The sequence below is a fragment of the Balaenoptera acutorostrata genome, chromosome 1 (assembly GCF_949987535.1).
Source record: "Balaenoptera acutorostrata chromosome 1, mBalAcu1.1, whole genome shotgun sequence".
NCBI lineage: Eukaryota > Metazoa > Chordata > Mammalia > Artiodactyla > Balaenopteridae > Balaenoptera > Balaenoptera acutorostrata.
Genome location: NC_080064.1, coordinates 20,927,420 through 20,998,726, shown reverse-complemented (window position 1 = coordinate 20,998,726; position 71,307 = coordinate 20,927,420). Strand labels below are relative to the sequence as shown.

General features: G+C 44.8%; 2 protein-coding genes across 9 annotated transcripts in view; both read right to left on the bottom strand.

The window, feature by feature from the left end:
• Positions 1-25,183: 25,183 nt before the first annotated feature.
• DHDDS (dehydrodolichyl diphosphate synthase subunit) lies at positions 25,184-58,417 on the bottom strand. 8 transcript variants are annotated; one of them, XM_057547463.1, is made up of 14 exons: positions 58,315-58,417; positions 57,473-57,588; positions 55,293-55,409; positions 52,767-52,909; positions 49,677-49,793; positions 48,351-48,452; positions 42,751-42,865; positions 39,862-39,969; positions 28,763-32,424; positions 27,711-27,755; positions 27,218-27,507; positions 27,061-27,111; positions 26,533-26,628; positions 25,184-26,038 (listed from the first exon to the last, which is right to left on the bottom strand). In XM_057547463.1, exons 2-9 carry the CDS (start codon positions 57,533-57,535, stop codon positions 32,185-32,187), a joined length of 1,005 nt encoding a protein of 334 aa, XP_057403446.1. In that variant the 5' UTR covers positions 57,536-57,588; positions 58,315-58,417; the 3' UTR covers positions 25,184-26,038; positions 26,533-26,628; positions 27,061-27,111; positions 27,218-27,507; positions 27,711-27,755; positions 28,763-32,184. The 8 variants fall into 8 exon arrangements, with proteins under 8 accessions (XP_057403446.1, XP_057403439.1, XP_057403434.1 ...); XM_057547456.1 differs by having other exon boundaries at positions 27,061-27,345; positions 27,478-27,507; XM_057547451.1 differs by having other exon boundaries at positions 27,478-27,507.
• Positions 58,418-62,868: 4,451 nt separating this feature from the next.
• The window catches only part of LIN28A (lin-28 homolog A), a 12,515-nt gene continuing 4,076 nt past the window's right edge, over positions 62,869-71,307 (bottom strand). Inside the window, exons 3-4 of the mRNA XM_007178660.2 lie at positions 63,823-64,007; positions 62,869-63,085 (exon numbers count right to left, since the gene is read on the bottom strand). Coding sequence (XP_007178722.2) covers positions 62,869-63,085; positions 63,823-64,007 — 402 coding nt within the window. The remainder of the gene's footprint in view (positions 63,086-63,822; positions 64,008-71,307) is intronic.

Sequence of the window (71,307 nt, the reverse complement as noted above, 5' to 3'; positions counted from 1 at the left end):
ATATATGCATTAATATACGATATTTGTTTTTCTCTTTCTGACTTACTTCACTCTGTATGACAGTCTCTAGATCCATCCACGTCTCTACAAATGACCTAATTTCGTTCCTTTTTATGGCTGAGTTAATATTCCATTGTATATATGTACCACATCTTCTTTATCCATTCGTCTGTCGATGGGCATTTAGGTTGCTTCCATGACCTGGCTATTGTAAATAGTGCTGCAGTGAACATTGGGGTGTATGTGTCTTTTTGAATTATGGTTTTCTCTGGGTGTATGCCCAGTAGTGAGATTGCTGGGTCATATGGTAATTCTATTTTTAGTTTTTTAAGGAACCTCCATACTGTTCTCCATAGTGGCTGTATCAATTTACATTCCCACCAACAGTGCAAGAGGGTTCCCTTTTCTCCACACCCTCTCCAGCATTTGTTGTTCGTAGATTTTCTGATGATGCCCATTCTAACTGGTGTGAGGTGATACTCATTGTAGTTTTGATTTGCATTTCGCTAATAATTAGTGATGTTGAGCAGCTTTTCATGTGCTTCTTGGCCATCTGTATGTCTTCTTTGGAGAAATGTCTGTTTAGGTCTTCTGCCTATTTTTTGATTGGGTTTTTTTTTTTTTTAATATTGAGCTGCATGAGCTGCTTATATATTTTGGAGATCAATCCTTTGTCCATTGATTAGTTTGCAAATATTTTCTCCCATTCTGAGGGTTGTCTTTTCGTCTTGTTTGTAGTTTCCTTTGCTTTGCAAAAGCTTTTAAGTTTCATTAGGTCCCATTTGTTTATTTTTGTTTTTATTTCCATTACTCTAGGAGGTGGATCAAAAAAGATCTTGCTGTGATTTATGTCAAAGAGTGTTCTTCCTGTTTTCCTCTAAGAGTTTTCTAGTATCCAGTCTTACATTTAGGTCTCTAATCCATTTTGAGTTTATTTTTGTGTATGGTGTTAGGGAGTATTCTAATTTCATTCTTTTACATGTAGCTGTCCAGTTTTCCCAGCACCACTTATTGAAGAGACTGTCTTTTCTCCATTGTATATCCTTGCCTCCTTTGTCATAGATTAGTTGACCATAGGTGCGTGGGTTTATCTCTGGGCTTTCTATCCTGTTCCATTGATCTATGTTTCTGTTTTTGTGCCAGTACCATATTGTCTTGATTACTGTAGCTTTGTAGTATAGTCTGGAGTCAGGGAGTCTGATTCCTCCAGCTCCTTTTTTTCCCCTCAAGACTACTTTGGCTATTCGGGGTCTTTTGTGTGTCCATACAAATTTTAACATTTTTTGTTCTAGTTCTGTAAAAATTGCCACTGGTAATTTGACAGGGATTGCATTGAATCTGTAGATTGCTTTGGGTAGTGTGCTCATTTTCACAATATTGATTCTTCCAATCCAAGAACATGGTATATCTCTCCATCTGTTTGTGTCATCTTTAATTTCTTTCATCAGTGTCTTATAGTTTTCTGAGTACAGGTGTTTTACCTCCTTAGGTAGGTTTATTCCTAGGTATTTTATTCTTTTTGTTGCAGTGGTGAATGGGATTGTTTCCTTAATTTCTCTTTCTGATCTTTCGTTGTTAGTATATAGGAATGCAAGAGATTTCTGTGCATTAATTTTGTATCCTGCAACTTTACCAAATTCATTGATGAGCTCTAGTAGTTTTCTGGTGGCATCTTTAGGATTCTCTATGTATAGTATCATGTCATCTGCAAACAGTGACAGTTTTACTTCTTCTTTTCCAATTTGTATTCCTTTCATTTTTTTTTCTTCTCTGATCGCCGTGGTTAGGACTTCCAAAACTATGTTGAATAATAGTGGTGAGAGTGGGCAACCTTGTCTTGTTCCTGATCTTAGAGGAAATGCTTTCAGTTTTTCACCATTGAGAATGATGTTTGCTGTGGGTTTGTCGTATATGGCCTTTATTATGTTGAGGTAGGTTCCCTCTATGCCCACTTTCTGGAGAGTTTTTATCATAAATAGGTGTTGAATTTTGTCAAAAGCTCTTTCTACATCTATTGAGATGATCATATGGTTTTTATTCTTCAGTGTGTTAATATGGTATATCATATTGATTGATTTGTGTATATTGAAGAATCCTTGCACCCCTGGGATAAATCCCACTTGATCGTGGTGTATGATCCTTTTAATGTGTTGTTGGATTCTGTTTGCTAGTATTTTGTTGAGGATTTTTGCATCTATATTCATCAGTGATATTGGTCTGTAATTTTCTTTTTTTGTAGTATCTTTGTCTGGTTTTGGTATCAGGGTGATGGTGGCCTCATAGAATGAGTTTGGGAGTGTTCATTCCTCTGCAGTTTTTTGGAAGAGTTTGAGAAGGATGGGTGTTAGTTCTTCTCTAAATGTTTGATAGAATTCACCTGTGAAGCTATCTGGTCCTGGACTTTTGTTTGTTGGAAGATTTTTAATCACAGTTTCAATTTCATTACTTGTGATTGGTCTGTTCATATTTTCTATTTCTTCCTGGTTCGGTCTTGGAAGGTTATACCTTTCTAAGAATTTGTCCATTTCTTCCAGGTTGTCCATTTTATTGGTATAGAGTTGCTTGTAGTAGTCTTTTTTTTTTTTTAATTTATTATTTATTTTTGGTTGCATTGGGTCAGTTGCTGTGCATGGGCTTTCTCCAGCTGCGGTGAACAGGGGCTACTCTTCTTTGCAGTGTGTGGGCATCTCATTGTGGTGGCCTCTCCCGTTGCGGAGCACGGGCTCCAGGCATACGGGCTTCAGTAGTTGTGGCTCGCGGGCTCTAGAGCGCAGGCTCAGTAATTGTGGCTCATGGGCTTAGTTGCTCCATGGCATGTGGGATCCTCCTGGACCAGGGCTCAAACCCGTGTCCCCTGCATTGGCAGGCAGGTTCCTAACCACTGCACCACCAGGGAAGCCCATATAGTAGTCTCTTATGCTGCTTTGTATTTCTGCAGTGTCTGTGGTAACTTCTTTTTCATTTCTAATTTTATTGATTTGAGTCCTCTCCCTCTTTTTCTTGATGAGTCTGGCTAAAGGCTTATCAATTTTGTTTACCTTCTCAAAGAACTAGCTTTTAGTTTTATTGATCTTTGCTATTGTTTTCTTTGTTTCTATTTCATTTATTTCTCCTCTGATCTTTATGATATCTTCCTTCTACTAACTTTGGGTTTTGTTTGTTCTTCTTTCTCTAGTTCCTTTAGATGTAAGGTTAAATTGTTTATTTGAGATTTTTCTTGTTTCTTTCTTTTTTTAAAAAATAAATTTATTTATTTATTTTTGGCTGTGTTGGGTCTTCATTGCTGTGTGCGGGCTTTCTCTAGTTGCAGTGAGCGGGGGCTACTCTTCGTTGCGGCGCGTGGGCTTCTCATTGTCGTGGCTTCTCTTGTTGCAGAGCACAGGATCTAGGCGTGCAGGCTTCAGTAGTTGTGGCACATGGGCTCAGCAGTTGTGGCTCGCGGGCTCCAGAGCTCAGGCTCAGTAGTTGTGGCGCTCGGGCTTAGTTGCTCCGCGGCATGTGGGATCTTCCCAGGTCAGGGCTTGAACCCCTGCCCCTGCATTGGCAGGTGGATTCTTAACCACTGTGCTACCAGGGAAGCCCAAGATTTTTCTTGTTTCTTGAGGCAGGCTTGTATTGCTATAAACTTCCCTCTTAGAACTGCTTTTGCTGCATCCCATAGGTTTTGGATCGTCGTGTTTTCATTGTAATTTGTCTCTAGGTATTTTTTGATTTCCTCTTTGATTTCTTCAGTGATCTCTTGGTTATTTAGTAATGTATTGTTTAGTCTCCATGTGTTTGTGTTTTTTACGTTTTTTTCTCTGTAATTGATTTCTAATCTCATAGTGTTGTGGTTGGAAAAGATGCTTGATATGATTTCAGTTTTCTTAAATTTACTGAGGCTTGATTTGTGACCCAAGATGTGATCTCTCCTGGAGAATGTTCCGTGCGCACTTGAGAAGAAAGTGTAATCTGCTGTTTTTGGATGGAATGTCCTATAAATATCAATTAAATCTATCTGGTCTATTGTATCCTTTAAAGCTTGTATTTCCTTATTACTTTTCTGTTTGGATGATCTGTCCATTGGTGTAAGTGAGGTGTCAAAGTCCCCCACTATTATTGTGTTACTGTAGATTTCCTCTTTTGTAGCTGTTAGCAGTTGCCTTATGTATTGAGGTGCTCCTATGTTGGGTGCATATATATTTATAATTGTTATATCTTCTTCTTGGATTGATCCCTTGATCATTATGTAGTGTCCTTCCTTGTCTCTTGTAACATTCTTTAAAGTCTATTTTATCGGATATGAGTATTGCTACTCCAGCTTTCTTTTGATTTCCATTTGCATGGAATATCTTTTTCCATGCCCTCACTTTCAGTCTGTATCTGTCCCTAGGTCTGAAATGGGTCTCTTGTAGACAGCATATATATGGGTCTTGTTTTTGTATCCATTCAGTGAGCCTGTGTCTTTTGGTTGGAGCATTTAATCCATTCACGTTTAAGGTAATTATCGATATGTATGTACCTATTACCATTTTCTTAATTGTTATGGGTTTATTTTGTAGGTCCTTTTCTTCTCTTGTGTTTCCCACTTAGAGAAGTTCCTTTAGCATTTGTTGTAGAGCTGGTTTGGTGGTGCTGAATTCTCTTAGCTTTTGCTTGTCTGTAAAGCTTTTGATTTCTCCATCGAATCTGAATGAGATCCTTGCTGGGTAGAGTAATCTTGGTTGTAGGTTCTTCCCTTTCATCACTTTAAGTATATCATGCCACTCCCTTCTGGTTGTAGAGTTTCTGCTGAGGAATCAGCTGTTATTTGTCAAATATAATCAAATGTTATTTGTCATTTTTCCCTTGTTGCTTTCAATAATTTTTCTTTGTCTTTAATTTTTGTCAGTTTGATTACTATGTGTCTCAGAGTGTTTCTCCTTGGGTTTATCCTGTGTGGGACTGTTTGTGCTTTCTGGACTTGGGTGACTATTTCCTTTCCCCTGTTAGGGAAGTTTTCGACTATAATCTCTTCAAATATTTTCTCGGGTCCTTTCTCTCTCTCTTCTCCTTCTGGGACCCCTATAATGCAAATGTTGCTGAGTTTAATGTTGTCCCAGAGGTCTCTTAGGCTGTCTTCATTTCTTTTCATTCTTTTTTCTTTTTTCTGTTCCATGGCAGTGAATTCCACCATTCTGTCTTCCAGGTCACTTATCCGTTCTTCTGCCTCAGTTATTCTGCTATTGATTCCTTCAAGTGTATTTTTCATTTCAGTTATTGTATTGTTCATCTCTGTTTGTTTGTTCTTTAATTCTTCTAGGTGTTCTTTTTTTTAATTTATTTTATTTATTTATTTTTGGCTGCATTGGGTCTTCGTTCTGTGCATGGGCTTTCTCTAGTTGTGGCAAGTGGGCACTACTCTTCGTTGTGGCACGCGGGCTTCAGTAGTTGTAGCACGTGGGCTCAGTAGTTGTGGCTTGCGTGCTCTAGAGCGCAGGCTGAGTAGTTGTGGCGCACGGGCTTAGTTGCTCCGCAGCATGTGGGATCTTCCTGGACCAGGGCTTGAACCTGTGTCCCCTGCACTGGCAGGCGGATTCTTAACCACTGCGCCACCAGGGAAGCCCCTAGGTGTTTGTTCTTTAATTCTTCTAGGTCTTTGTTAAACATTTCTTGCATCTTCTCAGATCTTTGCCTCCATTCTTTTTCCGAGGTCCTGGATCATCTTCACTATCATTATTCTGAATTCTTTTTCTGGAAGGTTGCCTATCTCCACTTCATTTAGTTGTTTTCCTGAGGTTTCATCTTGTTCCTTCATCTGGTACAAAGTCCTCTGCCTTTTCATTTTGTCTATCTTTCTGTGAATGTGGTTTTCCTTCCACAGACTGCAGGATCGTAGTTCTTCTTGCTTCTGTTGTCTGCCCTCTGGTGGATGAGGCTATCTAAGAGGCTTGTGGAGGCTTCCTGATGGGAGGGACTGGTGGTGGATAGAGCTGGGTGTTGCTCGGTTGTCAGAGCTCAGTGAAACTTTAATCCGCATGTCTGCTGATGGGTGGGCCTGGGTTACCTCCCTGTTAGTTGTTTGGCCTGAGGCAACCCAGCACTGGAGCCTACCCGGCTCTTTGGTGGGGCTAATGGCCGACTCTGGGAGGGCTCACACCAAGGAGTACTTCCCAGAACTTCTGCTGCCAGTGTCCTTGTCCCCATGGTGAGCCACAGCCACCCCCCACCTCTGCAGGAGACCCTCCAACACTAGCAGGTAGGTCTGTTTCAGTCTCCTATGGGGTCACTGCTCCTTCCCCTGGGTCCCGATGTGCACACTACTTTTTGTGTGCCCTCCAAGAGTGGAGTCTCTGTTTCCCCCAGTCCTGTCGAATTCCTGCAATCAAATCCCACTAGCCTTCAAAGTCTGATTCTCTAGGAATTCCTCCTCCCGTTGCCAGACCCCCAGGTTGGGAAGCCTGACGTGGGGCTCAGAACCTTCACTCCAGTGGGTGGACTTCTGTGGTATAATTGTTATCCAGTTTGTGAGTCACCCACCCAGCAGTTATGGGATTTGATTTTATTGTGATTGTGCCCCTCCTACCGTCTCATTGCGGCTTCTCCTTTGTCTTTGGATGTGGAGTATCTTTTTTGGTGAGATCCAGTGTCTTCCTGTCGATGATTATTCAGCAGTTAGTTGTGATTCCGGTGCTGTCGCAAGAGGGAGTGAGCACACATCCTTCTACTCCGCCATCTTGAACCAATCTCCTAATAATCTTGTTTTGCCACTTCTAGACATTTCAGTTTTAAACACTATCTCTTGACTTTCTACTATGGAAGATAAAGTTTTAATTGTCTTTCCCCATCACCTGCCCCACCATACACATAATCCCCACATCCTCAAATTGCCAACATAATTTTGGTTCGTTCAGTAGTCTTTGTTTACATTATTATATGTAAGCTATGATTACTTTTCCTTTCCTGTGCAACTTTTTGTTTTCCCCAGAGTCAACAATTGTCGTGTTGTGTCACTTGCTTAGTTTCTATGTATTCCACCCTCCACCAGTTATCTAAATCTCTTCTCAAGAGGTTCCTACATATCAGGTGTCTCAGATTGGTGTCTCTGGAAGCAGAGGTGGAGATAGAGATGTTTACTAGGGATCAACACCTATGAAAGGAAGTGGGCGGAAGCAGGATTGGACAGAGGCAGAGGAACTGCACTGAGACCTGGAAAACCTCCGCCCACCTGGCAGGGAGCCCCGGAGCAAGTATGGCCCATCATGAGTGCCCTGAGCCCTGCTGAAATGGCCAGGCCTTTATACCCTGCCTGGTTCAGTCCTGCCTATGGGCTACCCCAGGAAGGATCTGATCTTTGGCGAGGTAGGTCTCTGCATCAGAGACTGAACCTGAAGGAGCTGACAGCTGGAGGTGGTCTGCTGCCCAAACTCCCCACAGCTGGGCCACAAGCCCTTCCTTGAAGGGGACTCTGGGAGGCAAACTCCATGACTACCACATCATGTGTTCTGTCAATTCCATCTTTTTTTTTTTTTTTAGTGTGGATCATTTTAAAAGTTTTTATTGAATTTACAGTATTGCTTCTGTTTTATGTTTTGGTTTTTTGGCCGCGCGGCATGTGGGATCTTAGCTCCCTCTGCACTGGAAGGTGAAGTCCCAACCACTGGACCACCAGGGAAGTCCCTGTCAATTCCATCTTCTCTAGGAAACTTTTCTTCGGCTCCAGTGTGGAGCATTTGCCCTTTATATCTGGTGAACAGCTATTATTCTGGGCAGGGAAAGATCCAGACTTTGTAGGGTTTAAAGTTTATACAATCTGGGGGCCCTTTAAAAAAAGGAATACAAAGTTAGCTGTAACTTATTTGGATTGATAAATCAATAAATTCCTGGAGCTTGAGATCCCTTAGAGACTCAGCACCTTTTCTTCTGAGCTCTCATTGAGCAATCTAGCAACAGTGCTCTCTGATTGGTTTCTCCCACCTGCTTAGAGAACCCTCTACAACTCCCAGCACTCCCAGCAGCCCCCGGAATGTGCAGGAAGCAGAAGCTAAGGCTTCTAGGTGAGCCCGCCTCTGATCCTGGGGTCTTCATGAGCATCTGTCACCTCGCTCCTGTGTTGGATTTCCCTGGGACTGCTGCTTTCTTTACTCTCTCCTTTTGGTGGAGCACCTACTCCAACATTTTCTTGGGAAAGAGGGTGTGTGAGGTGACATTTTTGAGACCTTGCAAGTCTGCAAATACCTTCTTTCTACCTTCCCCTTAATAATGTGGTTCGGTACAGGATATATGAAAACTCTTAGAACGGTGCCTGGCACGTAAGAAGTTCTATAGGTGTTTTGCCATCATTATTATTAAAAACTCTCATTGGAGGGACTTCCCTGGTGGTCCAGTGGGTAAGACTCCATGCTCCCAATGCAGGTGGCCTGGGTTTGATCCCTGGTCAGGGAACTAGATCCTGCACGCATGTCACAATGAAGGATCCCACGTGCTGCAATGAAGAGCCAGCACAGCCTAAATTAAAAAAAGACAAAATAAACAACTCTCTTTGGAGATTATTTTCTTTTAGTGTTACTATTGAGAAGTCCAAAGCATCCTGATTCCTGGTGCTTTGTGTATAGTCCCTTTTCTACTTTGGAAGCTACAGGGTCTTCTCTTTGTGTCCCCCTCCACACCTCCCTGACCACCATGGTTCTGACATCTCACGTTGGTACCTCTGGGACAGGTCTATTGCTACCCATGGCACTGAGCACTTGGAGATGCCTTTCAACATGGAACCGTATGTCCTTCAGTTCCATTTTTAATTGATGACTCCTCTCTGTTCTGCTTTCTCTTTCTGTAATATCCATTATTCAGATGTTGAGTGTCCCAGACCAGTACTCTAGTTTTCTTTTCTTTTCTTTTCTTTTCATTTTTTCTTTCTGCTTTTCTATCTCTTTTTCTCTTTGTTTTACTTTCTGGAAGATTTCCTCAAATTTATCTTCCAGCCCTTCCATTGAATTTTTAATTGCAAGGGCTTTTTGTTGTTGATGTTTGTTTCTTTTTTTTTTTCTTTCTTTTTTAATTTTTTTAGCTGTGCTGGGTCTTAGTTGCGGCACGCGGGATCTTCCTTGTGGCGTGTGGGATTTTTAGCTGTGGCATGCAGGCTCTTAGTTGTGGCATGCGGGATCCAGTTCCCTGACCAGGGATTGAACCCGGGCCCCCTGCATTTGGAGCTCGGAGTCTTAACCTCTGGACCACCAGGGAAGTCCCTTGTTAGTTTCTTTTTAAAATAACATCCTGGGGCTTCCCTGATGGTGCAGTGGTTAAGAATCCGCCTGCCAATGCAGGGGACACGGGTTCGATCCCTGGTCCGGGAAGATCCCACATGCCACGGAGCAACTAAGCCCGTGTGCCACAACTAGTGAAGCCAGTGAGCCACAACTACTGAAGCCAGCGAGCCACAACTACTGAAGCCAGTGAGCCACAACTACTGAAGCCCGCGCCTAGAGCCCGTGCTCTGCAACAAGAGAAGCCACCACAATGAGAAGCCCGCGCGCAGCAACAAAGACCCAATGCAGCCAAAAATAAATCAATAAATAAATTTATTTTTAAAAGAATAAAATAACATCCTGTTCTTGCATCCTGGATGCACTATGTTTTCTTATCTCTCTGAAGATGTGACCATATGTCCTTCCTCTCAGCCTGGTCAGATTAGCTTTGAGAGAAATTTTTCTGATCCTCTTGCCCAGAGAGCAAAGCCATGGGTGCCAGCTTTCTGGGAGGAAACAGGTTGGGGGGTGTCTCAGCCATCACAGTGTATATGGTCACTTCATCGCCTGATTTGGGAAAGATACCTCCGACCTCCACTGTGCCTGCAGTTTCCCATCCCAGTGATTGTTTAATTCTCTTTAGAGATTAAACCTCCAGTGTCCTGCCAGGACTGGGGAAGGGACGTAGGGACCTAACAATTCCGATCCTGGAACATCTTCCAACCTCTTCTCCTTATTTAATACTCCCACCCCCGTTTAAACAGGTACCTGAGCCTTTTGGGGGAGTTTGTGATCTAAATTGGGTTGGCTCTCCTTTCCCACGTCCAGGTTAGGCAGTAGTTTCCTTGGGTTTGCTGTGTAGTTACCACCCAACCATCTGTTTTCCAGCTTCCCTCATTCTCCTCGTTTCAGTGGGTTTGTGCTTTTTTTAAAATTTTTTATTTATTTTTATTTATTTACTTTTGGCTGTGTTGAGTCTTCGTTGCTGCCCGCAGGCTTTCTCTAATTGCGGCGAGCGGGGGCTACTCTTCGTTGTGGTGCACAGGCTTCTCATTGTGGTGGCTTCTCTTGTTGCGGAGCACAAGCTCTAGGTGCGTGGGCTTCAGTAGTTGTGGCACATGGGCTCAGTAGTTGTGGCGCACGGGCTTAGTTGCTCTGCAGCATGTGGGATCTTCCCGGACCAGGGCTCGAACCCGTGTCCCCTGCATTGGGAGGCGGATTCTTAACCACTGTGCCACCAGGGAAGTCCTCTTTCTGTAGTTTTAGTGGAGTTTGGGGAGGGACTGAAATTAGATGCATATGTTCAATTTGCCATAATTTTCAGAGCTTCAATTTTTACCTAAACCAGTAAACAGATTAATAATTACAGACTGTGAGAGCTACAGAGGAAACAAACATGAGGCCAGGACAAGAACAATGGCAAGACGACTCAGACTTAAGAAATGCAGAGCTGTATCTTTAAAATATGCACCTTGCCTCAGTGTAGAGGGACTTCCCTGGCATTTCAGTGGGTAAGACTCCGTGCTCCCACTGCAGGGGGCCCAGGTTCAAACACTGGTCAGGGAACTAGATCCCGCATCCATGCCGCAACTAAGACCCATCGCAGCCAAAATAAATAATAAAATAAATAAATAAATATTAAAAAGAAAATTAAGACATATCTTGCGTCTACTTTAAAAAAATAATAAAATATGCACCTTGCTTCAGTGTAGAGAAGACACGTGAGGAACATTCATGGAGTCGGAGACAGTGAGGAAGCTACTGGAGATCAAGGTGAATGCTGGCTGGATTGGAAAGGTGATGGCTGTAGAGCTGGCAGGAACCATGTAGAACGTAGACAGACTGTAACCTGCAAAGGGCAGGCACCATGTCCATTTTGTTGCCTGCTGTATATAAACCCAGATATGCGTATTGTGTATATATGCCCAGCTGTCTGGTTACCAGAGACATTTGATAAATGTTTGTGTGTGGACATGGGTGGGTGAAGAGGGGAGAGGAGATGAGAATGACCTTTCTCCCTCTAGTGTAGACCTCAGAGGCCAACTAAGGGCCGTGGAATGTGCGGCCAAAGGGAGCCACAGAAGGTCTGGGAGTAAGGGAATGACCAGCAGGTGAGAGCAGGTCTTCACCTACACACAGGACCTGTATCACATGACCCCTCACCCTCCAGCCTGTCTTCCATCCATCACACTCCACTCTGGCCCCTCCAGCAGTTTCCTCTGCCTGACGTGTCTTCTCCCCAGCCTCAGCCCCTCACCTGGCCCCTCCACACTCCCATACTGGCCTCAGGAGGCCACAGTCTGATTCTTTTTTTTTTGTATTAATCATGCTTTTCTATTCTATTTTTAAAATAATTTTTATTGGAGTATAGTTAATTTACAATGTTGTGTTAGTTTCAGGTGTACAGCAAAGTGAGTCAGTTAAACATATACATATCTCCACTCTTTCTTAGATTCTTTTCCCATATAGGTCATTACAGAGTACTGAGTAGAGTTCCCTGTGCCGTACAGTAGGTCCTTATTAGTTATCTATTTTATATATAGTAGTGTGTATATGTCCATCCCAATCTTTCAGTTTATCCCTCCCCCACCCACAGTCTGAGTCTTAAACCATATTCTTTTTCTGCAGGCCTCTTACATCAGTTTGCAGTTGTATGGCCATTGAGGGGCTTCTGGATTTAACGTCAGACTCCCCCATAGAATATGAGCTCTGTGAGGGATGGAACCTGGCTGTTTTATTTGCTATTGTATCCCTAGCACCTGGGACCAAGCCTAGCCTGCAGAAGGGGGCTTGATAAATTTTTTTAAATGATTTATTTTTATTGAGATATAATCAACATATAACCTTGTATTAGTTTTATTTGATTCAATATTTGTATATATTGGCAAATCATTACCACAATAAGTTTTGTTAACATCCATCAGCACACAGTTACAACGATTTTTTTCCCTGCGATGAGGACTTTTACCATCTACCCTCTTGGCAACTTTCAAATATATAATACAGTATTGTTACCTATAGTCATTTACTGTACCAATAATTGTTGAAGGAACCAAATGAAAGTAGGTGTCATCTCGCCGAGATGGTGGGATGGAGAAGAGTTTGAAGGAGAGACCACGGAGGAGGTATGGCAGTGACTTGGGAGGGAGAGGGTACAGCTGGAGCACAGGCAAGGGGCAGAAGTCCTGAGAGAGGAAGTGACAGGTCTCAGTGCCTGCTGGGCTCTAGTTGAGTGAAATGAGCCCTGAGCCTTTGTTTGGTGCTGGGCCTGGGCCTGCCCCTGGGCTCTGCAGACTCAGGTGAATGTGAATGCCTGTAACTCCAGGCTTGGTGAGATAAGCTATGAACTATGCTGGTGAGGGCATCAGGGAAGGCTTCCTGGAGAAGGATGCCCTGGAGATGGACTTTGAAAGCTGAGGGAGACATGGCCAGGAGGAGGGGAGTGATTCAAAGATCTCTAAGGTTCTGAGCCTGGCTGAATGGCTGAAGAGTGGGGCCACAGCCAGAGGCAGGGGACTTGGGCTTTAGATACACTGATCAGTGACCAGGATCTTGGAGGATGGCTAGGGACCTGTGAGGGGGCCCAGGGTGAGGGACGGAGTATGGCATGCATCTCAGGCTCACTCCTGCCACTGCAGAGCCCTCAGCCAGCCCTGCCATCCCACCACTGCACACCCTAGCCTGGGTTCCAGGCCCCTGAGACCAGGCTGTCCTGGCTCCACGCCTCACCTCGCTCCCTGCCTTCATGCAGCCTCCCCCCAGCCGAGCCTGCCCTCCTTTTCCACTCAGGAACCTCTTTTCCTCCCTTCAGCTCCCCCAGGAAGTCGTCTAGGATTTTTTGTGCTGGGTACTTTTACAGACCTCTCCTTTACCACCTTGTGTTTGGTCGTGTACCCCATATTTTAAAGACGGGAAACTGAGGCTCACAGAGGCAAAGTGCCCATAGTCATGATCAGGGAATTAAATCTGGGTCTGCCGACTCAAGCCCACTCTCCTCACTGCACCCCAAAGGCTGAGCAGGCAGACAGAGAGTCTGGGCGATCAAGGCTGCTTCTCTTAGCCAAAGCTCTCTTCTGGGTGCCCTGGGGTTGGTCATATTGTACTAACAGGAGAGATGCAATAGAGCACAATGGTTAGAAGCATAGATCTAAGAGTGCTTGGGTTCAAGTCAGCTCTGCTGCCTCCTCCTATACCTCAATTTTCACTTCCGCAAAATGGGATGATAATAGTACTTACCTTATAGGGTTACTGTGGGATTAAATGAGGCACATAGAAAACACTGTTACTGTTATTATATATATATCTCACATCTTTATCCATTCATCTGTCGATGGACATTTAGGTTGTTTCCATGGTTGAAACCAGCCATGGTTTCTTGGCTATTGTGAATAGTGCTGCTATGAACATAGGGGTGCATGTATCTCTTTGAATTATAGTTTTGTCTGGATATATGTCCAAGAGTGGGATTGCTGGATCAATCCAGCAACTCTGGCAACTCTATTTTCATTATTTTGAGGAACCTCCATACTGTTTTCCAAAGTGGCAGCACCAACTTACATTCCCACCAACAGTGTACGAGGGTTCCCTTTTCTTCGCACCCTCTCCAGGATTTGTTATTTGTAGATTTTTAATGATGTCCATTCTGACCAGTGGGAGGTGATACCTCATTGTAGTTTTGATTTGCATTTCTCTGATAATGAGTGATATTGAGCATTTTTCTGAACATGTCCCTCATTGTCTCATCTCTGGCCTTGCTTATGATCTCAGACCTGAAGCTTGTCTCTTTTCAACATCTTATATTTGCCCTCACCCACAGTTTACTTGTTCTCATAACATTTATTGTTTCGGTCCTGTATACAGGACAGTAGAGGCCTGGTTGGATAAATTATAATACATTAATACTGTATAATACCGGATATCCATGGTTGCACAGCAGTTTCAAAATTAACCTCAATGGACTCAGAATGCTTGAATTCAAATCCCAGCTCAACCATTCATTAGCTTTGTGACTTTGGGGAAATTATTTAACTTTTCTGTGCCTCAGTTTCCTCATCTATAAAATGGGCTAACAATAGTATCTACCTGGTATAGTTATTGTAAATAATTTGCAATCTAGAATGGAAGCCCTGTAAGGGCAGGATTTTGGTCTGTTTTATTCATTGCTATATCCTCAGTGCCTAGCCTAGTGCTGGCACAAAGAAGCTATTCAATAAATATTTGTTGAACAAATCTGTGGAATAATGAGGTAATGTATATAAAGCAGCACTGTCCAACTGAAATATAATACAACCCACATATATAATTTTAAGATTTCTAGTAGCCATGTTAAAAAAGTAAAAAGAAACAGGTAGAATTAATTTTAATAATATATATTTGAACATAATACTGTATATCGAAAATATCATTGTAACATGAAATCAATATAAAAATTATTGAGATATTTTCCATTCTTTTTCTCCTACTAAGTCTTCGAAATCTGGTATTTTACACCTATAGCACATTTTAGCTATACAACAATATCTTAAGCAATGTAATAAAGTAAAACATAGTCCTACCAAAAAATAAAGTTGTATTTAGCAGACAAATATTTTTAAATTTAATTAAAATTAAATAAAAATTTAAACTTAGTTCCTCAGTAGCACCAGCCACAGTTCAAGAGCTGAGTAGCCACATGTGGCTAGTGGCTATCAGGTTGGGACAGCAAAGATCTAAAGTGCCCAGCACAAGCTAAGTTCTTAAGAAGTGCAGCCATTATTACTGGTGATCTGGAAGATGTCTGTGCTTTAGGTTGAGTGAAACCAGCCAGTCGCTGACCACTGGATACAACATGATTTCACTTGTGCAAACAAAACAAAACCCCACCTCCAAACTATTGATATATGTTAAATATGTAACCCAGATGTAAGCAGAAGCCTCCTAATGAGAGCTCCAATCCCAATCCATGAGAGCAGCAGGAAAAAATGAAACGTACAACCACAGATGCCTGCTGAGGAGGGTGGGCCCAGGACAATGGAAGGCCTTTGTGTTGGCTCCACGAGGAGCTGGGGAGCTGAACTGCTTGGGTAAGGGAAGGAGGAGAATTTGAATTTCCCGAGTCAGGGAAGGACGGGCGAGGGGCAAGATGGTGGGATGTATGGGGCAAAGGACCAGGCAGGGGGTATTTCTTATCGGCAGGGGTGGCTGAAAGGACTTTGAACCCATCACAGAGATGATGCTTAAAATTGGTTGCCGCATGGGGTACAATGTGAACCCTTCAAGGAACCCCCGAACCCTTTGTGAAGTCTACTTGGCTGACCGACCAACGTTCTGGGTGCATGAGTTTCAGGGTAGAATCCAGAAAGGGGTTGAGCTTCTCACCTGGGTCAGAGAAAAGAGACGGCAAGGGTAGAACCAAGGGCTGGAGAAGGAGGAGACTGGAGACTGGACACATTCGGGCCCACCTCTTTCCCCCCGTGCCTTTCTTGGGGCTCAAGGGCTCCACACCAACATGGTGGTGGCTGCCTCTGGGAGGACAGTGGGTTTGGGGAGGTGACGGGGATTTTCACGGTTCCTCTATGTTTCTAATACTTGAATTGTTTCAAAGAATATTTCTATAGTGAGCAGGCAATACATTTATGTTTAGAAGGCAAAGAAAACACTCCCCTCACACCTCCCTCCCAGCCCATTCAAGGAATACACGGGCTGTGTGGAAAATTTAGAACATACGGGCAGGCAGGTAAGAATAAGAAACAAAAGTCATTGCTGACTCCACTGCCCAGCAGTGACCACGGTGTCCTCAACTGCTAAAACTCTCTGGGGAAGCATCCAGCCTCTGGCTGGTCCCCTGCCACGCAGGCTCTTTCGGGGCCCCACCATTTCCCCCAGCTCCAGAGCAGCCAAAGGTCAGAGTAGCCAAAAAGGTTCCTTTTGGGCCCAGGGACTGAGAGGGATCTGGCTGGGCCCCTGTGCTGGGAGTGGAAATGGGGCCCTTGCTTTGGCATGGTGCCTGCTGGGCTCAACTGGGGCTATGCCAGGAGCATGGGAGCAGTGCCCACCTGTGGCACCGCGGACACTGCCTTCTCCCAGCACAGAGGTCAGGAGTTTGGACAACTTACTAACTGCTCTGGGCTTCAGTGTTCTTTTTTGTAAAATACTGTTGTGAGGGTTTGAGATAATGTATGTCGTACATTTAGCACAAAGTGATCTTAGTAAGAATAAAAACATTCCAGAAACCAGTCTTTGCTCAGCTAAACCTCCAGCCCTGGTAAAGGAAGTGAGAGGGGGTAAAGTTTTTTTCTGTTAAACATAGTGGGTAAGAGATCGGGTCCCAAGGGCCAGTTTTGTCTGATAGCAGCAGCAGGAGACAGAGTTACTGGAGACCCCGTGTTGGGTGGTGGCACCAGCAGGGAAGCTGGATACATTCAGAGGTTCAGTGGTAGAAAAATGGTGGGTGGTGGGGTGGGAGTTGGCAGCTTTAAGGGCTGGGGCATATCATGCGGACTAGACCAGTGAAGGCAGGTATAGATTCTGGTCTTCACTCTGCCATCAGTGTGGCCCAGGGAGAGCTCCTGGGGACTCAGAATAGTGTGGAGGTTTCTAATGCAGCCTTCTGGCTCATACCACCCAAGTTCAAGTCAGATTTAGTCACTTGCCAATTATGCAATTTTGGGCAAGTTACTTAACTCTCCTGTGCCTCAATCCTCCCATCCGTAAAATGGGAACAATGATGTTGCTAGGTTGTAAGAATTAAATAATTCAAATAAAGAATTTAGAAGAGTATCAGGCTTATAGAGGCCTCAGTAAGGATGCAGAGTTGTTGCTATTTCCTGTATGCATCATCAAGAGTGGAAGGTGATCCTTGGGGTTCTTTCTGATTCTTTCAAGTGTTTGACCCAGACTTCTCAGAAGGTGATTTAAGATCCGTCCCTCCTGTTCAGTTCTACCTGTGGCCCTGAAGAAGATAAAGTTTTTGAATAACTGAGAAAAACGTTCTCTACTCCCTGCATTTTTGTGGGAAAATGAAGAGGACGTTTCTGCTGTGGTCAGTCAATAATGCTTCAGCCTTCCCGCCTAGAGCTCAGTCCAGGCTGATAGTTTACATTCACATTTCCAAGCTCAACTCGTTCATTCACGCTGCAGATTAAATGTTGTCTGAGCCAGTTTGCAGGACAGCGCCATGGTTTGGGATACAGGGGCTCTGGAGCCAGATAGGCCTGTGCTGGACTCCTGGCTGTGCCACTATAGCACGTGTGACCTCGTAAGGCCTCAACTTCTCCGAGACCCAGTTTCTTCACCTATAACGTCGAGAAATTAATTCCCACTTCTCATTAATGTGAGGATAAAATGAAACAATATATGGAATCAGGGCTGTTTTCAGCTACAAGTAACAGATTACCCGACAAAAATAAAGGTGTCTCATTATCTCACAGAAGTATCTGGAGTTTAGTAGCTCTAAAATGAGCTCACCAGCTCAGTGCTGTCCCAGGCTTTCTGCTGTCATCCCCTGTGTATTGGCAACATTTGGCTTTATGGTCACAAATTAGTTGCTGCCACTCCAAGATTCACATTGTCATAGGCCACCACCCAAGCAGGGAGTAAGCAGGGGGAAGACAGCAACAAGTTTTTCTCCTTTAGAAACTTTCTTCCTCAAATTTTAGTGGACACGAGAATCACCTGAAGAGATTTTAAAATCACAGAGTCCTGAGCCCCTTCTCCAGCAATCTGAGTCTGTGGGTCTGGGGTAGGACTCCAGACCTGCACTGCTCACAAGTTCACAGGTATTCTGAGGCACTGCCCCAGAGAGTGTTAATAGTGGCTTGGACTGGGGTTGTGTCTTACCCTGGCATTAACCTTCCTTGAGAAAGAAAAGGCTGAGGAAAGGATTAAAGTGCTGATCCTTTACTTGGGACATGCAAGCCCAGGGTGACGTGGGTGAGGAAAAGGAAAGATGCAGAGCCATGAAATGGGATGCGTTACACACTGGCTACTGCTTCCCAACAAGCTGCAGAGACACAGCAGGCCATTCAGAGGGTGTATCTGCTTGGCACAAGAGCCTTTCCTGGAAGAGCTGAAAGGAGGAAACTTGGAGGCAGACAGAGGTGTTTACCAGCCCAGTTCCCTCGCCTTTCATCGCCTGTTTGCTATCTTTCAACTTCTGCCTCTGGGGAGCTAATGACTCCACAGTTCTGGACCAAATCAACCAGCCACTTGGCTGCCTTTTAGGAAGCCAGATCTCATGGCCCAGGAGTGGTCTTTCATCCAAGTCTGCAAGTGGAGGGCTGGCTTGGTGCACATGGGATCCAAATGAGAGCTGAAGAGGCAGCTGAGAAACCTCATAGAGTCTGCGTCCACTGTAGGTAGGATGATGCAAACTGGTTGGGTCCAAAACAGATTTAAAAAATTGAGCCAATAGAATTTATCAATGGATCGATCATGAATGGACTAATGGACTGGGAGATAGAAATTGTTTTGGTGGATGATGGTGCCACTTACTTAGATGGGGAAAGCTTGAGGGAAAGATTCTTTGTTAGGAAAATTAATAAATTTTTGTTAGATTGGTGAAGTCTATTAAGTGGTCTAAGTCTGGATCTGAGGGGAGAGGTTCTGTCTGGAGATAAGAATTTGAGTCACTGTCACGTAGATGGTACTTAAAATCAGAACACTGGTTGTGGACACCTAAGAAAAGAGGTTGGTTGAGAGGAAAAAGGAGATGAGGGAGAATTTTTGACTCTGGCAAGATGAACACCACTCTGGCCTGTTTAACAGGTGGGGGAGAGGCAAAAGCCTCCTTACTGGAGTGGGTTGAGGAAAGACTGCGGGGAGAGGAAGTGGTGATGGAGAAAACAGACAACTTCCTTGAGTAGTTTTGCTGTAAAGGGGAGCAGAAAAATGGGGTGGTGGCTCAAGAGGGCCAAGGGAAGATGCTTTTGAGGCTTGGTGTTTGTCCACAGGAATGATCCAGTAGAGAAATGGATAAGGCAAGAGAGAAAGGGGACACCTGCATGGGTTTAGTCTTAGAGGAGCTGAGAGGGATGGATCTGGATGACAAGTTGAAGGCTTGGACTTAGAGGTCTACCCCCGTAAGAGGAGGGGATGCAGGTGGTAGGGGAGGAGGTGGGAAGATGAGGGGGCTCCTCTTGACTGCATCTTCCATGACTACGAAGCTTGAGGGGAAGTCACCGATGAGGACGGAGATGGGGTGTTGCAGAGGGGAGATGAGGTAAAGGTGTGGCACAGGTTATCTGAGAGGAAAGGTGAATCTTTTAGGGAAATGTAAGGGGGAATATAACATTATTTATCTGTTAAATTTTTTTTTTTTAAAGGAAAGATTAAATCCAACAAAAAGGCCCATCAATGAGAAGGGAGGGCATAAGGCAGAGAATGATACAGGAACAGAAACTAGACTTCTCTGAATACATCTTGTTTTGTAGATTAGACCTGGAACTATGTAATTACTTTACATAAGCAAAATTAAACTAGGGAATTCCCTGGCAGTCCAGTGGTTAGGACTCCATGCTTCCACTGTAGGGGGCATGGGTTCAATCCCTGGTCAAGAAACTAAGATCCTGTAAGCCACACAGTGCAGGAAAAAAAAAAAAATTAAACTAAAAAATTCTTAAAGAATGGAAAAATAAAACAGGTTAATAATATAAATGTGTATCCAGTTAGAAGCAAGCCACACAGAGAAGAAGTATACTAAGTAAGTTTAAAACCAATTGCAATATGAGACCCTGTTTGGATTCTCAAACAAAAAAATTACTTATAAAAAAAAAAAAAGGGGCTTCCCTGGTCGCACAGTGGTTGAGAATCCGCCTGCCAACGCAAGGGATACGGGTTCGATCCCTGGTCCGGGAAGATCCCACATGCCACGGAGCAACTAAGCCCGTGTGCCACAACTACTGAGCCTGTGCTCTGGAGCTCGTGAGCCACAACTACTGATCCCGTGTGCCACAACTACTGAGCCCGTGTGCCACAACTACTGAAGCCCATGCACCTAGAGCCCGTGCTCCACAATGAGAGAAGCCACTGCAATGAGAAGCCCGCCTGCTGCAACAAAGACCCAACACAGCCAAAAATAAATTAAATAAATAAATTTATTTAAAAAAAAAGACACTTAGAAATTTGAGAACTTGAGTATTTCATATTAAGGAATTAATGTTTTTGATATGCTAATGGTATTGTATTTTTAAAAGTCCATATCCTTTAAAGATATATACTGAGGTATTTATGGATGAAATATGATGTCAGGTTATGGTAAGAGGAATAAGCAGACAGTGGTATTAAATAAAACAAGACTGGCCACGAGTTGATAATTACTGAAGCTATGTGATAGGTACATGGGGGTTTGTTACATTATTCTACTTTTGCACATATTTAAAATTTTCCATGACAAAAAAAATGAAAAAAATTTTTCCCAAAGTTCACCATGATTTAGGCACTCACTGGAAATGAGTGATGATGGGGAGGGAGGTGGGTAGCTGGGCTAACTTTCAGGATGATTGCTTGAGGGATGGTTTTACCAGATGTGGGACCAGCAGGGGAGGTCAGTTTGTGAAGAACAAGATGAGTTCCATTTTGGTCACGCTGAATTTGGGGTCCTGTGGTATGTCTAGGTGGGACTGCACAGGAAGTCAGTGGAAATACTAAACTCAAGACAGATGTGGGGGCTTCCCTGGTGGCGAGTGGTTAAGAGTCCACCTGCCAATGCAGGGGACGCGGGTTCGAGCCCTGGTCCGGGAAGATCCCACATGCTGCGGAGCAACTAAGCCCGCGAGCCACAACTACTGAGCCCAAGTGCCACAACTACTGAGACCACGCTCTAGAGCTCGCGTGTCACAACTACCAAACCTGTGTGCCACAACTACTGAAGCCCGCGCAAGACCCAATGCAACCAAAAATAAAAATTAAAAATAAATTTATTAAAAAAAAGAGAGAGAGATGTGGGTGGAAGATGAACATGTGAGCCACTGGATGACATCACTATGAGAAACTGTAGAAAAGGGGGTCTCAAAGGGGTCTGAGTGGTCATAAGGCAAAGACCAGGACAAACGGTGTCTTAGAAAATAGAAGGCCCAGAAAGAGGTCTAGAACAGTTTTTAAAAGGAGGGAATGCTTGGACCTCACACCACATACAAAAATTAACTCAAAATGGTTCAAAAACCTAAATTTAAGAGCTAAAATTACTTAAAACTCTTAGAAGACGTAAGTGTAAATCTTTATGACCTTGGACTAGGCAATGGTGGATTTAGATATGACACCAAAGGACAAGCAACCGAAAATTAAATAGGCTAAGATTCCATGCTCCCAATGCAGGGGGCCCAGGTTCAACCCCTGGTCAGGGAACTAGATCCCACATGCTGCAACTAAAGATCCTGCATGTTGCAACTAAGACTCGACGCAACCAAATAAATAAATAATTTTTTTTTAAATGGGCAAAGGATTTCAATAAACATTTCTCAAAAAAAAAAAAAAAAAAAAGGAATTCCCTGGCGGTCTGGTGGTTAGGACTCCATGCTTCCACTGCAGGTTCGATCCCTGGTCAGGGAACTAGGATCCCACATGCCATGCGGCAAAAAAAAAAACAAAAAAAAACCCAAAAACAAATGGCCAATAAGCACCTGAAAAGATGCTCAACATCCTAGTCATTAGGGAAATGCAAATCAATACCACAATGAAATATCACTTCATACCCACCAGGATGCCTATAATAAAACAGGAAAGTATGTATTGACGAGGATGTGGGGAAATTGGAACCCTCATACATCGCTGGTAGGAATGTAAAATGGCACGGCTGCTTTGGAAAACTTGGTTCCTCAAAAAGTTAAACGTAAGAGATACCATATGACCTGGCAATTCCACTATGTATATACCCCAAAGAAGTGGAAACATGTCCACACAGAAATTTGTACACAATACTCATAGCAGTATTCATAATAGCCAAAAAGTGTAAACAACCTGAACGTCCAACTCATCAATGGATAAAATATGGTATATCATCCATATAAGGGGCATTTGGCAATAAAATGAAGTACATGCTACAACACGGATGAACCCTGGAAACATGCTAAGTAAAATCAGCCAGTTGCAAGACTACCTACCCTAAGATTTCATTTAGATGTAATGTCTAGAATAGGCCAATCTAAAGACAACGTGGAGGGCTTCCCTCGTGGCACAGTGGTTAAGAATCTGCCTGCCAAGGCAAGGGACACGGGTTCAAGCCCTGGTCTGAGAAGATCCCACATGCCACAACTAAGTCCGTGTGCCACAACTGCTGAGCATGCACTCTAGAGCCCGTGCTCCGCAACAAGAAATGAGAAGCCTGCGCACGGCAGTGAAGAGTAGCCCCCGCTCACCGCAACTAGAGAAAGCCCGTGCGCAGCAACGAATACCCAACACAGCCAAAAAAAAAAAAAAAAATTAAAAAATAGACAATGTGGATTAGTGGTTGCCTAGGGCTGGGGGGAGGGGGAATGGGGAATGACTGCTAATAGGTATGAGGTTTCTTTTTGGAGTGCTAAGAATATTCTGGAATTATTGGTAATTGTTGCACAACCTTGTATTCTAAAAACCACTGAACTACAGGCTTTAAAATGGTGAATTTCATGGTGTGTGAATTATTTCTCAACTTAAAATAAAGGTGGGGCGGGGGGGCTTGTGCTCAGCAGTGTCAAATACTGCAGTGTCAAGCCGTGCAAGGTGAGGCTTGGAGACATCACAGGATCTGTGTAGCAGTAATTGTCCACTCAACCCTTCTTCTGTCATCATCTATCCCTCCCCTATTTAATTTCAATAATCCTGGCTGAATCCTAAACAGATTCTGTGGTTCCATCCCTCTTGCCATGATTGGTTTAAGACTGGGCAGGTGACCTACTGCTGCCCAATTAGACACAAGCTACTAAGGCACTTCTGGGAAATAATTCATTATTCTTTTTTTGGCCACGCCAAGCAGCACGCGGGATCTCAGTTCCCCGGCCAGGGATCACCAGGGAAGTCCTGTATAATTCACTCTTCTTAAGGAGAAAAAAAGAAACAATCTTCTGCTTCTGGAGACTGGTGTCAAGCTGAGGTCTGGAGCAGCCGACTTGGAGGCTGAGGTGGGTGGACAATGTTCTGAGGGCAGCAGAGCAGCAAAGTTGGAAAGAACCACCCGGGTCCTTAGAACCACTCTACCTCAGGACTTCTCTTAGGAAGATAAATCCTCCTGTTTTAGCCATTTGACTTTTTTTAAATTTAAAGAGCCAAAGCAGCCTAATGCAGGTTACTGGCGACTCTTCCCAAATGGGCTTGGAGACAGGACTAAGGGGAAGGGAATCCATTTTTATATTATCTCTGATTATTTTTAGTTCAGGTCAGGACTGCCACTGATCAAGCTATTATGGCTGTCTTAAATGTCCTCACCAGGTTTTCACATTTGGTTTCTTGATTTTTAAGCCCAGGCACTCTCATGGTCCACAGCCAGTCAAATCAGCAAATATTTTCTGGGAAGGAAAAAAAAGTTCAAGTTCACTCTCCTCATCCTAATTTCTAGGTAACACAAAAAAATGGTTACTACTGAGTATAACCCAAGTCAGTCACTTCATATCTGAGTCTGTTTCTTAGCTATCAAATGGGGGTAATACCTACACAGGATTGACCCAAAGATTAAAGGAGAGCATCTGGCCAAACTTCTAGCATGGTCCATGGCTCAACACGTCTTGACAACCTGAACTCTTAACAAATACTGATGAGATAACCCCAACTGTGGCTTTCCTCAAATCCTGCAACTTCTGTGCAAGTAACAAGTTGCCATACCCCTACTCCTAACAGCTGGATCAGGCTCCACTCTGGAAGATGACACCATCCCTGAATAAAAATTAACAACCTACATCCTAGAACTATTTCAGCAATAATGGAAGCAAATGCCTGGAAATTGCCTAAGTGGGCAAACTTTACTTTATCTAAAAGGTGCCCCTTAAAAGTCGAACTCAGAAATTATTCTTGACTAAAGTTGGGGGTTTGAACCAGCACTTTGCTACTCATTAGATGTACTCATAACCGCTTCTCTTTAGATGTACACATAACCTTGAACAAGTCTCTTCATCTGAGCCATTTCCTCATCGGTAAAAAGGGTGTTAAACACTTTACACAACTGCATTACACAACATTACACAACTGCATTACACAAAACTCAAAGTTTTGTCTCAAAACTGAAGATCAGAGATAATACACAGAAAACTTATCAATGAAGAGCTTAACTGATATGAAAGCTCTACCGTTTTGACTAAAGGCATAAACAAAGCAACGTAAGATTTTTTTTTAAAATAGCCTCCAATTTACTTTATACCTCTCAAACAATAGAGGTGACCCATGAAAGCAAATTCAAATTGCAAGCATCAATTTATTACAAGTTTTATTTCCTAACAGATAACTTCTTGCTATTTCCCTAGAGGAAAGGGGTTCTCTGCAGCGTCTCCAGAATAAGGCAATCAGCAAAGTCCCCATTAACATCTTTGCTTTTGGAGCTAGAGCAGTTTACCAGCAAGGACAAGAATTTAATCAATTCACAGAAGACTTGCAGGTCTGCTCAACAGCAGGATGCCATCTGCCTTACACATCTTATGGCCAACTGTGTAGACACAGAGGCATTTTCTTCTCGCACAAGGACTATATAGCCATATCTATTAACTTGCTAATTTTACAGAGATTTTAAATGTGAATGAAGTGGAAAGGCTCTTTTACTATCAGCTGCCAGGCCAAAACCTCAGATCTACCAAATACCCGCATTTAAAAATACACTTCAGGTAGTGCTACACAACCAAGTACAGAAACCACTTCTCTGCTCCCAGCCTCTCACCACCAGTCTACTCCTGGGATCTTTCCCAATAGCACTGTGTTCTACAGATGGACCATAAAGACCGTGCACGGAACCTCTACACCTCACACCAGAATGCACCCTGTCCCAAGAGACTTGGAGAAACCAGGCTCCCCCACTCCTGGGAAAAGATTAGAGGCAGCATTCCAAGTCAAACTGTATCCAGCTTTATTAAAGATACTTTTCATAAACAATCATGGTATTTCAGGCAGGACATGGGCAGACAATCGTTAACAGTATACAACAACTTTCAAACTCCCTTTTGCAATGGACTACCAAAATCAGAAAGCCACTATAAAACCCAATGAAGTCTTCATGTGATGCTCTGAACAGGGAAAGTTTAGAGTGAGGGCTGACATTTCACATTTAGTATGTTGTTTAACAACTTTTCACAAGCCGACCCTGACTTTCAGGAAATGGAAATGAAAATGGCAAAAGTATCAATCTGAAGATCCACAATCTAAAAAAGGAACCGCTGCTCTTTTGAGGGATGCCATCTCATTGGTGACAATGCAAAGTCCAGATTGCCTGACATACTGGTAACCAATTTTGGGGGGTCAGGTTCCAACAGGTCTCTGGGTTTAAGGGAGTCAAGTCTATGCTGAAGGTGGAGAGGGAGAAGAGGACATAAAAACTAGTTTTAGTTTTTCCACACCACAAGGCGTTTGTGCCAAGGTGGCTACTGTGTGTCAACATCAAGGAACCCCTCCTTCCTGGGAACCAAGAGGAAGTCTCTCAAAACCAGAAGGGAAAAGGTGTTTTTTTCCCACATCAATCCAGCTTCAGAGACAATCTATTAGTGACATGTGCTCTTCCCCCAAAAAACAACAATGAAGTGTTCTGTATGCTAACAACATAGCTTAAAAAAAAAAAAGTAAAACAAAATTCTGCATTTTTATAAAACTTGATAAAAAATAGTATTTCAAACTGTACAGTCACCAGAAGTACACAGTTATCAAAAATGCACACTTCACTTGGCATCTCCAGCACCTTCAGCTTTCTGTGCCTAGAAGAAAAACAGACAGATGAATACAATATGTAGACGTGGAAACTATCTTCATTCATATTTCATTTATACCATTTCTTTGCTCCCAGGCCAAAGTTCAGGTTTTAGGTACTTTGACACTGAGACTCAGTACTTCTTTTGAAAATGACTTGGCAGGTAACTTTGCTAAGTCACTTCCCCTCTGGACTTTACTGTAAAATTGGGGAAGGGGGCACACCAGTATTACAAGATCTGAGGTTATTCCCAACTTGAAAACCATGGTGTAGCATGAGTGCAACACCTAAGGACAGGACAAGGCTCATACCACAGCTCTCTTTATTGGACAGCAGAGACTTCAAGAATCCAGATTAAACTCACAGAAAAAAAAACCCCACAAACTCCAGACTAAAAGGCACACTTGGAGTGATACAGATGCAAGAAAAAGGCCATAAAAGCTTTTGGGATCATTAACTGATTGAATGGGCAGACTTAACATAAAGTGAAAATAGTTGTACCTGGTCTGTTTTGGCATCTCCGTTTTCTGCAGGGTTATTCCCATCCTTGCCAGCATCAGCTTTCCCCTTTTTCCCTTTGGGTACCTTCTCTCCCTTCTAAAATGGGGAGATGGGGGGAAAAAAGCTGTTTCTCCTCATTTCATATCATCGGGATACAAGTCTACAAAGCTCTGCACAAGTAGGATTGTTTATCAAATATAAGATACACACATAAACTATATACCCTCCCCCATTCACAAAAACAAGGCCAAATTGTGGTCTTCAATACACGGAATTCTTTATCTGAGTGTAAATAATAGAATAAGACAGCTTAAACACTTGCACTTGTTTAATACCCAAGTGTACAGTTTACTGTAAATTGAAGACAGAGTTCTTGGTTAAAGACCAGTCCTATTAACTTTGTCAAATCTCAACTTTGTGTCAACAGATGAAGTTGTTATATAGCAGGTCTCCCTGTCAGCAACATGGGAAACTGTTCAGGCTTTTATGTAAATCCTAGACGCATGTTTGTCTCACTGTCCTACTCACCTTTGCAGGGGCCTTTTTAGGCTTGGGCTCTGGCTTTGGAGGAGCAGGTTTCTTTTATTTGGGGGAGAAAAGGGAAGCAGAGAACATTAGTACAATGGACCAAAGAAAACAACCCACAACCAAACCACAGCACCACTGGCATAGAAGTTTCTCCTACTTTGTAAAGTTTGTGGCGGGCTTTCCATTAGAACTTCATATCTTCAGAAACCCACTCAAGTAACACTTGGAAGTGTCCCACTTTGGCTACAGCCATCACAATTTCAGAACCAGCAAATTCCAAATGGGCTAGAGTCCATAGCAGAGTAAGTCATTCAATACCAGCCACTGACCATAATTCATGGGAAGCAAAGGGAATCGTTTTTCAATGCTTTTTAGTTTCAGGGAATAATATGAAAATTTAAAAGCACACACACTTACAGCAGATAACCTGGCAGATCTTCTCTGTGGCTATTTAAAAAAAAAATAAAGAAAGTTACAAATAGGACAGTTGAACCACTTAAAAACAAAAAAGTTTTGGAGCTAAACTCTTCCAGACTATAGGAAGTAAAAAGAGCTTACTGAGGCAAATTCAGGACTATGAGTATGGCTAATTACCACTAAAGGAGCCCAAGGCTTTGTGAGACTCCAAAAGCAGTGAGAATAAGACTTACTTCATCCTTCACCTTGGTTTTATCTCCTTTAGCATCCCCTTCAGCCTATAAAAAACAAGCAAAGGCTAAGAAAGTTGCAGCTTCTGAAGCAGTTAATGATTCAGTAAACTTAACAAAGTCCTAAAGGGGGGAAAAAAAAATCGAAGGGAATCTTGTACACAACTTTCCTAGGACATACAAATCCTCAGTTTGTGGCATCCCCAGCTCCTATGCAAATCCCCGAAGTGCTCAGAAAGGTCTAGGAACGCTCTGAAGTGTCAGCTTCACACCCGGTCTGGCTCATAGCGCGCAGGGACGGCGGGGCCCCGCGAAGCGCGCGCAAAGCTGGAGCGAGGCGCGCGAAGTGCAGCCCGCGCCGCCGCGCCAGGCAGAAGCAACAGCTGCACAAGGAGCAAACAAACCCCTCCGGAGGCGGGGCCCGAGCGCCGTTGCCATGGCAGCCGTCGAGGGCGGGAGACGGGAGGTGCACGCAGCCGGGGGAACTCGTGGGCGGCAGCGGCGCGCACCGGGGCGAGTCTCGTGCGCGGGGGCCGTGGGCGGCGCGCGGTGGAGGTGGGGCCACACTGCTAAGTCCCGCCCCCAGGGAAGAGGGCCCCGCCCCCTCACGGCGGCGGTTTTTTGGCGGCAGCGCGTTCCCCCGCCCGCCAACCCCGAATGCCGCCTTCCCGCCCTTTCGGGTTTGAATTGCCCGCCCGCGGGGAAAGGAGGGGGGGGGGCTAGCGATGGGGGGAGGGGGCGCGGGGCGGGCACGTCGAGCCCAAGGGGAGCGGGATAAACAGCCGCCAACATGGCTCCTCCCGCCGCGGCCGCCGCTCCTCCAATATGGCCTCTGGCGCCCGCGGGCAGCCAAGCCGCGCAGGGTTAGCCCGGGGCCGCCTGACACCGCCTCGAGCTACCGCGCCGGGGGGCTGAGCCTGCTCCAGCTCGCCGCTGATTCGCGCTTCCCAAAGCCGGGGAAGCGGCGGCGGCTGCTGCATTGGTGGTGGTGGTGGTGGTGGCGGTGGTGGTGGCGGCGGCGGCGGCCCAGCGCCTGGGGCCCTCGCGCCACGTACCTTTCTCTTGGGCATGGTGGCGACGGCGGCGGGACGTAGGCGCTGGACACTGGGATGCAGTGGCGCGCGGCTTTGGCCAGTCCAGGGGTCGCTCTCACCTCTTCTTCACACTGCTCGGGTTCCGGGGGGTTTATAAAGTTTTTATAGCGCTGGGAGCCCCGGACCGGTTAGAACCGGATTTCACCTCCCGCCGCCGCTCATTGGCCCAGCTGGGGTCACGTGGGCGGGGTTTAAACTCACCTCCTCTGGAGGGAGTGAGGAGGGGGGTATGGGGGGGAGGGCGCGGGAGACGGCGGCGCGCCTAGGGGGTGGGGGCGCAGTGGGGGAGGCGCGCGTCGAGGGCAATAAATGAGGGAGGGTGGTGCGACTCGGCGGGTTTTGGGTTTCGGCTCCCGCCAAGAGCTGGCTTTTGCAAACTACCAAGTTCCTTCCACCTTATGCAACTGAGCTACCCACTTCTCCAAGCCATGCGACACTTAGGGCGCATCTCAGCCGCTTTCCTTCCTGTTCCCGCTGGGGGCCCCAGAAGAAGGGTTTGCTAGGCCTGGCCGCACTGCCCTTCTCCGCCGGAGGCGGGAGGAAGCGCGCGGCTTGGAGGCACAGGCTGCAGTTCCCAGGGCCAAGGCTGACGCTGAAGTGGGGAAAGAGCGGGGAAGCCAGCTCGGTGCAGCCGGACGTGCATCCTTCCAGGCTGCCACTCGGAGGACGCCTCTCGGGCACCTCACCTGGAAGGCGGTCCGCTCGAGGTGGGGTAGGGGTTCCAGGGGTAGACTTTACACGCAGAGGTGCCTTTCGGGTGCAGTGGGGCAGGTAGGAGCTGTCCTTTCAGCACCCGTTGCTCAGCCGCCTCCCCAAACACCAACGAAGCCCCCCCAAAGCCTGTCGGGTGGCTGGCTCTCTTAGGTCCTTGTATTCCTGGACCTCAGAACCCCGTCACCGAATGACAGAGAGTGGCGCCAAGAAGGCCTACTAGCACTCCCCTCCCTCTAAGCTTTACCCGCTTCGGAGACATGAAGCTCAGCTGCCCCCACCCGATGCAGCCACCAACCCTGGGCGCTGCAGACGCAGCTGGCGAAATCCCTCCTTCCTCACTGGCAGGCTGGCTGGCTTCCTTTCACTTGCGCGAGGGAAAAGGAGGGTGGAGGAAAGCGTCCGGGCATTAGGAAACAAGTATAGGTACAGGTGTTGCAATGGAAAAAGGGCTCTTCAAGTGGCTCCACTCCCCCCCCCCCGCCCCCAAAGCTAGGGATCCTGGAGGTAGCCAAGTGCACCTGAGGGAGGTAGACAATTGCTGCAGCAAAACATGATCTTCTGTAGCACTGTTCGCAAACAAGTTTTACATCTAAAAGAATTTTTAAAATTCTATTTGACACCCTAGAGAACTCAACACGATAAATATCCTCAACTGGGGGGGGGGCTGGCTCACAGGTGGGAGGACATTTAAATAGGTCTCACCGAGTTTCTTGGGGCAAGGGTTGAGCTGGTTTGTACAAATCACACCGGTAGAAAGCAATCACTGAGAGTTCATATCAACTATTTGCAGCTCTTGTTCCTGAGCAGCAGCGATCCCTCGGCCTCCTCTTTCCACCCCTTACACTGCCTCCTGAGGCAGCCACTCCTCACCCCTCCCCACCGTGTACCTTTCCCAGAATACAGGACCTCAGGCCAAAGATATCAGCCCCATTAATCACCTCTGCTGTACCCCAATCATAGTTAGGGAAAGTCAGACCCAGAAAGGAGGCAGGACTCAACAACCATGCTCACAGGGCAGATTCCATTTGCTGCTTCCAGCCCCTCATTCCCGCCTTAATTGCAGGGCTCTGCATTATAGCCGTATAATTCATGCCTCCCTAATTAAGGCTGTCAACAGCCCCATTGTAAAGCTGGAAAATGTACAGCACCTGCTCTCTGGGAACCCTGTGCCAGGGATTGGTAGTGGGGAGTGCCAGGTGTGTGAGTGGGGGACTTGCCAAAGGGTGCATTGATTGGCTTCTCAATCGCAGTGCCGGGCATTTATGCTTGATTCTGGGAGCAGGGATGATGGCCAAAGGGTCTCTTGTGCCAGGTATCCAGGCACAGAAAGGGGAGGAGACTGGAGTATAGGGAAGTTAGAGGTTTTAAAGAATATGCTCTTAGCACTGCTTGCAAGATCCTACCTCTCCCCTAGAGGGAGGTGCTGGGAAACAGTGTGCAGAAAGTAAAACGGGAAGACTAAACAGAGTAGCCTTTGGTTGGTATTACCCGCTGGTGCTTGCTGCTCTGGGGCACCTGAAGCACAGAGCTGCTCAGACAGCTCTTCAAAGGCACTAATCCTCTCAGCAGCTCTGCAGCGAGGCCTGGCAGGGAGAGGTAAGGAAAAGGACACAGACCTTGACTTGGCCCTCTTCTCCCTGCTGGGCAACCTTGGCCCTCACAAACTGAGACTCTGCCATGCTGGGAATAAATCGTCTCACGGTCTACTTAGGGGGCCAGGTCAAAAGCTGAGAAAAGCCTCAAAGGCTGTAGAGGTGGGAAGCAGAGTCCGAGATGCTGAGGGCAGGAGGCAGTCAGTTGGGAGAAGTGCTTGTTTCTGTGCTCTTGGTCCTGATGTGATCCAGGGAAGGTGGCCTGTGCTGGATTAGATTCACCAGGGCCTATAGGTCTTCTGTTACCCTGTAGCCATGGAGGGGACCGGTCTCACTGGGGAGTGGTGCCTGGCCCCATGCCCTGCAAGAGGAGGAGAAAAGCTTGTGTGGGCTGAGTCAACAATAGGTAATTGGATTGTAATCACCCGCCTGGCTTCCGTGCACCATTGGGGGCGCTGCTTTCAGTGAGCAGTCAGCACTGTGTGGTGGGAGGGGGTAGAGATTCAATAGCAAATCCCAGGTGGAGAGCCAAGGGGGAGGAGCAGCAGATGGGCAAATTTTCTTTCTGTCTCTCCCTCCCCTTCCTTGCCTAAATAACGCTGGCTGCCTATTAGCTATTTACCAGCAGATCCAAGGTGGGTCCACATCTTTTGTGAAGACTAAGATGGATGGGTAAAGGGCTAAGGTTCTGGGGAGACGTCTTCCCCGAAATTCTTTGTGTTGAAGGATGTGCTGGTGGAAAAAGAAAGTGCACCTAGGAGTACAGGTAGAGGTGGCAAAGATGGAAGGGCTGGGGCCCTCTGCTCTCCGAACCTATTCGTGATCAGAGTTTGACCTGGATCAGAGTTTGGGTTTAGTGTACTTGTGAGAGACTCTCACCCTCAACCCTCACCAGGGGCACTGTCCCAGGCAGCCCAAAGATATCTATGGCCAGCAAACCTGGCCTCTGGGGCTCCCTTGCCAAGCAAAGGAAACACAATTCATCATCAGGAGGGAGGTACCTTTCACCAAGAAAAGAAAGGGGAGTGGGGCCCTAGAGGCAGAGGGCAGGGCAAAGTGGCAGGAGGCCAGCCTCACTCAGGCTGATGCAGTGCCCAGACGTGCCAGCCAGTCAGCCCGCTTGAGTTCTAAGGCCTGCAGGAAGCCTTGGACCCGCTCTTCTCGTCTGGCTGAGAGTTTGTGCAAGCGTGTCCGTCGGAGCTGGGCGTCCCCACTGGCCTGGAGCCCCTCTTGCAGCAGCTGTTCTGTCACTGCAGCCTGGTCCCTCTCCAGCTGCTGCCTCTTCCGATCCTCTGCATACATGTCTCGGGCCTTCTGCTAGAGAAAAGTGGGGATTGGGGTGGGGAGATCATTTTTAGGCGTGGGTGGAATTGGGATGGAGGAGGTAGGGGTGGGGCACAGGACAGGCCAAGTTAAGTGGAACAGTGGGAAGTCTGTAGCAGATTTGGAAAGATCTGGGAGTAGGTGTGCAATGGGTGGTGCCCATGTTGTATAGGCAGGGCAGTGGCAGTTCTGGATCCATCTTGGTTTGTTTTGGGTGGGAGTTTCTATATTTCTTGAAATTCTTCTCAGGTTTGCACTTGGAAGGGAACAAGACAAATGTGGGTGTGCCTTCTGGTTCCCCCACCACCTAGCTTTGTGGCTTTGGGCAAATCCTCTCCTAACCTCACTTCTTCATCTGTAAAGCGGGAGTTGTGCCTACCTTGAAGAGTGGTTTTAAGGATTAGAGATAATATATGCAAAACCCCTCCAGCATATTAGCAGGCTCTCAAACAGAAACAGCAATTTTACAAGTTATTACTGCCTATTCTCTGATGCAAGGAAGGTTCTATTCCTGCCTGGGGCATATCCAGTGGGTCATTTCTTTGGTTTCCCAGGTCACGCTAAGGGTGCCATCCTCCCAACTCCCTAAAGTTATCTTTCAAACTTTGGATCCAGAACTGCCTCTCATATGGAGACCAGGCTGACTCGCCCAGCAAATGACCCTCCTGTGAACATTATGAGAAGCAGGTTCAGCTTTCTTAAGCCACTTACTTCATCCTGCCTCTAGAATAGGCACTAGTGTCCATAGTCCACATTTTCTGTTAGAAAAATGAACCCCTGAAGGCTCAGTGGAGCCCTCAGGCTCCTGGAACCAGTTCTGACACCAGGTAAGTGATTATATTCCTTGGCAGCACTTCTCATACCCTGTGTGTGTCTTCAGACAAACCATAAACTCCTAGAGGACAGAGACTGTGGCTTTTCCTTTCTGGCACTTGGGGCACCCTGTATGTGTGAAGTGCTCAGTACGCTGACCGTATGATCCCAGGAGGACACGGAGGATGCTCCTGGCACAGAAGGGGAAAACCCTTTTGGAGCAGAACCAAGGCCTTGCTGTGCCTCACTGATGCTCTGTGCTCCTGCCACTCTAACAGGCTGCAGAACCTTAGCACCAGAGTCCCTCCTGCCAAACCTATTCCATGTGTGAGAAACTCCCATTTTGCTGCCGATTTGGTATCCTATACCCTTTGTGACCCTTACCATATTCTACCTTGTACTGTGGTATCTGGGTACCTGTCTGTGTCCTACTCAGCCTGTGAACACCTGGATTGCTTTGTTTTAATCCTTTAAGGAATATCTTACATGTACACAAGCACTTCATCTATTGTCTCACTTGACCCTCCCAAAACAGCTAGGGAGGTACTTTCTATCTGCTGGAGACAGACATGGAGGTTCAGTGTAGGGAAGTGATTTGCTAGGGTCTCTCAGCAATAAAGACTTACTGCATGAATAAAGATGACAAATGAAAAATCTGGAAAATCCCCCCTCCAGGCTGTTGAAAGATCCAAGGCATTCAAGGGTACTCTTCTGCTATGATAATGAACTCCCATATGGAGCTATGAAGACTAAAACAAGCTTAAAAAGTTGCTGCTAAGGGTCTTCATCTTGTTAGAAGGGCTTCTTCCTGGCCTTAGTCAGGAGGAACCCTGGGTCCTACATACAAGACTTTATTGGGGGTATGGAAATGCACAGGATGTAGTCACCGCGATCCATGTGCTTACAGGCTGAGTAGGACACAGAGATGCACCCAAATACCATAATACAAGGTGGAATGTGGTAAGGATCATCATGGAGGTAAGAGAAAGGGCCATGCAGTTCAGAGGAAAGAAACTGTGGTTGATGAAGTTCAAGGGGACAGTGAAATCTCATGGGCAGGCAGAATTTGAGCTGAGCTTTAACCAATGGGGAAGATTCAGATAAAGGTAGAGTGTATGGGGGGGAGGAGAATATCAGGCGGGGGAATAATGGGCAAAGACTCAGGAAATCAAAGAGCGTGATCAGGCCAGTGTGAGTCTGCCTGGAATAATGGGGTTTGAGAAATTTCTGTCCAGAGGACTCCCTCACCTCTCCAAGCCTATTTCTTCATCTGCAAAATGGGGATGATAGTGTCCATCTCACTGGGTGGTTTGAGGAAAAATGAGATAATAAGTGCCCAATCTGGTGCCTGGCTATTAACAGTTAGCCCTTCTTCTGTCACCACTGCTTGTGGCTAGGGCTAAGTAGGCTAAGTCCTGGCTGAACAGAAAGGATGAGGGCACCGAGCCACAGAAGGAGGAAATGCGGAGCTGGTTAAAATTGCTCCATGAGGCTCAGGATTTTTCCAAATGGCAGCCCTAGACTGAGTGCTGAGCAGGGAGGCTGCAGCCAAGCAGATCCTGGCCCCTAATTTGCCAGGAATCAGCGATTCACTGTTAGGACGACAGAGTCAGGGGAGCTCGTAAAGACCATCAGCTCTAGCCTTCTCATTGTACAGACAAGGACACCAAGGCTGAGGTGCGGAGGGGCTTGGCCTAGGTCACACAGTGGGTTGAAGTTCCCTTAGTTTCTCCACTAAGATAACTTCTTGAAAGATCTTTGGGAAATGTGTTTCGTGCCTCTGGATAAGCTGTACTTTCTAGGGGTGGAGTGGGGAACCAGTGGCCTGCATCTGGGCACCTCTGTGCAACCTCCACATGGTCTGGATCTACCTCCCTATCTCAAAGGTGTTGTAAGTTCTTCTCAGGTACTCAGCCTCTGAAAATCTAGGCTAATGGAAGTCCTAATAGTCAATTTCTCTCTCCCTGACCATACTGTCTACTCTCCCTGTATAATGACCAATCAGGGGAGAGGGCGTTAATAATTACCTTAGACACTTCTTATGCAGACCTTATGTGGTCTTGGTGTAAGGGCTCCAAGGAGCTCGTTTTTAGAAATGGGGCCCTAACCTATTAATATAAATCTCTCCTGGGCATTAAGCCTCTCTGCTCTTGTTCTCTCCTCAGCCGAATTAGGGAACAAGATGTAATAGCCACCCCCCCCAAAAAAAAGTAATAGCCCCTCCAGTATATAAACCCTCAAGTCCTCTGACCTCACTGGGGCATGGAGAGGATTCAGGTCTTGGGTTTCAAAACATTCATTAGTTAATGACAAGTCTTCCCATAAGTTCCCATTTGCCACAATCAATATGCCCAGGTCAGTAGCATGGGGGGTGCATTTCTGAGGGTTGTTAGAGACAGTACCTCTTGCTGGAAACATGATGTTTTGACAAGCACCCAGAGTCTCCCTGCTAAGGGAACTGTACTGGTGATGGGATGAGCGGGGTGCTAAGTGTCCGTGGTTTTTCTGGAGACAGATGAAGTCTGAAGAGCCCAGAGACATACATGGTGAACGACATAGGCCACCGGTCTCTGAAAATGAACTCTGTTCCAGCGCTTTTAGTGTATTAGCTTACTGAAGACTTATCACAAACCTGTGAGGCAGGTATTATTATTATCATTACTCCTCTCATTTTACAGATGAGAAAAGTGATTCTCTGAAGGGTTAAGTAATTGCCCAGTCAGTCACACAGCTAGAAGGCAGTGCCATGACTCAAAGTCAGGAATGTCTGAGACAATAGCTGAAGTTTTAAACTTCTCTTGAGAAGAAGATAGTGACTACCTGAAGAGCACTAGAAATAAAATGGATGATTGTTCCACCCTGGCGTTTAACCTCTGACAAATGCATCAAAGGAAGTCTAGTGGGAATATGTATATTCTCCCTCTATATCATTACAGATTAAGTGGACCGAACACTTATTCCTCATCTCTGTCAATGATCCCCCCATGGACCTACCATCCATGCAGCTTGTAACTGAGGATCAGTGGCTCTGTACTGCTGCCCACCCCTTCCTTGCCCTGATTTTGTATCTGTCCTACTGTGTCATAGTCAAGATTTCTTCCATTTGCCAGCCCCCATTCTGTAAGACTGATGGGTGACCACCTGGAAACTGCCATGGTCCCTTCAGATACCAAGGTCTAGCCTCCAACAATTTGTAGCTGAGTCCCTGTTTCCATTAGCATCCATCAGCTGCCTTCATCCCAGTGAGCTACTATAGATCAAGAACCCAACTCCCTGCCCTGGCTTCCTGCAGGGAATGGGGACATACTGGGCTGGGCTTAGAGACAGAGCAGCTCAGAATTTAACAATGGGAATTTGGGAGATGGGGCAAGAACGCAGATGTGGAGGCAGAATACCAAAGGGTATGGGAACAAGGAACTGTGAAGAGTCCAATTTGGTGATGATACAGGATACATACAAGGGAGATATTAGAAAGATCAGCTCTCTGGTCTGAGGCCAAACTGGCCAGGATGTTGTCAGTCTGGATTGTACGCTTAGTGCTTCTGCTGAGGTGCTAAGATTTCTAGAAACAGAGTTTGAGGGCTCCTGGGTAGAGGAAATCTGGCCAAAACCCCTATGAGGTCTGCTGAAAAAAGGTTCAGGGCAGTCAATATCTCTGTTATTACTTTGGTTTCCTCACTCTAAAAATGGGGGCAATTAATAATAGTATGTACCTTATAGAACTACATAGAATCTAAGTAAAAGGATGCCTGACACGTAAGAACGCAATAAATGTTTGAAATTATGATTCTCAGGTACCAAATGAAACTCTTAATGGCTGTCCTCAAACACGCTCCACCCCATCCTAGGAAACAGCAGAGCCATCTACCCAGCTGCCCAGGCCAAAACCTAAATGTTTTGGTTCCTAATAACATGAACATTTGTACTCATTTGTTTTATCCTACAAGATGCATAAAAGAGTTTCAGAGTTACATCATCAACATTACCACTAATAAACCTCTTAAGTAATGTTTAAGTTAGCTTTCCAGTTTGTATTATCCTTAGAATATATCCCACTAAAAATGTATAGTCAGAGAACTATGTTCAGGTAACTGGAATTAATCCCTTTCTCTGGGGGTTATATTATCAACTTAGTTTCATTTGTTTCTGTTTTAACTTTTGTTTTGCCTCCATCTCAGTCCACTCAGCCCTCCCCTTCTCTACAGCTGCCACCCCACCTCGAGGCACATTCTCCCACCTGGACTACTGTAGAAGTTTGGTCTCTGACTCCTGCCCTCTGAAAATCCTGAGTGATTTTTACAAAATGTAAATCAGATCCTGTCACTCCCCTGATCAGAAGTCTTCAGATGTGTCATCATGGCCTACAAGGCCCCCAGTGATCAGAGGCCTGACTCCTACCCAGCCTCATCCCACATCCTTCTCCCTCATGCGTGCTGGCCTCTTTCTTTGTTCTTCCAAGACCTGAACTTTATAACTTTAGTATCCTTGCCCTTGCTGCTCCCTCTGCAGAGAATAATTCTTTCCCCCTGGATTTTTACCCGTCTGGCTCCTTCTCATCTTTAATATAATGGCTTAAAAAAGACCTCCTTAGAGAGGCCTTCCTTGACTGCTTTATTCAGCACCTCCTGCTCTCTTCATTACTTTCTAGCCTATCACCCTGTTTTCTTCATTGCCTTATTACAATCTGAAATTATTGTATATACTTGTTTACTTATTATCTGTCTCAAGTAAAAATATAAGCTCCATGAAGGTACGGATCTTGTCTGGCCAACTAACTGCTTGACTCTCTTGTGCCTAATACTAACATAGTGCCTGACTCAGACCAGGTACTCAGTAATAGACATTTATGAAATGAGTGAAACTTGAGGTAATTCCTCCGATAGCCATGTGGGAAAGTATCTGAGAAACCTGAAATTACTAAAAGACTTCTGAGCAGCCAACTTAGAGACAAGAATATCTATACACAAAAGCTCGTGCACCAAGATCCTCTGGGCTTCATGCAAGGCCAGTTTACTCTCACTTTACAGACATAACTCTAACAAGCTTGGTTGCCTGGTTTCCTTGCCTGTAGCTGATTTAAAACTAGAAATAGGAAGAGAAGGGAAGAAGGGATGCTGTCAAAATTAGCCATTGACCATATACAAGAAATCCCAAAGCCAAGTATTTTGAGACAATCTAGCTTAGAGAAAGAGTCCCACCCTTCAAGGCCATCCTGCACAGTGAAGTTACTTCAAGATGGCAGTTACTAACAATATTATCGTTATCAGCATCATTAGAATGTGATTATTCTAATCATCATCATTATTAGCAAGTGCCTGGTATACAGAAGGTGTTAATGAATTATGCACAAGACCTGTTTCAGAAAGTTTTCTATCAAAATAGGATTAAAAAATGTTTTAGTTCTTAAAGGGAGACTTGGTCATGCGGAAAAATCTGATATTCATTCCTGACAGTGGACAATTGAGACTTTGCTGTTTTTCCTTTTACTTGAACTCAACTTCCTTTTTCAATTTCCTCATATTCTGAGACTAAATGATCAAGCACATGACCAAACCGTCATGATTTGATTGACTTATTCCAGGAGTTCTGGACTTGGGATTCATGGAACGATTTCGGGAGTTATGTGAACCCCCAAAAGTAGTTTATGTGTTTCAGGGATTAATGTAATTCTATGCAAAATGCCATGTGTTAGAGTGATCTTTGCAATTTTTCTAGGGAAATGGTCTACGGCTTTCGTTAGCTTCTCCAAGGAGTCTGCGATGCCAAGGGGACCGAAAAGCCCTGACTTACATCATTATTTCCTCCTGGCCATTATCTCTCCAGACTCAAGAAGCAGCACCAGCTTTGGTTTTAAAATTCTGTGACCTTGGGACAGTTACCCTGCCCCTCTGTTGCCATATCTGAAAAACAAGGACACCAAGCCTGCTGGATTGCTGGAAGGGTTAAATAAGAAAACTTACATGAAAACACCAAAGTGCCTTAGTAGACCCTCAATACGTTAGCTGCCACCACCACACACACTGCCATTATTATTAAGAGTCCTAATCAGACGTAGGTGACTCTGCCTCCTAATGAAACCTGTTTCAAGATCTGGTGATCAAAACTGAAAACAGAACTTCAAGTCTTGGTAGAACACGGTTTCATACAACAGAAAGACAGTGCTATTTCATTTTTAATCCCTCTGGAAGCGTCTTGGATTTTGTATACTTCCACTTCTACAATCTTTTATTAGGCTAATTCCTTCAGGGAATAATGGCCAATCTCTCTGAGAAGCCTTTCCTGGGTTTCCATAGTAAAGAGATTAAAGATTTATAACTTGAATCCCAGTTCCGTCTTTTATTGGTTATGTGTCCTTAGCTAAATAATTTTGATTTACTCATTTGCACAAATGGGGCTAATAATATCTAGCTCATTGGGTTCTTGGGAACACTGAATGAGATAGTGCACATAAACTGTTCACAGTGCCTGACACATAGTAAATACTCAGTAAGTGGTAGCTACTCATCATTATCATTACCATGATTATTAGCAAGTGCCTGACATATATAGCCGTGGGTGGTCAATCAATGCTAACCTCTTCTTCCATTCCATCCAGTCAGGCCAGCCCTGAACTCTTACCTGAAGCATGCTATGGTTCATCTGGAACTGCAGGATGGCCTCACAGAGGTTCCAAAATGTGTATTCTGGCCACAGAACAGGCTGGAACACCAAGCAGGAGTGGGAGGTCTGGGAAAGGTGGGGAAGGAAGAGAGTATGGTTTAATAACGTTACTGGAACATATCCCTGGTCAGGCTCCAAAAAAAGAGCAGGCTGATCACACCCAGAGATGAGGTTGGACAGGCATCCTGAGCTGCAGCTGCTGCTGCCAGCCTGGATTCACTCACTAATAGGGGGACGGGTCATCTGAGGCAGTAAAATCACCTGCCTGTAGCAAGGCAGAACTAAAGCGAGACTAGATCAACATTTCCACCAGGATTTTTCTAAGCCAATTTTAGGACTATGAAATAACATCTAGATTATGTTATTGGCTCTTGGCCCTTAGAGGTCATCTGGGAGACACAGTGTCTGATAAAAGTCAGCAATGAACAAATGGTAGCTGCCACTGTTATTTTTAAGTAGCAGAGAGTGGGACAATGGTTAAGAGCATGGGCTCTGGGGCCAGACTGCCTGGCTTTGAATTCTGGCTCCACCGTTTACCATCTAGTTGACCTCAGGCAAGTTGCTTAACTTCTCCGGGCCTCAGTGTCCTCAACTGTAAAACTGGGTGATAAGAATAACTAGTTTTTAAGGTACTGTGAAAATTTAACAAGATAACATACATAAGGCAGAGCACAGAGCTGGGTGAACTTTTAACAATAATCACTGATATAAGACTCCCTTTTGGAACATTCTTGCCAGCCACTGCTTGACACCTTTAGTGATGAGGAATTCAGTGCCTCAAGGGGGATAACTTTAGCTGTCAGATAGCTCATTAAGTTAAACCAATGTCACCTACCAAGGTCTCAGGTCTTTTCTCTGGAACAACTTTATTTCTTCTTCAAAGTGACATTCTTTCAAATATTTGAAGGCTAGCTTAGAGCTGCCTGTTATCTGTTCCCAAGGTTGTAATGACTTGTTCAGTTTGTCTTTTCCAACAAACTCTAAGTTTTAAAATAGTAGGGATCGGGTTTCCCTGGTGGCGCAGTGGTTAAGAATCCGCCTGCCAATGCAGGAGACACGGGTTCGAGCCCTGGTCCGGGAAGATCCCACATGCCTCGGAGCAACTAAGCCCATGCGCCATAACTACTGAGCCTGCGCTCTAGAGTCTTCGAGCCACAGCTACTGAAGCCCGCGCACCTAGAGCCCATGCTCCGCAACAAGAGAAGCCACCACAATGAGAAGCCCACACACTGCAACAAAGAGTAGCCCCTGCTTGCAGCAACTAGAGAAAGCCCATGCACAGCAACGAAGACCCAACGCAGCCATAAATAAGTAAGTAAATAAATAAATAAATGATAGTAGGGATTATTTCTAACTTGGTTACTGCCATATTCCCGGCACAAAGGAGGAACTCAATATTTTTTTCCCAAAAGAATAAACTATCACCATTCTTCTCTTTTCCAGACCATTATTCTTCACTCATTCCTTATAGCAGCGGTCCCCAACCTTTTTGGTGCCAGGGACCGGTTTCGTGGAAGACAATTTTTCCATGGACAGCGTGGGGTGGGGGGATGGATGGATGGTTCAGGCGGGAATGCGAGCGATGGGGAGCGGCAGATGAAGCTCCGCTTGCTCGCCCGCTGCTCACCTCCTGCTGTGCGGCCCGGTTTCTAACAGGCCGCAGGCTGGTAGTGGTCCGCGGCCCAGGGGTTGGGGACCCCTGCCTTATAGGACATGAGCTTCAGACTCCTTGCCATCCAGGTTGGCCTCTTCTGCTAAGTCCTCTAGTTTACCAGTGCAATCTCTTAAAACTCAGTACCCAGAAGTAAACTCTCCAGACGTAATCTGACCAGCAGAATGGGCCATAAAACCACAAGCTGCACATTATACTGCTTTCAATATAGCCAAAGACTAAAAGTATCTTCAGTAGCTAAATCTTGTGCGAGGGCTTTCTCTAGTTGCGGCAAGCGGGGGCCACTCTTCACCGCGGTGCGCGGGCCTCTCACTATCGCGGCCTCTCTTGTTGCAGAGCACAGGCTCCAGACGCGCAGGCTCAGTAATTGTGGCTTACGGGCCCAGTTGCTCCGCGGCATGTGGGATCTTCCCAGACCAGGGCTCGAACCCGTGTTCCCTGCATTGGCAGGCAGATTCTCAACCACTGCGCCACCAGGGAAGCCCAGTAGCTAAATCTTGTTAGTTCACTCTTAAGACTATGGTCCATTAAAATTTCCAGAACTTTACCATGTGAATTGCTTCCAAGCCGAGTTTCTCCCTTCAGCCTCTCCTTGAACAAGATTTCCCCCAGGCAAGTGCTACCCAGGGGCCAAGTTAACAGATGATGGAGATTTTCAAGCAAAGACAAACTTATTTGGATATGGGCTTTTAGAGAACTACCTACACTGGGATAACTGAGCTGAGAGGCAATGGCAGGCCCCGAAGAAAGAGTTTGCATACAGTTTATATCTCCTGTGGCCTGTGCTTGTGTAGATGCAGCACTTTATTCTAAAGGCGAGAAATTAGTAAACGCAAGGCAAGGTTCTAGCCCAGAGGTGCTGGGTGACATGGCAGGTTACCAGGGCAGGAGTTTATGCTCAGGGACCTAAGGCAGAAGTCCAGTTCCTTGAAGAGAGGTACAAGTAAAGCTTTCACCACAGCTGGATAGCCTTGATTTTTCCCCTGGGCACTTTAGACAGCAAGAACTACACAGGCTCACAAAGCCAGGGACAGATGAGGAAGGGACAGCAAAAGTTACCAGGCACAGCCTGGAGACATTTCTCTGGATTTTAGCTGACCCTCCAATCTGTTTTGTGGGTGCAGTCACAGTTTTCAGTTTCGACACAAACAGAACAATGGTTGGAAACGACCTACCTGCCAGAGGAGAAAGTCGCTGAGCCTCACTTCCCCAGAAGTCCGTATCAAGATGTCAGGATGAGGAGAGTGGTTGGTATAGAGGCACTTATCCAGCAGAGACTCAGAGACATCGCTAAGGTGAGTGGGGAAGAGACAAAGATAAGTCCACATCTCTTTTTGGATTATTCTCATGGTGAACTTCCTTACATAAAGCTTCCCAGTTTATAGAACACCATCAAATACATTAGCCAATACTACCTGGTATGTAGAAGGCCCTCAGCAAATGCTTGATAAATTAATGAATGGTTTCAATCCTCACAACTACATTAGGTACTTCTATTCTCACTTTATAGATAAGGAAACTGAGGCTCAGAGAAGATGAAAAATTTGCCCAAAGCCATTTAGTTGCAGCCTAAAACCAGATGCACCCACCAGAATATGTGTTGTCCTTCACTTAAAACATCTTGTTTTTAAAATGGATACACCTTATGACCCTGCAATTTGATGAAATACTATGCAACTGTTTTTAATAAAGATAAATCTAACTGCATTGATTTGGAAAGATGTCTAAGATGTAATATTAGATGAAAAAAAGCACGTTTCAGAAAAAATACAGTGTGGAAAATACACACACACACTCACTCACACGTGTGAATACCTGTGTATATAAACAAAGAACAAAATCTAGAAAGGCATACACCATTCTATTAATGGTGATTACCTCTGGAAGGCTGGATAAGAAGGAAATACTATCTCTTTTTACTTTATATACTTCTGTTATTGTTTGAATTTATTATAGAGAACATTTTTAAAACCTTAAATTTAAGTCATATGGACCCTGAAACACTTCAAAAAATCCACTTTACTTAGGATTTGAAAAAACAGCAAAATGATGAGCCCTCTTGTGTTTGATAAGAGCTACTTTCCCAAGCAGACAGACACTCAGAAAGGAGACGGAATGAAGGAAGAATGGGCACTGGCAGCATTTATCTTAAGTTAAACTCTCCTGTCCATGGAAAGAGGGTATTTGCAAGACTGGTGTGTGGTGGTTCCAAGAATACTGTTTACCTATCCTGCCAAGTACCCAGAGGCAGGATTCAGAATCTCCAGGTGGTAATAGCTGCATCTTAGGAAGGGTCTAGAAGACAAAATTTCTGGGTGGGAACATTTTTCTGGGAGCATAGTCAAAAAAAAGCAGAGATTTGGGCTGAGTGTTCAGAACAAGGATCTACACTTACTAGCTGTGTGCCTTTGGGTAAGTTACTCCATCTCTCAGTCATCTTTTTGCAAACCACAGAGGGAGCTTTATTTTCTGTACCATCATATGGTAAATAATATTCACTTATGACTGGGCAATAGGAAGGGCTCTGGTTCAGATTTCCCTGATAATTTCCCTGAGTCTTGTCTTGACAGCATGATCTTAATTCTTTAATTAAGAATGTGAAACCTGGGAGACCCCTGGTGGTCTAGTGGTTAGGATTTGGCACTTTCACTGCCATGGCCTGGGTTCAATCCCTGGTCAGGGAATTGAGATCCTACAGGCCACATGGAGCAGCCCAAAAAAAAAAAAAAAAAAGTGAAACCCTGTGCAATCAACAATTTCTCAGCTCTCTTATTTCTGAAATGGCACATTTGTCCTATCTACTTACAGGTTATTGTGAGAGTCAAATCGAATGAAATAACAGATTTGAGTGTACCTTGGGAACTATAAAGCACTACATAAATAAGAGGAATAAAGGTTATTTCCAGACACACTACCCTGATGTGGGACTTTGGATCCCCACATAACCCCTCTGAATCCCCACATAACCCCTCTGAATTTCAAATGTGTCTGCATTTTTTTTTTTTTTTTGGCCGCGCCGCGCAGCATCGGAATGACATACAGATTTCAATTCCCCAACCAGGGATCAAACCTGCACCCCCTGCAGTGCAAGTGTGGAGTCTTAACCACTGGAGCACCAGGGAAGCCTGTCAACTAAACTTTTTAAACCTTGGTTACCTGGTCTTATAAAATAAGACAAATAATAGTCACTACCTTATATGAAAATTAGATGAGAATATGCATGATAAACTCCTACTAGTCTCGTGTCTGCCTCATAATAAGATCTGATGACTATTATTTATTTATTTATTTTTAGTATATTTTTTTGATGTGGACCATTTTTTTTTAAAGTCTTTATTGAATTTGTTATAATATTGCTTCTGTTCTATGTTTTGGTTTTTTGGCCACGAGGCATGTGGGATCTTAGCTCCTGACTAGGGATCAAACCCACACCCCCTGCATTGGAAGGCGAAATCTTAACCACTGGACAGTCACGGAAGTCCCTGGTAACTATTAGTTATTAATTTTTATTTTTATACTGTGTTTTTGTTCATTTCAACTTTCCTATAAGGCAGTCAGTATGCCATAGTGAAAGAGAACACAGGCTCTGGAGCCAGGCTGGAAATCCTGGTCAGCTGTGTGAACTTGGACAAGTTATTTAACCTCACAGCAAGGTTCAATTTATAAAAACAGTATCTACCTCAAAGGGTCTAAGGATTAAATGAAATAATGTACGTGGAATACTTAGCAAGTGCTGGGCACAGAGTAAATGCTTAGTAAACATTAGCAATTATTATTAACACTATTGTTTTAAGAGGAAGACAGAGGCCTACAGATGGTCAAGACCTGCTCAAGAGAGTTTATTAACTATCATTTACGCTAAACCTAATTCCTTCTTCTGTAATTTGAGATTCAAAAAACAATCTATTAAAATGACTGCTAGAAAAAAATATATTACTCTGGAAGAAAGGAAAATGAGGAGTTGGATGGTGGTGATGAGAGAACAGAAAAATTCCAGTTATGGGAAGGGTAGAGCCTGACTGTAATTAACTCATTGACTCTCTGTTATAAATATGGATTTGTCTAAAGCTGAATAATGTAAAGAGCACTGCCTCAGGCCCTGATCAGCCCAGTCTGAGTTGAACATCAAGCTTCCTGAGCTGATGGGTTGAGACATCAGCCTCCTTACCCTAGTAACCCGCCCAGCCCACGCCATGTCTGCCTGACTAACCCACACAGGCAAGTTACTAAACCATGCAGGGCAGAGAAAACGGATATGAGAAAACTAGCTGGGCAAGAAGCAGGGGGTCAGTGGCTATTGCAATGTGTTATCAGTATAAATCACGCTGCACTAGGAGGCAAGATTAGAGTTCTAGTTGCAGGCATGAATGCATATTAAATCTGCTTGCTAAATAGCTTTTTTTTCTTTTTAGCATAAACATTTGTCCCTTATTTTTTTAAAATATGTTAATTTATACAAAAAATTATATAAAACATTAATCGTAAAGCACTAAGAATATAATGAACTATGAATTCATTCCCCAAGCCAAGAATCAGAAAATTATCAATAACTTTCATCTACTTATATATCCCTCATCTACTTATATCTCATTTTCCTGCCCAGCCCCCATACTGCCAACTTAACCAATATCTTAATGTTTTTTCCCCAACAGCTAATTTTCAATCCACGTATTAATTGACCTCTCTACAGCATTTGACACTGTTGCTCCCACCAATGCACACCCGCCACCCCACCTGCACTAACAAACACCCTCTTTTCTTGGCTTCTGTAATACTGGCAGCCCTTTTGTTTCTACCTTTCTGGTTGTTGATTCTCTTTTTTCCTTAAGGCTCATTTTCCTCTACCCAGCCAGTAAAACTTATGAGTTTCTCAAAACTCCATCGTAGGCCCTCTCTTCTTCTCACTCTAGACTCTCCTTAGATTCCTCATGCTCTCTCTTTGCTTCAGTTACCATACTGCTGTCTCCGGTCCCCACTTCTATCTACTGTCAACCTGATATCTGTGTTCAACATCTACAATATATCCCAAACCAAACTCCTGACCTTCTTCCTCAAACTGCAGCCTCTCAGGGTTCTCAGCACAGCGAAGGGCAACACTATCCACTGTTTTATAAGTCAAAAACCCTGGAGTCACCCATAACACATCCTTATCCCAGAGTCAATCCATCAAGTCCTCTCGATTTTTTTCCTCTCTCAATAATATTTTCTTTTTTTTTTTTTATTTTTTGAATTTTATGTTTTTTAATACAGCAGGTTCTTATTAGTTATCTATTTTATACATATTAGTGTATATATGTCAATCCCAATCTCCCAATTCATCCCACCACTCCCCCACCAAGTCCTCTCTATTTGGTCTGCTTCATAGCTCTTAATGCAGTCTGTTTGGTCTATTCCACCATCACCACCATAATCCAAGCTCCCTTCCAAGTACTCTCTACTTGAATTATTCCAACAGTATTTGTGCAACCAACAAGCTCTTCATAATACTGCCTCTTTCCCCAGTTACTGCTTATCCTCTCACCCCCTTCTTAGGTCACTTATCATTTCCTCTGGGGAGCCTTCCCTACCAGGTCCATTCCTCTTATTATAAATTCTTGTTGAACCATGCACCAATGCCTTTATCATGCTTATCATCATTATAAATTTATGCTAATTTGTATAATGTTGATAATGTTTGTTTCCCTTACCAGAGAGCCATGAAAGCAGGAAATATGTGTTTTTTATTTTTACCACTGTATCCCCTATATACAGCAATGTGTCTGGCCTTTAGTTGGCACTTAAAAAATATTTGTTACACGAATGAATGATTGATTGAATGAATAAACTATGTGGCACAGAAAGATCACTCAGCTGTTGGAGAGGAGAGGGATTCATAAAATAGCCTTAAAAACTGTCTCCTTTTCTTCTTATCTAATTTCATTCTCACTGAGAAACTTCTTCATTTTTAATTTAGTTTCCCAGGAAAATCGAATTACACCCAAGAAGGGAGTCAGAAAAACTCCTGGGTCCCACAATCCCATATATAATAAAGGTAAGGACAAAAACTCTAGAATCAGACAGTTTTTGATAGGAGTCCCAGCTCTGGCACTACTAGCAGAATGACCTTGGGACAGTCATTTCAATGTGAGCTCAGTTTTCTCATCTATAAAATGGAGAAAAGACTCAAATCTCTTAAACATGAGAATATTAACTTAATCAAATAAACAGAGCATAACACATTGCCTGGCTTGTTTTTTGCTACTATTATTTTACTACTGCTGTTGTTAGTTTACTAATATTATTACCAAAGGTTACAATAATAATAACAGGAGAGGGACTGAGCAGATAGATGGCTTCTAAAGTCTCTCGCAGCTCTGATAACTCTACCGTGTTGCTAATGATGAACAACTTTCTTTTTGAAAATACCTGGATCTTGCATGAAACTGGAACATGAGAGGCCTAAAGGCCAATACCCCCAACAAGCTGCATTCCTGAAAAATCATTCTTAGAAAAACTCCGCCAAAGGGCCAGGAGGGCATCATGTTTTATTGAATGCCACAGTGTTGCTACAAGCCATGCCATTTTTTCTGGAGCTTCTTGGTTTGTGGTGAACACAGAGAAATTCTGAAGCAGGCTATAATAAGTCATTCCAAAGCTCTAAGTGCGGGGGACCACCCCTCTCAAATCTTTCCACATACATTCCCGATTTGACTTCTGGCCCAAGTACATGACTTAGGAGGGATTTTATGGTTCGGTGCATGCCTGTTTTCCCTATCATGCTGAACAACTGCGCTACCTGGGATCCAGCAGGCCTTGCTCCACTCCCCAGGCCATCTCTCTCACAGCATTGCTGATCTCATGACGGGATGTGTAAGCAAAACAGACGTTCAGGAAACACCTGAGAAGGGAAGAACAGAATAATTTACCAAAGGGGGGCGGCGGCTAAGGAGTGGAGTCACTTATTACAGAGCACCCCTTCTGTGGTAGAACAAACACACACCAAATGTTAACCATGGATACCTCTGAAAAGCGAGATTATTAATTTTTTGAGTTTTCCAAGTTTTCTTGGGAAAAAAACACATTAGTTTTGTAATAAGAAAAATACTAACTGACCCTTATTATTCTCCTAATCTTCTTCCCTTCTGCTAACACCCAGCTTTCAGAGGATGTGAATTCACTGTGATATTAGAACAAGCAAAGAATAGGAAGGAAATCTGATGTGAAACAAATCCACTGCCAAATATGCATTATATTCCAAAGCCACACATAATGAAGTCTAGATTATTAAACTCTGTTCCCCTCTGCATCTGCATGCCCTCCCAAAGTCATCCCCTCTATTGGTTAAAGCAGTGGGACAGAAAGAGAATTTCTTGAAGGATCTGTCTTCAGAGACAGGGATAAGGCCTGCTACATTCCCACCCCATTCCCTGTCAATTAAACACACACACACACACACACACACACATATATATTTATATATATATAAAAATACAGGGCTTCCCTGGCGGCGCAGTGGTTGAGAGTCTGCCTGCTGATGCAGGGGACACGGGTTCGAGCCCTGGTCTGGGAGGATCCCACATGCCGCGGAGCGGCTGGGCCCGTGAGCCACAATTACTGAGCCTGCGCGTCTGGAGCCTGTGCTCCGCAGCGGGGGAGGCCGCGATAGTGAGAGGCCCGCGCACCGCGATGAGGAGGGGCCCCCGCTTGCCGCAACTGGGGAGAGCCCTCGCGCAGAAACGAGGACCCAACACAGCCAAAAATAAATAAATAAATAAATAAATTAAAAAAAACAATTAAAAAAAAGAATATATTCATGTATTATGTGGTTAATTAAAAATCATAAGTTAAAACAAAAAAAAAATACATATGTATATGGGGGGCAAGGCACATGAAGGAGGAAGATAAGAAACTGTATGTGTGAGTATACACACATATAACAAGGTGCTGCAGAACCATCTCTGGTCTGCCCTGCAGATGGAGGAAGAAGTCTCAAGCATCCAAAACCAACTCCTCATTACCTCTTGTACCAAATGCAGGATAAGGAAGGCCCAGGACATCTCCCTAAAGTTAGCAGGGAGTCATAGATTGATACAGGTCCCTAAGGGGAAATCTGAAAACTTACTTGTTGTAGTTCTTGGTGGCCTGCACAGCCTGTGCGATCAGCTCCTGGAGATCCAAGGGCAACAAATGCAGATCACCCAGGACCCGGATACATACCCCATGCTTCTGCAGTTTCTCCCTGATCAGGGGGGGAAAGGAGGCAGGTTTGGGAGGTGGGACAGAGCACCTGCTGAGCTGGAGAAAGCAAAGTGCTTAGCTGATACTCAATTACCAGTTTTTGAGTGCCTTCCTGTGTGTCAGGCACTGATCTACAAGTATTATTTCACTGAATGCCCTCAACAACTCTGAAGGGAGTTTACTACATTCCCTGTTCTACAGCGGGAAACTGAGGCTCAGATAGAATAGTTAGATAGGGATTGCCCAAGGTCATACAGCCATTAAGTGCTGTGTCGGGACCGAATCCCAGGTTTGCCTGATTTGAGAACCCAAACCTCTTTACCACACATTACACCGCCTTGTGTGTCCTTGTCGACAAGTTGCATTTCACGTATTCTGTGCTGTTTGTCCCATTTTGATGGGTGAATAAACTCTTCAACAGCAGGAGTTGTATTATTGGTTACTTTTGTAACATCTAACATTAATTATATGTTTACTAAGTGCCAGACATTGGTCTAAGTGTTTTACATGCATTCCATCCTTACATCAACCTTTGAGGCAGACACCATTCTCATTCCCCTTTTACAGACGAAGAAACTGAGGCACAGGGAGGTTAAGTAATTTGTTCAAGATCAGACAGCTGGTGAGTAGAAAGCCAGAAATCGAACTTAGGGAGTCTGGTTCCAGAGCCTGTCTTTTTAATCACAACATTACACTGCCTCCATATGGTAACTCCCAAACCCCGCACAGTGAGCACGAACTCACTGTTCCCCAGCCAGCTTCTCACACTTGGGAATGCTATGGAGGAACTGAACAACTAATGTTTGGAAAATGGGAGCTTCATAACAAGAAGTACACTGTGGGGCAAGGGTATCTGGCAACGTCCTGGAGAACCCTGATCCAGAGCTGAAGGCTACACCCACAGCCTATCCACCCTATAACCCTCAACCACATTTCTTCAAGAGTGAAGCAAGATCTAATCACCTAGCTTTGAGAACCCACTTGAGTTAGAGTAGACAAATGTATATTCAAATTAAGGCAACATTTGAATAAGAATACCTAGATTCAGGAATTCCACGGTTCCTCCGTGGTTCCACTGCAGGGGACATGGGTTTCATCCCTGGTCGGGGAACTAAGACCTCGCATGCTGTGTGGTGCAGCCAAAAAAAAAAAAGAATACCTAGATTCAAGCCCTAGTGCCTAGTGCCACCGATTACTATCTGACCTTGCATAACCACCCCTGCCATACTGTGAAAGTGCTTATTCTCAGACATCAAGCACATGACTTGAGTAAGAAGGTGTAAAAGCCCTGGCGAGGAGCCAGGAGATCTGGGTTCCCAGCCTGGCTCTGCCACTAGCTAGCTGCGTGACCATGGGCAAACCTTTCTCTTCTCTTCACCAGGATTAGTTTCCCAACTGATGAAACTGAACTAGGCCAGTGGTTTTCCAAACTTCTTTTAGCCAAACAAGTCTTTCTTCAAATCAAATCTTAAACAGAAGCCCAATATATAAAATAGATACATGCAAACAAGCACCGTATACCCCATTCCCTCTGGGTCATTGCATGCCCACTCCTCACAACTATGGGGTTCTGTGGCACCTTGTTGGAAAACCACTACTAAGGTTTCTTCTTGCTCTGTCTAGGACTTCATAACCTAAGGCCATCTTCTCTACTCGTGACTGATTAGAACAATCTCAGGAGCACCTCTACTGCCATGCATTTTGATCTTGTAAGAAGTGTTAAGACTGCTTCCTGTCTCTACAGCAGACAACAGCTCAGCTCTAGAGTCAGAAAGACCCTGTGTGTTTTGGCTCTGCCTGTCTGATAGCTGCGTGACCCAGGATATACCCCTAAACTTCTCTGGTTTTTACTTTCCTCCTCTCTACAACTGGGATAATAATATCTTTCTCACAGGATAATATGAATTTTAAATGAGAGTACATGTTAGGCTCAGGGTCTGACACATAGTATAAGCACTTAAAAAAGGTAAGATTAGTGTGAAGTACAGAAGAATTTGAAGAATTTGAACACCTGGAATGTGTCCCCATTACCTCTGTCCCCAGCCCCTTGGGTGTGAATTCTGAGCCACACGGGAAGGAGTAATGTCTGTGGCCCAGAGACTCACTAATATGGACAGAGAGAAGCCTGGCTATGCTCCCCGCACCCTGACCCACACAAGGATGGAAATGACAGAACTGTCCTAGGCCCAGCTCCACTAGAGCTCTAAGCTCTCTGTTCTCTCATCTTCCTGGTCCTGGTGTCGGGAGGAGCTGGGCAGAGAATGGTTGTAATGAAGACTTTGGGGCAGTCCTGGCTGGAGAGGGTTCCACACTTTGAAACAAATAATCTCCACCAAACTTCCACTTTGCCCCATTCTGGTTTTGCTCCCTAAGTTAAGCTTAAACATAGTGATAGCAAGAATAGTACTGACTCATCCCCATAAAGGCCTTTTATGCATCATCCTGTCTCATCCAAGGGTATATGCAGGGAAGTACAGTAACTTTTTAGGGATGACTTGCACAGCAAAAAATGGCTTTTTCAAAGTCTCTCTCACTCTACTTCCCTGGTCACAGTTCACTGGTCCTGGGGTAGAAATTTGAACTAAGGTGGACCAATTAAGGGTTTTAATTCATTCTGAGCTGCTCTCTTGAAGCAGACAAAGTTAGTCTGCGGAGCAAAGGAAGTAAATGTCCGAGGAGGCTCTACCTAATGGATTTCAATTCCTGGCTTCGGTTTTGCCTGAGGCTGGCTATCCTTGTCCTTGAGTTCTGTGAAATACCTCTATACCCTCAAATAAATGTCCCCTTTAAAAAAAAAGAAAGAAAGAAAGAAAGAAAGACAGAAAAACCAGCTTGCCATATTTGCCACTGAAGAGGTCTGACTAACAGTAGAAGGGTTTAGATTTCCTTAACTAGCCTCAGAAAAGAGAGTTGAGGGTTAGGTAAGGCTGGAGGTGGTAGAAGAACACAGGCTCCCCCTCTGACAGCATCTTACTTTTCTTCCATCAAGCGGCTGAACTTCTGCCGGGCCAGATCCATTAGCCCATCTACCTCACTCTTGGAGCGTTTGAAGTTCTCAATGCTGAATGCGTAGACCGTCACCTCTAGGACGCCCAGGTTCAAACACCAACGCAGAGTCTGAGAGGGGAGAAGGCAAGGAGCTAGGGTACAAGGAAAGAGCAGGAAGGGAAACAGGAGATGCCTCAGCCCTGACTCAATGAAGAGACAGACTTTTCTCCTCCCCAAACTGGGTAAAGCTAGGATAATACCAATGCTTCTGTCAGAATAATGAACCAAATAAGCAGAAAGCCACCACCTGAGAGACTGAAAAATGTGAACTTAATGAGTACTATTATGCTGATGCTATTGTGGTTTACTGGAAAGAGCTTTTCACTGAGAGAGTAAAGATCTAGGTTCTAGTCTCTCACTCCATCAAGCACTTGCTATGTGACTGCAGGCATATCACTTAACCTCTCAGGGCCTAAGTCTCCTTATCTGTAAAATAGGATCACAATCCATCCCTCACAAGGTGGCTAAAGATACATAAAAACACAAGGTATTATTACTCACAGCATAACATCATTATTCCAATAGACTGAGAGGCTGATGAGTTATAAGAATAAAAGCAACAATTGCACAGCTGTGTAGCATTTAAGTCTGCAAAGGGTTTTCACATACATTATTTCATTTGATTCTTCAAGCAACCCCTTCAGAAAGGAATTATTGTTTTCATGCCTACTTTATAGATGATAAAATTGAGGCTCAGAAAGTTGAAGACGAGTCAAAAGTCCACAGCTCTACCATATGAATCCATTATATGAGGTTCTAGAACAGCAAAAACTCATCTAGAGTGATAGAAATCAGAAGAGGAGGGGGAAGGGGAGGAGAAGAGGAGGGAAGACAGGGTTTGACTGGGAAGGGGCACAAAGGAACTTGCTAGAGAGATGGAAATGTTCTATATCTTGACAGGGGTGTGGATTAGACAGATGAATGCAACTGTCAAAACCCCAAATCTGTGCATTTCCCTGTATGAAATTATACCTCAACGAAAAAAGAAGTGAAACTCAAATTTAAAGTCAGTCCTTTGGTACTGTTCTAACCCAGTGCCACTAAAGGCGAAGAACAAACTGGAGATGAGAATAACAGTGTTGAGATGGGGAGCCTGTAGGTTAAAGGTAAGGGACAGAAAACATTCAAACAGAACTGAAGAAATAAAGCTGAAGAGCTACCTTTCTAATCCCTTATCAGACATACAAACCCATTCACTGCCACCTTAGGAAAATCACCAGTGCAAACCTGACACTTGAATAGGCTTGGGCCCTGAAGATCTTACCAGGCAGCGAACTTGGTGGGTACACCTGGGTCGGAACCCACCACTGACCTCAGTCAATATAGGCTAATAACAACAGCTTCAATTTTTTGAGCACATCCTTTATGCCAGGTCTTGTGCCACATGCTTTTCATTGTGCCATCTTGTTTAATCCTCATGTAATCTCCCCATTTTACAGATGAAGGAACTGAGCCAAAGGGAAGCTATGTAACTTGCAGCAGGTCACAGAGCCAGGAAGTGGCAGAGCAGGGGTGCCAATGAGTTCTGAGTGACTAAAGAGCTTAAGCTCCTAAGCACTAGGCAAAAACTGCCTCTTAGTCACAAAAGAGAACTGAGATCAACAAACCTGAAGACCTCAGTGTTGGAGAGAACCCCACAACCACTCATTCAAGGCAAAAAGTATCACTGCCCTAGCTTCAGGACGTGTTCTTGTGCCAGGAAGCTGGGATCCATGGGCTACAGAGTTTCACAAAGATCGACATATTCCATTGTTATTGTTAAATTTACTGTTTCCCAATTTGCAGTGGGCATTAAAACCATAAAATGTTGATGACGTTTGGTTGGAGTGATGTCCTGGTTTGTCTGGCACTTTTCCTAGTTTAAGCACTTAAAGGCCTGTGTCCTGAGAAACACCTCAGCCTCAGGATGGGTAGTCACCCTCTACCTTTGCTATGGAAATGTCACTTCTAAGAATTTATTGTAAACTAGTACCATTTATAATGTCCAATAATAGTGGAGCAGCTAAACAAACTATGTCAGATCCTCAGGAAAAATGTTCCACAGTCATTAAAACATATAGGTAGAAAGCTACAGATCAACCTAGAAAAATACTTGCCAAAATGTCAAGAAAAAAATAAGGTTATCAAAGCTATAGATGTAATTTTATAAATGTTAAGTCATGTTGAACATATTACAAGGATTGGGATGAGGCACAGAAAAACATAAATTGTTGATTAAAGTGGTAAGAGGAGACAATTTTGTTCTTATTTCTAATATTTTGCGATGATTCACTGGATGACTTAATTTTCTGTTAATGTTGATATGAGATCTATGGCTAGCAAGCAAGCAATAAAACAGACAAACAGCTATAAAAAAACACTCTCAAACCACAGCAAACTCAGGGCCTGGTCTTCTAGCTATAATCCAATTCTCCACAGACCATTCACCTTGGGTTCTGACTCGTGCACCCACCTCAGCCAGTTTGTTGAAGCCCTGTGAGTGGCCCTCTTGCCTCTCCACTTGGCACTTCTTGGCATAGCGACGGTTCCCATCCATTATAAACGCTATGTGTTTGGGCATTGGGCCTGCCTGTGAAGTAAGAAGACAAATGAACACATCACATACTCCTCAGAGATAAAGGGAGACAATATCCCAAGCTGACAGGCTTGAGCTATATGATAAAAGCCCTGAGGAAAAGAACTGGGTATTCTGTACTTTTAGCTCAATACATAAGCATTAAGCACTTTTATTCATTTTTATTTATATGTTTATTGAGCCCTTACTACATGCCAAGTACTATGCTGAGCTTTTCACATTTCATCTTAATTTTTTATCATACAAACATATGAAGTAAATAGTGTTATCTTCATTTTATAGGTGAAAAAACTGAGGCTCAGAGAGGTCAAGTGACTTGCATAAGTCACACAGCCAAGAAGAGACAAAGTGGGGATTCAAACTTAGGTCTATGTGCTTTCAGAGTTCATCTCCTAACCATATGCCCTTAACCACCACTTTGGTTTCATTAGCCTTCAACTGGAAGGCACAGGAAGGATATTGATGGGTATGGCCAAATGTAAAGGCCATCCTCCACATAAAAGAGGCATACACTTCTCAGTTTTATCCGAGTCCTGTCACACAGGAATGGGGGCCTCATATTGTTGGATCTTCTTATTTTACAAGAGAAGCCAATCAAGATTTTTATAAAAATTTAAATGTCAGGAGCCATTTGAAAACAAACAAAAAAGACATTTTGGGGGCAAACAAAACAAAACAAACAAAACTTCTGGCCTAGAGCAGACTTTTGTTGTCTATCATAGCAAAAATTCACTCCTTGGGCTATTTTTCCTCACTGGAGGGGCTCTTCATAGACCACTTCCCCTGCATCTCCCAACATTTTCTACTTTTGTCCCCCATATATAGCCATAAAAAAAAAAAAATCCAGTAAAGTCATGCAGCTTGTTCTTCCCAACACGTGACCGCAGTGGCTCCTTGAGGAGATGCTTTTCTATTTCCTGGACTGCCTGAGATCACCTGGCATTTGTGTGTGAGTGTATGTGTGGGTACAAGGCTTACTTACTCATAAATTCACTGCTACTTGCTGCTTGACAGCCTGTGGCTGAAAAATAAAACCAAGCTGATTGGCTCCAATATCAAACCTTTCATATGAGGAGGATATAACATTGCTGTGATTCCTAGAGAAAAAGCTGAGGGAAGATCTAGGGAACCAAGTGGAGTGTAGGAAACAAAGTGATTGTAGTCTTCAAATGGTTGAAAGACAGCCCCAATAATAGTAATTAAAAACTGCTAGACACTGTGCTGAGTGTTTTCTATGTAGTTTCATTTAATCCTCAAAACCACCATATAAAGTCACATGGTTAATAAATGATAGAATAGGACTTTCATTCATGTTTGCCTCCAGAGCCCTCTTAACCCTTATGCTCTACTGTCACATCAAAGAAAGATTAGTTATTTTATTTAAACCCAGAGGTCAGGGACTTCCCTGGTGGCGCAGTGGTTAAGAATCTGCCTGCCAATGCAAGGTTCGATCCCTGGTCCGGGAAGATCCCACATGCCGCAGAGCGACTAAGCCCGTGTGCCACAACTACTGAGCCTGAGCTCTAGAGCCCACAAGCCACAACTACTGAGCCCACATGCCACAGCTACTGAAGCCAGCACACCTAGAGCCCGTGCTCCAAAACAAAGAGAAGCCAGCACAGTGAGAAGCCCACACACTGCAACGAAGAGTAGCCCCCACTCACCGCAGCTAGAGAAAGCCCGCACACAACAACGAAGACCCAACGCAGCCAAAAATAAATTAAAAATACAAAACAAAACAAAACAAAGCCCAGAGGACAGTACTAGGAATAACAGATCAAAGTTCTAGGGAAACAAATTTCAGGAAGATCTAACAGTCTATGCTGCCCAATGATATTGGGAGGTCTCAGGCTTCCTGAAAATGTAAGAGTTAGGACAATAATCTACCAGAAATGTAGACCTGGAAGTTACCTGCAATTCTAAGACTCTTTGATACCATTCCTAAATTCTACTACAAATCCATAAACATCATGGGTTACCCAGTTTTAATAACAGGTTTTGATATAAGATTACCCAACGAACCAAAAGGCCAACTGGTGCTTTGGGCCACTGCTCACCTTTATGATGTTGGCACAGAACCGCTCCCAAAACGACAGCTCTCCTTCCTTGATCCATGACATAGTTCTTGCCTCAGCAGAAGAAGCACAGAACAATTAGACACCAACCAGGTAACCTTGTATAAACAAGACAGAGAATTAGAAGTCACCACACCTGCAAACAACTATGGCTGACTTGCAGGGATTCACCAAAACGGTAGAGAGCAGCCAGCATTAGAATCCAAAAACACTGGCCCTGGACTTCCCTGGTGGTCCAGTGGCTAAGACTCTGCGCTCCCAATGCATGGGACCCGGGTTTGATCTCTGGTTAGGGAACTAGATCCCACATGCCACAACTAAGAGTTCGCATGCTGCAACTTAAGATCCCGTGTGCCGCAACTAAGACCCGGCACAGCCAAAAAAAAAAAAAAAAAAAAAAAGATACTGTCCTAAGCCTCTAGTCTTTCACCACCCAGAATTTATAAGCCAATAGGACCTTTGGGGCAGAGGCCTTTCCTTGGTTCTATGGGCTTGGTGGACCTTGCTCCCATCCCCTTTTTTCTCAGAGTCTGCACTGCCTTTTTCTGAACATGTAAGTCTGCTTCCTGTCACATCGTAGTGCCTACATCCTGATCCTTCCCCCTTCTTCCTTCTCCATCTTCCACCAGGCTGTTTCCCACTCTCGGGGCTCCGGGTCACTAACCCCTTCAGTTGTTGCACCCGTTACCTCCTACCCCAGAGATTTCCCAATTATTTACTCCCTCACTTGTATCTTCCACTGTCCCCTTTGTCTCTCCCACAGCTGCCTCCCGCTCAGTCATCTCTCTCCTCTTCTCCTCTAATCCCCCCCCTGAATCCAGCACCTTGACAGGCTCCGCCGGCACCTCTCAACAGCCCGAGGGGACCGACACTTCCTCACGACGTGGCGCTGGAAGAACACGTCATCGTTGGGCGCTGGGACACGCTTCTGCCGTCACCTGATGGGCGGGGCCCTGGCTTGCGCCTGCGCGCTCGGAGGAGGAGCGGAGCTGAGCGAGAGTTCTCGGCTGTTCGCCCTCCTGGGGCGGGGCGTGGTGGGGTGAAGGGGAGAACCGCGCGGGCTACCCGGCTCCGGGCCACGTGCGAGGGACCCGGCTGGGGAAGGCGGGGTTCAGTCCACCTGGGAGAGCCGAGGAGTCTGTAGACAGTTAGGCGGGCTAGGTTACGGGGCAAGAATTAGGAGAGCCCCACCTCAGAAATGCAGGGACTTCTTAGCCACTGGTGGCAGTTTGGACTGTTGAGAAAAGGGGTAAGGCAGCCTCCTGCTATCTGGAAGGCCGCAGCACTGGCTTTAGAGCTCTGGTACAAGTGTTTTTTGTTTGTTTTTTTTTTGGTACAAGTCTTAAAAATCCTGTTTTTATACTGTTTTGTCTTATTTAGTGAATTTATCGTTTGCGAAGTTCCTAGCCTTAGTTAGCCTCACAGGGCACTTAATATCAGTCCATTTTGTGCTGATTTAAGGCACTCAAGATTTTAGGATTTGCATTCTCAGGACCTACCCAAAGAACTCAAAAAAGGGTTAAGGCCAGAAGGAACTCTAAGAATGACTTATAAAGTTTAAGAAGGGCCATCAACTAACCCTGACAGAAAAATCAAGGGCATTCATTCTGTACCAAACCTTTAAAGAAAAAGGTTATAGGAATTTGAGGCACTAACTCACAAAAGATATTGTGAGTTTAGTTTTCTCAAAATTAGAGAAGGGAAAAAAAAAAAAAACTTTACCATTTTCAGAGAACCTTCTTGTAGTTTCTTCCTTTGGGTTGCAGTGTCAAGGAAACAAGGCAAGGAAGAGATACTGCAGTCATGACTCCCGATTCATTACGTTTGTCTTCCACTCTTTCTGATGAAAGGGTTATTTTTAACAGAGTGAAATGATCAAAGAAACCCCTCCAGAGATGAGTAACCCACCCATGAATAGTCTCTTAAGCTTTTCCACCCTTCCTGCTTTGCATGTAGGTTAGTAAGTTTCTGCCTAGCTGATTACTTCAATTTTGCAGGAAAACCATTTATTTAAGTCCAGTAGTAGTTTGCTACTTTTAACATCTTCCAAGGTCAGGTTTGACTTTTGGTAGTAAGTCCCTAGAGGGATGTATGAAACTTCTTACCCTTGTTCTGTTAAAGTTTCCTTGTACCTTGTGTGATAGTTGGTATGCCTCCAATCAAGTCCTTCTTTTCTAAACCCTCCTTCCCTTAGGGGGAGCTAGATGTTTAAAAATACCCTGTTCATCAGGCGGCTAGTGAACTTGTTAACATGTGTTTATAGCTGGTCAGTGTATCTCCTCTGGCCTCAATTTCTCCAGTTTCCCGTATTTCCATCCCTGGGTTGCTGAAGGGGGTTAATTAATTAAGATTTGTAAAGGGCTTTGAGGAGCAAGGGACAAAGTATTATTAGGGTCTCATGCCCCAAGCCATGGCCCCATCCTTTCATCCCAGTCAGTGGCACAGGCAACCCCATTCTTATGCATGCCAAGCCCTTAATCCCCTCTTGAATGTGGCAGCTTCCAAGGAAAGGACAAGAGGCCTTAACTAGAAACAAAACTCCACTGTAATGAGGTGCGAAAAAGACTGAACTTTCAAGATTCACTCCTAACAAAATGGCTGAACAGAAAACTTAATGGTTCTTCTTGTGACTTCCGAGTCCCGATCCAAGAAAGTGGAAATAATGGTAGGAAGAAAGCACCTTAAATATCAACCAAGGAGATGACAGTTTCGGTACCAATAAGTCTTTATTCATTGTATTTTCCCAAGGAAAAGAAGGGGAAGGGAAAAGGGTCAGCATGTGTGTTACAAAATGATAGCAAATGGGAAAGGAAGTACCTGGCACAGCAAAATCAACCAACAAATAAACACTGCCCAGATGGGGTCGCCAAAGCCCAAGGGGGCTCAGTCTCCTGCAGTTCAGTAATGAGGGGAAGGGATGAAGAACAGGTACATGCTTTTATACCCTCCCTCCCTCCCCATAAATTCAAGATTTCACACAAAGCTTTGGTTTCTAGCAGTAAACATGGAGTTACATTCGTCCGTCTCCTATTAAACAATCTTGTGGCCACTTTGACATAAGTTTCTTGCACCTGCATAAAAGTTCCTGAGTGACTTGGCTATACATTCATCTTTCCTTTCGTGGTCTCCCAACCCCACCTTCTACATGGAAGGCCCCCTCGTTGCTCCTCTCTACCCTAGGATTAGAGATTAAAGTAGGTTTTAATCCATCCAAAGACAGCAGTCTGTTTGGCATGAATCAAATCAAGAAATGGTCATGACTCAGGAGATTGAGAACAAGGGATGGTGAGTTCTTAGCTTCTTTAGGATTTTTGCACAAATCATTTAATCACAGACACCCCACAAATTAAACATATAGGTGTATGGACTATTTTGGGGGGCACGAAGGGGAAAAGAAGAGGGGGTAGGAATACAGTTTTTAGGACAGAAGATCTTGTTCAAAATAGGAAACGGGAGGGGGAACACAAAAGAAAGTGTAGTTCAAGACCTCCCACTTCAAGAAGAGGGGCCCCCAAGTTTATGTTTCAGATCTTTTTGGCTGGTGCAGACCTTTTGTCAAAGATGCTTTGGCTATTTTTCTCAATATAAAAAGAAGTTTGTAAACAATAAAACCCCAAAAGAACATGGAGAAGACCAACACATTATATTTACACAAACTAGGCCACCTAGCAATCACCAAATCAGCTACTTGTGAAGTCCTACGAAGCCCAGACAAATACAATAACTAGAGGGGGGCAGCAATTGGGGGAGACAAGAACCCAGGATCAGACACACATCACCCAATGCGTTCTATTGCATTTGCCCCGTTACAACACAGTGAGGTAGGTTTGCAGTGATCTCACAGCATGTAAACGAAACCCCCTTTTCTCCTTTAGCTATCATGACACTAATTACTGCTGCAGCAGGGCAGGACACTGGCTCTGGGAACCACAAAGAAGCCATCACTGATGGTCTCTCTGGAAACCAAGGAGGAAAAGTCCAGAATTGTTAAAGATTAAGGATCTTGTCCTTGCTTCATATATCCATCCCTGGGCAGCTCAAGATGGGTACAGAGGTATCATTCTTAAAACCTGTCCTTACCAACTCACAGTTTTTACAAAAACACATACAATACACCCTGTTGTGTATGTTAGGCCTAGCCCAATCCAGTGAAGGATGGACCTGGTATGTAAAGCGAGTCCTATGCCCTGGGATTAGAGGTCTGGAACAGGAATCCTTTATCACATCCAGATGACCTCTGCCTAATCTTGGCTTCCCCTCTCTGCACCTTTTACCTGGCCCAGCCTCTCCTAACCTCTCTGTACCACCTTTTCCTGTTCAGACCAATTTCCAATCTTTCAGTAGAAGGAGACCAAGTCATGGGGCAACCCAGTTAAAACCTAGTCTCCCATGAAACATTGAAGATGGAGGGGTTTCAAGAGGACACTGTGGCAGAAAAGCCAGCTCTAATTGGCAAAAATGAGGTAGTTCAATAGGCTATACGCTCCAAATAGTTGTTCTCTCTGGTGATAGAGCAACAGAAAGTATTCCCGCTGTGCAGACCCGGAGCTGCTGCCGACTTATCCCTGAGATTGCTCACGTACCTGAGAACACAGTGCAGGAATGAGGGCCTTAGATTAAAATACACAAAAATACAAAACCAGAATATTTATATTATGAAAAAAAAAAGTTAAAATGCACAAGATACGTCATTCGCACACAGCTAGTGCACTTGGCATCCTGGAGAAAGTGGGACCCAAGGTACAGTCATCCAAGGGAGCAAATAAATAAAATTGTATTGGCCCAGAACGGGGTGGGAATGAGCTTAGAAGCAGCAGGTCTGCAGCTGTTCCCTCAACCCCCCTTTTGCCTATCATCACAACCCACTGCTTGGGACAGTTCTGTCAGCACTCTATCCCAGGAGGAGGTTGTGAGGAGACAAGATGTGGAAAACCCTGCCTTACCCCTGAGATACTTCCTCCCACAGAATGTAGTGGCTTGTGGGTTGGGTCCATCAATCTGGTCTCATGCTTAATCTTTTCACTCTGGCATGGGAAATATTATTCCATATCCTTCTTGAAGAGTAAAACAACTTCCCTATCCAGGCCACTTTCAAAAGCTGGAGATTCTGGGGGTGGAGACTCAGATAAAGCATGCAGGAAGGGTTACCCCCCAAAGCCCTCACATGCATTTGGATAGAGCATGATTGGAGTTTCTTTGCCTCACCCCTTCCCCCCCACCAAGAGGGAAGAGGGGGTGACGCTTTGGCCCCCGGCCTGAGATATACGGCAGTGCCAGCTGCCCCTACCCACCCTGCCCCCACTTTCTCCACTCTGCCGATTGATACCTGTTCCTCAAAACTTTCTGATCACAAACGGATAGCCCCCACCCACTGTGGCTCAATTCTGGGCCTCTGGGAGCATGGCAGGGCTATGGATCTCTTCTTCCTCCTCCCGAAAGTAGGCTGGCTTTCCCTGTGAGCTGGGAGCTTGCTGGGCCTTCAGTGGACACGAGGCTACCATATGGTTGATGCTCTGGCAGAAGTGGCACTTCTTGGGCTGGGGTGGCAGTTTGCATTCCTTGGCATGATGGTCTAGACCTCCACAGTTGTAGCACCTAGCACCAAGCAAGATGGTAAAGTTGAGAGAAAGGAGTGAGAAGAGACCACAAGCTTTCCTCTGTCTGAGAGAGGACACCTGGGCTCTGGTTCAAGTTGTTACTATACCCACTTCCCTTCCTAGAGACCAATTTCCCCACTTAGAAAAGGAGGAATAGGACTAGATGACTCTGAGTCCTTCCCAGATACGTAATTGTCTAGATGATATCTTCAGATTCATGTCAACTTGAAAATACCAAGAACAGAAACCCTGGACCCCAATTGGGAACTACCATACCCTTAAAAAGAGTACCTGTCATTCATTAAAAATATAGACGAAATTAAAGGAGCCAGACTATGTGCTCTGTTTGAGCACAGAACTAAGATGGAAGAAACCAGCCATTTGGAGATGTGGTGAAGAAGCAACAGGTACAGATACACCATCTTGTCCTGACCACATACACTTTCACATCCATGGTCTCTTTTAGTTCTAAAATAATCATGTGAGGTTAGTATCGTGATCCCCATTTAGCAATCGAGGCTAGAGCTAACAGAACGTAATTACTTGTCAAGTAGAAGAGCTGGGTCATGAAGTACCCTCCTCACATACTGCCCTCTCTTCACCTCCCACATCCAGGGGCCACAGGCTTCCTTTTACCTTTGGCAATCTGGTCCAAGAAAGGGGCAAAATTAGGAGAGTTTTCCTCATCCTCAGCATGTCCCTCCCAACCCACACAAGCTGCCTTGCAATCCATACCTGTCTCCCTTTGATCTGCGTTTCTGCATGTTCTTCCCTTTGGGCCGCCTCTCACTCCCAATACAGAACACCCCACCAGGGCCGGTGACTCGGATAGATTCCAGGCCCTTAGCAGACTTCTTAAAGGTGAACTCTACGGCCTCACCCTCCTTCAGGCTCCGGAAGCCCTCCATGTGCAGCTTACTCTGGGGGAGGGAAGCATGGTAGATTTTAATGTTAGTCTCCATTATTACACCAAAACCAAAAAAACCTGCATGCACATGTTCCTTTAAGGTTGGAAGAACACTTCCATTTTATCGGTAAAGAAACTGTGACTCAGAGTCATCACAATTAAGAACAAAATATCTACATCACATTAGGAACAATCATTAGATAAACAGATGCCATAGCATTTTTTGCAGCTATTCTCAAAGTTCTACGAAAAATAAAACAGAAGAAAAATTCTTGAACATAGCATTTATAAGAAATCAACCAATGTAAAATTGTAAAATATAAAGTAACAGGCCTGGGGCTTCCCTGGTGGTGAAGTGCTTAAGAATCCGCCTGCCAATGCAGGGGACACGGGTTCGAGCCCTGGTCCAGGAAGATCCCACATGCCGCGGAGCAACTAAGCCCGTGCGCCACAACTACTGACCCTGTGCTCTAGAGCCCGTGAGCCACAACTACTGAGCCTGTGCTCTAGAGCCGGTGAGTGACAACTACTGAGCCCGCATGCATAGAATCCGTGCTCCGCAACAAGAGAAGCCACCTCAATGAGAAGCCCGAGCACCACAAGGAAGAGTAGCCCTGCTCGCTGCAACTAGAGAAAGCCCTCATGCAGCAGCGAAGACCCAAATGCAGCCAAAATTAAATAAAAATAAATAAATATAAATAAAAATAAAAAACAAATAAAGTAACAGGCCTATACACTTAAAAAATGTCAGTCATGAAAGACAAACCCGAGAAGTAAAGAAACTGAATGCAACACATGATTCTGGACTGGATCTTAGAACAGGAAAAAATATTAGAACAACAGACAAAATTTGCATATGGAATGTAGATAAATGTTTCAATGTTAAGTTCCCCAATTTTGATCATTGTACTGAGATTAGGTAAGAGAATGGCCCTATTTTAGAAAAAAACACACTGAAATATTTAGTTAAAGATGCTTGATATCTGTCTGTCTATCTGTACAAAGAAAAAGAATAATAAAGCAAATGGGACAAAATATTAAGGACTGATAACTCTGGGTAAAGGTTATATGGGAGTTTTTAGTACTATTCTTGCAACCTTTTCCCAAGTTTGAAATTATATCAAAACAATGTTTCTGAAAGTTGAAGGGAAAAGACAGTATGACCCAAGCAGACAGATCAGTGGATTAGAAGGGAAAGTCTAGGGCTTCCCTGGTGGCGCAGTGGTTGAGAATCTGCCTGCTAATGCAGGGGACATGGGTTCGAGCCCTGGTCTGGGAAGATCCCACATGCCGCGGAGCAACTAGGCCCGTGAGCCACAGCTACTGAGCCTGCGCGTCTGGAGCCTGTGCTCCGCAATGAAAGGCAACGATAGAGGCCCGCGCACCGTGATGAAGAGTGGCCCCCACTTGCCGCAGCTAGAGGAAGCCCTCGCACAGAAACGAAGACCCAACACAGCCAAAAATAAATAAATAAATAATAATTTAAAAAAAAAAAAAAAAAAATAGAAGGGAAAGTCTACTGGGAGATCCAAGATTAAGTGGAGAAATCAACAGGTGAGGAAAACAATTCCATAAATACTATTGAGAAAACAGTTATCCATTTGAAAATGAAGCCAGAAATCTACATTTTGCATCATATGTATGCAAAACATATTTCGGAAGAATTAAGTATCTCAGTGTTAAGAGGAAAAAACTTTGAGACAGTTTTTTAAAAAATCAAGACAGATAACTAAACTGATAAAACTACAAAAAGCTACATAAGTCAGTAAGAAAAAAGAATCACAGAACAGAATATAAGCAGGCAATTTGCAGGAGGACTTAGCATGACACATATGTTCAGTATCTCACTCGTTCAAAAAAACAACAGGAAACAAAAATACCATGAAGCCATTAAAAAGAATGTAAAGTTGTAAAGTCCCTGTTTTGTTCGCTGCTGCATTTTGACACCTAAATAATGCCTAGCACATTTTGGATGAATGAACAAGGAGGTAGGTTTTAATTACTTAACTTGGGAAGATGAGCAAATTGTTAAAGGAAAGGACTTCGAATAATGTGTGGAACAATCTCACTAAAACACTGCATATTTGAACCAAAAAAAAAGGAGTTATTCACACAGCTAGTTGAGTGGCAAAACCAGGATCAGAAGAACCCAGGGTTTCCGATTTGAAGCTAACAGTCCATTTCACCTTGCCACTTACTGCGTCAACAACACATTAGTGGAGTGACAGCCTCTCCCAGACCCTGCCCAGAATAGGCTTCATTATAGATAGCTTCCAAAACAACCAAAGAGCATGTCAAATATGTCAACAAGGTGCAGTCCTCATTGAAAATGCAGTTCAGAAGCAAAAGGAATCATCGTGCACCCAGTCCTGGCTTGAGGCATGTTATGCTGCTGGTGGTAGTGACGGGGCAGGGTGGATATTTCAAACTGGGACTTAGGTGAAACATGCTCTTTTGCCAGATGCGATCCCCAATTCCTCAGTCATTTACATTTTTGTTTTAATTTAGATGGTACTGCTTAAGACAAAACTTCCGTTGAGGTAATTGGTTAAGAGCATAGGCTCAGGTGCCAGATGCAACCTGGTTCATGAAATGCTGTTTCTACCAATTTCCAGCATCATGTGTGACCTTGGTCAGTCACTCACCTCTGGGCCTCAGAGCCTTCAGAGAACAGGATAAAAACCTACCTTAGGGTTTTTTTTTTTTTTTTTTTTGGTTGCACTGGGTCCTAGTTGTGGCAGGCGGGCTCCTCAGTTGTGGCCTGCCGGCTCCCCAGTTGCAGCACCGCGCGGGCTCCCCAGTAGCGGCAGGCAGGCCCCCTTGGCTGCGGCTCCAGGGTTCCTTAGCTGTGGCATGCGAACTCTCAGTTGCAGCATGCACGTGGGATCTAGTTCTGAGACCAGGGATCGAAGCTGGTCCTATTGCACTGGGAGCGCGGAGTCCCATCCACTGCGCCACAGGGAAGTCCCTACCTCAGATTTTCATGAAGATTACATGGGTAGGGAAACATCAAGAATATATGCTCAATAAATATCAGTAAACTATTCCAAAGGTTGGGGATCCTTTCTTCTTATTCCCACAGGAACAGCCAGAATTGTGATGACTCCCTCCACCAATCTTGATGTGGAGCATTAAAGCAGAAAATAAAAACATTGCAGAAAGGTGAAATCTCTTTCCCTCTCCCTGTTGTATAACAACCACACTGAATTTGATGTTAAATCTGACTTGTCTCTTATTGAGCTGGGACAAGCCAGTGAGTCAGGAAGTGCTGGAGGAGCCAGACCAAGAGCATTCTTGACCCAGGCAAACCCAGCTTTTCCCATTTGCCTAGTGGGCTCTTAGGCTGGAACACTCCCAGTCCTCGCTGTGATTCAGCAGATAGATAAGTGACTAAGAGCCAGGGTTTAGAGTCTGACAGCCTGTCCCCGCTTTCTGTGCTACCCTACAAAATGGAGTAAATAATAATTTTATGGTGGTGCTGTGAGGGTTTATGCATGAACCGTAGTTAACACATAGCCTGCCACACATAAATCCTGAGTGGCAATTATCATCAACCTCTTCAGACTGGATGAGGGTGTGGTAACAGTGAGAAAGAAGTGTCAAGAGACTGGGAATTTTAACTCTAGTTTTTATCACTAACTGGCAGTGGAAACTCAGAAAAACATCCCCTCTCTGAGCTCCAGTTTACTGAGGACAACACTCTCCGCCATCCACACCTCCTAGACTTACTATGAGAACCAGAGGATAATATAAATGGGGACATATGAAATTGACCAGCCCTCTCAGCTCACCCACTCCATCACTGGAGGATTTGAGGTCTGCTTAAGACTTTAAAAGAGTGAAAAAAAAACAAAAACAAAACCAAAAAACCCCCAACCCTGCAGGCACCTCACCATAACCGGTCAAGATTTAGACTGGTGGTCTCCAGGGGTGGCTCCCGGGGGGTGGGTGGGGGCCTACCCCGCCCCTTTCTAAAACACATAGTTTGAATTCCTCTCTTATCAGGTAGGTAATCGGCGTGCAGCCCCACGGAGCCTGCCTCACAGGGCCTGCATCGGAAAGGAGCCTGAAATTCTTGCTATCACCCCACCCCACCCCCAGCCACACACAAAGCGGGGCCCTGGCCCCGCCCCTCTCTCCATCCCCTCCAAAAAGAAAAGACCTGGGGGGGAGGGGCAAGGCTTGAGCTCCCCCAATAGAGCCCAGCTCCGGGGAAACAAAGAGTTGACACTGGCTGGTTCTGGTGGTCAGATTCCTGGAGTTCCAGAGGCTGCAGATTCCCCCCTGACTCCCCCCCACCCCACATTCACCGCATTCATCAGTTCCTTCCTTCCTCTCCACATAGGGGTTATGGTCACGGTGAGAGAAACGGATACAGAGACACCTTTCTTCCCCAGTCAAGCTTGCTGGTCTGCCAAAGTCACCGCCGCCAACAGCCATCTTTCCTTCTGACCTGCCCTCCCACCCTTCCAGGGCCTTCAGTCAAACCTTTTACTCAGGGACCTAATTAGGGTTATTTATTCAGATAAATTATATTAAAGGTGGGAGGGAGGCAGGCCTCCCATCTTCCTTTCCCAATTTGTTAGAGGTAGGAGGGTGGGCAGCCTATAGTGGGGAGAGAGGGGAAGAAGGCAGTTAATCAGACAGAAAACAGTTACAGGAGGCATTTCTCTTTTTTTGGATGGCAGGGAAGGACTTGGGTCAATTACAGTACTTAGGCCTCCTGCTCCCCTAATACCTCACCACTGCCTACGCTAAGCTTCCCCCACATCAAGTATTATGCCTTTATAACTTAGAGATAGAAGGGACCTTAGGGGTCACTCAGGGCACGTGGAGTAAAAAGCTCACAGGAACCCGAGTTTCCCTCAACTTGCTCTATGAAATTTGGATAAATAAGTTCTGGTTTCTATAATCATCTGTAAAAGCAGGGGATCAGACTTGATCAAAGCTTGGGTTTCTGGCTTTTCTGCAATACCCAGGGCCATTCCAGCTCAAGACTACCTAGTGCATGTTTATACCCTCAGTTCTAGGTGCCTAGCAGTGCACAAACATTTGTAGAAGAAACTAAGTTCTCTACTATCTAAAATGACTAATATTTAATTTTATTACAAATATTTACTATAGGCTAAGCAGTGTTTTAAGCACTTTACATGTTGTAACACATGTGACCCTCATACCAAGCCTGTGAGGTAGACCTTATCATGCCCCCTGTGTTACAGGTGAGGTCACAGAGGCAGAGGGGTGAAGCACCTTGCCCAAATTTATAGTGTGAGAGCCCCGAGCTGATTGCAACTAGCCTCACTCTATATCCAGCACTATGCAATATAATGCAAGACGCACAGCCGTTTAAAAACTTTCTAACAGCCACAATGAAAAAGTAAAAAGCAGCAGGTGAAAGTAATTTTAATGACTTGGTCCCAAGGTGTCCTCGCAGTTCAACCCAAGCGTCATTCCTGACGGTAGGGTTTGGAAGGAGCTAGGAAACCAATGGGTTCTATTAGAAGCAGTTTATTTTGATGATGTGTGTGTCAGGGAGGGTCGGGGAAAGAGATCCGTGCAGAACCAAAGGCTGCGAGCATACAACCCCACACACATCACCTCTGCTCAGACACACGGCCAGGACCACCAGCTCCAGCCTGGAGTTCTCCACCAGATGGTGCTGCTCGTCAGCCAGTCTGCACAAAGGCAGCCAGAGGGAGACCAGAGCAGAAGAGAGGAAGGAGCTGCGAGGTTCTCAACTCTGCACACAAGCGTTCACCTAGATTGATCTTCCCAGCTCCTTAGGGTGGGCATCTTCTCCTTGGTCCTTAGGAAAATGGAGTCGCAAGGAGACTGAATTCTGATGAGGACCCATCCCAGGGAAGGTCCCCACCCCACCCCCTACCCACCTACCCATGGAGTGAAGAAAGGGTCTGGGAGTTTCAAACCAGTAACCCAGTTGTTGTTCTGCTCTGTTGACAAAAGCCATTTACCCTCCTTTCCAGTCTGAATTAAGTTAACTCCAAGCTGCCTCTGTGCTAAGTGCTACCATTCTTGAAAGTTTTCTCCTCCTCCCCCCCACCTCCTTTGACCTCCCAGATTTAACACTGATAGTAATTGCTATTCTTGCCTGCAGGAAGAAAGGAGGGGTGATTTGCCTAGGGCTGTTTCTCAGAAAAAAAAATAAAAAAGCACCAGCAAATTCCAATAGGCTAAGGAGTATGATAGTTTGATTAGGAATGTTCCAGAAACAACCTTGCCCTGGAGAAAATCACTGAAAACCACTTGTATGGCAAGCTTGTGGTGTCACCAACCACAAGCTTTGCTCATGATGGTGGCACAGCCTTTACTTGGGACACTGTCTAGAAAGCATGTCTCTTCAGAAAGAGAAGGACCCAAGAAGGTCCCATAATGCTCAAACCAACTCATGTGCTTCTCTGCCAACTTCCTGAAAAAATCCACTCATTTAAAAAATAGTTTCCTATTAAGATGGAAATGAAATAACTAATTAATGAATGACCCATCACACCCGTGCCTCCAATATCCTATCGGGAGCTCAACTGCGATCCATTGACATTCATTCTACAAGCTTTCATGGTGTTTCTACTGAGTGCCAGGCCCTAATCAGGCCCTAGTCCAGAAAGAGACAGCAACTATCAGTTAACATTCCCTCCCTACCTCCAGCCTATTTTGTCTGGAGGAAGACTTCTGCTGACAAGGACCCCCCAACTGTTAGTGTACTCCTGATTCCTCAGGGGACCCATATTCATTTCTTCAGCCCACCAAGTGCGTACTAGAAAACTAACCAGACTGCTAGTCTCTCTCTTCAAAGAGTTTACAGGTTAGAGGAGGGGTTAAGATAAGTACATCAAAAAACGAAACATAAGGTGGGTAATCAGAGGCACTAGTAAGGTTATAAACCAGGTGGGAAAGATCCCTTTACATTCTCCCTGCCCCCAAACCCAAGAGCCCTACTCTAGACAGGCCTGAGGTTGCTCTCATCACCGCCCCCACCTCGCCAACCCCCGCCCCCGCCACCCCGCCCCGCTCATCCTTTTCAGAAAAAGCAGGCCACGTGGCTTCAGCAGTTTCTTGGTATTGGAAATTTCTTCTCCTAACCCAAACTTGGTCCCTCGGTCAAATTTGGGCTCTTCTTTTGCCTCCAAGCCTTGTAATACAGCATTTTAGCCAGAAAGCCATTTTAAACAGACTTGGGTTCCAAAGAGCTGTGGGAGAAAGCAGGGGACCTTTTCCTCATTTTCAAATTTCTACAAATCTAGGGGGTTTGGGAGTTGAGCCACAGGAAAACATGAGGTAAGCCAAAACTCTTAAAA

What these genes read in the sequence shown, in the direction of transcription:
- DHDDS (XM_057547463.1), bottom strand. Translation starts at nt 57,535, where the DNA reads ATGTCATGGATCAAGGAAGGAGAGCTGTCGTTTTGGGAGCGGTTCTGT. An exon ending in TCTGTGCCAACATCATAAAG is followed by an intron (nt 55,410 to 57,472) that starts GTGAGCAGTGGC and finishes CTTACTTCACAG; the next exon opens with GCAGGCCCAATGCCCAAACA. An exon ending in CAAGGCCTGCTGGATCCCAG is followed by an intron (nt 42,866 to 48,350) that starts GTAGCGCAGTTG and finishes CACTCACCTTAG; the next exon opens with CGATGTCTCTGAGTCTCTGC.